General features: G+C 45.1%; 1 protein-coding gene across 1 annotated transcript; it reads left to right on the top strand.

The window, feature by feature from the left end:
- Positions 1-4116: 4116 nt before the first annotated feature.
- Positions 4117-29701, top strand: LOC136572414 (nicotinamide N-methyltransferase-like). Its single transcript, XM_066572953.1, has 4 exons — positions 4117-4275; positions 22000-22207; positions 24481-25957; positions 26898-29701. The coding sequence occupies exons 1-3, from the start codon at positions 4125-4127 to the stop codon at positions 24926-24928; spliced, it is 807 nt and encodes a 268-aa protein (XP_066429050.1). The 5' UTR covers positions 4117-4124; the 3' UTR covers positions 24929-25957; positions 26898-29701.
- The last annotated feature ends 42388 nt before the right edge of the window (positions 29702-72089 follow it).

Here is a 72089-nt window from a genome sequence, read left to right on the forward strand (position 1 = left end):
ACAGATTATTTATTCAGTAGACTATGGATAGAGTTTGAGCATCATGAGTTTTGGAATAATATTGGTTTGCAGGTCCCACGGTGAGAAGCTGATTATAGAGGACTTGTGTGGCGCATATTCTCTGTGCCCACTGAAAGCAATATGTGTCAATGGATGTCAGTGGAGAACCATAATGTGAAATCTCCAGAACAAGTGTTAATCTTACAGCAGTTCTCCATTTTGACTGAGAGAACGAGCTTCTAACTGCAGTCAGTAGGGGGCTCATTATTATGTGTGGTGAAAGCTGGAGCTGGGGTGAAGACATCAAACTGCACTCATTGTCAAAAAATATCAAGCACCTAGAAGGACTTGTCAGAATCAAATCAAACTTTATATGTTTGATTGTAACGTTGATATAAGTGATTACCACGTCAGAGCAAAACTATAGTTTATTATGCAAAATTGAAAACCTGAAGGGAGGCTCTAGTATCGGTTGTGCCGCTTCTAGCTTGGATACAAGATTTGATACAGGTGGGCATGTAGTCCTACAGTTTCTATATGGTATCCTGCGGCATATCACTCTATATTTGATGTAAATTAACTTCTAGTTTGTGTTAAATTGTAGGTTGTTGAAGCTGGCATCCCAGATTGTTCTATTAGTGATAATTCTGAGAACCTGGCAGGTCATGGAAGTGTGACAATGTTGTGGACCCATTTGTGTGACACCATTGCTGCATGCAGCTGAGCATTATCCTACTGCAAAATGCACTGACCATTGGGCACTGACAATGGTTGTGTTCAAATCTGGAGACACTGGCTTAACTATAGGGGATGCAGGGGATGCGGTTGTACCCAGGCCCAGAAGCCTTAGGGGGCCCATAAGGCCTCTTTCCTCCATATAGGGAGCCCAGTACTATGAGTAAAGCATTATAGTTGGGGGTCCTGTTACAGGTTTTGCATTTGTGCCCAGGAGCTTCAAATTACACCTCTGTCTGGAGACATAGGGTGAGTGCTTCAATCCTGCCTTTGCTGTGGAGCCGGCACATTGGCCTCACTGCTGGTGGAATGGTCTGATGTCTCAAAAAATTAGGGATTGTATATCCAAACACAAATTCATTATCCAAACAAAGTGGCTCCATGTCCCTATTCCTCACCATTTTACTGCACAAAACCATGCAATACATCAATTAAGGTTTTAAGTGACTGAATGGATTCCTCCTTCTAGATGTTATTATGAAATTGTCCTAGGAATACTCTGGGTCATACAAAAACAATTTTAATTGCCAAAGGCAAAAAATGCACATAGGTAATATCCCCTAAAATATAATCTAAATACTTTATTATTCAAAAAGACAACATTGAATAATATTTAAAGTAAAGGGTGAAATGGTGGTAGCTAATGAAATGTGACCAGCAGTCATCAGCTAGTATCATGTGTGTAATTGGGCATATACACACTAAATTATAGGCCTGGATGGCCAACTTTCAAAAGTTTATGTAGAGATTAATTGGTCAGCACCACCAAAACCCTATTAAAATCTAATCTATAGCCACCCGGACATGTTTTGCCTTCTGGCGTCCTCAGGGGCAGCAACAAATGGCTATAGTGGGTCGAAACATTGCTGCATGTTGCGGTGAGACATAAAGTATTCATCTGGTTCAGATGTAATTTTTTTGTAACAACTGATGCTGCCCTTGACAAATATTCATTTTGATCAGATCTGTGATGGGAGCTGAAAATACTCACCTCCAGCCTCCCTTATGTCCGGCTGCAATCTGGTCCTGCAAAGACTTAACGCCGCCCTCTGAGCATGCACGCCAGAGGTAAGATGTCGGGCACAGAAGGCCAGAGAGTCTGGGAAATTTAAAATCTCCCTGCTCCCGGCTATCAAGAGTAGGCAAGAGCAGTGACATGTCACCAGGGCCATGGTATGCAGTCCCCAGTCACGCTAAAAAAGCATTTAAAAGTGATTTGCCACAATGTTCATGTTGCCAAAATAACAGGCAGCATGAACCTGGCAGACCTTATATAAATTGCAAGCATGCATGTTTTTTGATGGTTCACACCTTCTTTGTGTCACTGGATGATGCGGGTAGGGTAAGGCCAGCATAGACCCACCCCTAGGACTTCAACATCTGTTCTGAGTGGATTTTTACAGTATGTTTATTCTGAAATGCTGCAGCATTTCAGAAATAGATATAAATGCCGGCAATGTACCTACTTGTCATTGGTTCATGCTGCCTGTGCTTCAAGCAGAACATACTTGGTTATAGATTAATTTATTAAAAACAGAGAAATGTTTAGTAATGTGTTAGCCAGTAGAGGAAAGTGTGGTTGTTCTCAGTAAGAGAAACCAAGTAATCTTGTAGATATAATACTTTTAATGGCTATCAAAAATACATGATGTTATTGCGAGCTTTCAAACCTCTCTGTGTACTTTCTCAGGCATAATGGAACAAATCTAAAGATGTACTATATTAAAACATGTACACATGATCACATGGGAGGGTACAGACATGGTGAACCTAATTTGCACTAGACAAATACCAGATAAATGATAAGAGGGCACAGACATTGCAATTAATAGCACTAGATGAATACCAGGGAGGGATGACCATAACAGTAAATGTTGCTGCTGGTGCTCTTAATGAGTCAAGTGGGCAATCCTCTCCATAAACTTTCAATGGGTGGCAGTTTTACTTTTGTTGTTTTTTAAGATGTTGTCCAAGTTATTGATTTTAGATTTGCTTCCCCAGTGCCCCAAACTATTTAAAATAAATATACTCACTGTGGTGCAGACCACCATTTTGGCGGTCCGGTGCCATGGCATATAACAGGTGATATTACGAGCGAGAAGATCCTGTGAAATCCCATAAACCTGTCATATAAACTTGTAATGTAGAAGTCCACAGCAGGTTTATGGGGCATCATGAATGACATCCCTGATGAGCCTTCTATTGGCTGCAGCGGTCACATGGGTAAACTATTCATGTGACTATTGCAACACTTGTGAACAGAAAACTGTAGAACGGCCGGCAGCAGGGGAGCAGCAAAGTAGTTGGAGGTGGATACTATGTTTTGTTTTTATGTGCTCTGGAGCCTCCCACTGTCACCAATTACTCAGAAAACCCTTTAAATCTTTTTATATTCTATATTATTTAAACACTATATTTTATTTTTTAGATTTTTTTTTGTTTTAGTCCTAATATGGAATCTGACCACTAGGGGCCAAATACTAGTATAACACCCTTTAATACTTCATTAGTGTGGTTTATTATTTCTGTTGCAGATGGTGTGAACCAACATGAATTGACAAATGCAGTTGTCCCAATCATCTTAGATTCATCTTTGACTGTCCGCAGGAGTCAGTATAACTATAATTGTCAACAGAAGATCACTATAACTAAGAGGGAGCAGAGCTGGGATCAGTATAACTAAGAAAAGGCAAAGAGAGGGTCACTGTTATTATGAGGTATCACAGAGGCTATCACTATAATTAAGAGGCACCTCAGGGGGTCAATATAGCTAAAATATTGATGACAGTGCCTCTCAGGGGCTAAACAGTCCTGATCAAAGTTCTCAGCTCCTATGCTTATGGTCCTCAGCAATGATGCCCCTCTATGACTCATCCTTAAGTAATGTCCATAAGTTAAAAGACAATTCCTTTAATTCCTACAACCCAAAAAAAGAAATTAAAGCCTAATAAAGGTGCTTAGAGAATAATGGGAAAAAATACAAAAATCAGCAGAGAATTTTAATTTTTTTCCACATTTGGAAAAAAAAGTAAATGTTAAATTTTATGCACATAAAACTCAATCCCAATCAAACGCATTCCACAAAGGAATGTAAGTGAACAAGTTTAAAAAATACATAGTTTGCAGTGAGGAAATCATTAGGAAAATGTTCTCTATCCTCAAGACCAGAGTGAGCTGTTTCATAAAGAGGATATACAGTGCTCAAAAAGTCATCAACAACCAGTAGTAATGTAAACCCTAGGATCCTGTTTGCATCCTGCTTGTATTGTTTGTGGGAGAGCATGTGACAAAAACACATTTGTTTTTCTAAGGGAGGGAACTAATGAAATTATCTATAAAAACTAATTTTACTTTGCCAACATTACTAATCTGCTATGAACAGATGGAACATGGACTCCAGCTGTAAGAAGTTTTTCGGTGTTCATGACGCTGATGCCAAAACTCACTATGAGTTCTGCTTTTCTCGACATGTGCCATACTCACTTTTTAAGGAATCTACTATAAATATGATGCAAGAAATACACAAAGCATTTAGTACAGGTGAGTGCAACAATATGTTATGGAATTTGGCAGGAGCATTCTTTAGGTCCTAAATAGGAAAAATAAAGGGGTCACAACTTGATTTCTCAATGCTAATTGCAAAAGCATTGGCACCCCTATGTAATGTACCTAATCTAATTCTTTAACTTACTGGTGTCGTACAGACATGAAATTTGACACAAGCATTCTTTAGGTCCTACATAAGAAAAGTCAATAGGTTGCAACTTCAATATTCCATTCTAAGTGTGAAAAACTGTGAAAATCTGTGATACATTACGTAGTTCTTTTCTCAGAAACCATAAAGCCTAGGAAATTATTCGTATACTGAGGAGAATCTACCTCACTTCTCTGTGTGTATACTGAGGACAATCTAACACTCCTCTATGTATATATACTATGTAGAATCTAACTGATCTCAGTGTGAATATCTACCTCGCCTATATGTGCATATACTGAGCATAATATAATGTACCTATGTGTGCATATACTGAGAAAAATCTAACAAACCTCTGTGTGCATATACTAAAAGACTGTAAAGTACATAAGGAAGCATCCATGGACTGCAGGGATGGTGCATGCCTTTAAGGCAAAAAACGGGTCGCAACCTCATCTGGGGTTAATTTGAATAAAAATAGGCATTACCTTTAAGGGTAAAAAGTAAGGAGAGTGAGAGGGGTAACTCATTCTGCAGAGGGACATCAGTACATGCAGTCTGAGGAGCATCTAACGCTCCTCTATGTGTTTACATATTTTAATCCCTAAATTCCTCTGAAATAACCACAACTACATAAAATTTTCCATGTGAAAAAGAGTTGTTAACCTGTACCAAATTAACTCAGGCAAAGCCAGGTATATCAGCTAGTATATACGTAAAGCTATGTGAGTGGATCATTAGCTGTGTTTGTGAATAAACAGACAAGAGGTGTGATGTGTTGTGTGATGAATGCAGTGAGAAGAACAGGTTCAGGTTTCCAATGGTAAATGTAGACTCAGGGTAAATGAAGAAGACTTTAGATTACAAAATATGGCAGATCTCCGTAAAAAATGTGTTTTTTGAACTCACCTAAAAATGGTTGTTGGAAATTAACCTCATTGTCTAGGGCAGCGCGTTCCAGAGAACTGGTGTCACAAGTCTGGCATGGAGCTGGAATGTTGTAGCCACTACTTTAGAGTTGCGTGGTCAAGGAGTAGCCGAGGTCTGGTGCACAATATGGCAGCCCGTTACAATGGGTTCCGGCAGCAGAGTAGTCAGGAGGGAGCCAAGGTCTAGTACACAATATGATGGTGTGGTACAATGGGTTCAGGCAGCAGTGTAGGAAGGAGAACCTGATATTGTACACAAGATGATGATCAAATGGTAAAAGGCAGGTCAGCAAGGAGAAAGCTTGATTACAAGCACAAGGCACAATACACACGCAATGATGCAGTGGAATGGCCAGGCTTACATAGGAAGACTAATCAGGGGTAGGGCAGAGCCAAGACAGGTAAGTAGATCAGGGATACAGGAATCAAGCTATAGTCAAGCAAGTAAGCTGTCCAGAAGGCTGAATGGCTCAGCAAGGGTAGCCACTGCTTGGGACACACGAGGTCCTAGGTTCGACCCTTGACAGTACCCCCTTGTTTCCAGGCGCTGGCTTATTCATCTTTCATTTCTGATTTTTGTTTATTTTGACATAGAGATAACTTAGGGTCAGACAGTAATGCTAAAACAGTCATCGGTTCTATCAAATTGACTTTACCTTCCTCCCACAAGGCTGAGTACAGGCAGGAATAGAGAGGTTTACTGTCTCTTGTAAAAGATACTTGATAGCTATGCTGGCCTCAGCACCAAGCTATCTGATGACCGGCTCTTTGTAGCTCATCTTAACCTCTTTTTGTCTAAAAGGGGAAACTACAGAATCTGGTTAAACCTCAGTACAGGACCCATTGAGGAGTTGTCTTTCTCCGACATTGGATTCCTGATTATGTGTGGAAATAAAGCACACTTAAATGTCACAGCCCACACCCTCTTCTAAAGCCTAGTCATCTAGTATGTGAATAGAGAAGTATGCATTAGTTTACTAATATAATTGTGACAGCTTTCACTGTGCTCCTTAGCTGGTGCATTCATTCTACCAATGACATTATATCATTAAATTCACTTGTTGAGGTCTATAGGGGGTCCCTGATGTTCTGTGACCTCCAGAGAAATGCATTGGACCATGCCTATTGATTTCAACTTGTATTCTATAAGCGACGAGCAATAGTCATATTGCCACATGATAAGCTATAGACCACCAACTGACCGCACATAAACTACAACTGGCTGTTGGATCTTCTAGTATTGAAAATCTATTAAATACTGAAGTATCCAAATCATAATTGTTATCTCATGATCATAGCAGTGGTTATCATATCACCTGAAGCTAGTTATAAGTGTTATTTGTTATTTATGTTCAGATTTTTGTCCTTTTACCCTGTAAATGTTTTTTTTTTAAATAAATAATTTAATAAAGTATAGCTTTAGCTAGTCCCATCTGTGAAGGGTATATTATTTCTGCCCCAGTGAATAAGTGCAAAATTAAGTGCACCCCTATGTAATGTACCTATTCTAAAGCCTCATACCCACGGCCGGGTCAGATTCCGCTTGCAAAATATCACAGCAGAATCAGACTCGGCGCCGCCCTAGTGAACCTATACTCATCTCTTCAGATCCGCCGCAAGTGTCTCGCCTGGCGAGCCAGCGCACATGCACACTGCAGCACATGATGCACCGGCGCTGGGCTGTGGCACGGATTCTCACGGTACGTCTGCAGTGCTCACTGCAGAAGTATCGCGGGATGGACAGCTTCCATTAATTGCAATGGAAGCAGTCCGCACAATTATCCGCACAGAATAGAACATGCTGTGATTCTCCCACATGAGCGGAAAATCGCAGTTGATTTCCGCTCGTTGGCAGGGGAGACTCGTTTAATACAGCATGTCCATAGACAGAAATTGCAGCGGAATTTGCGGCCGGTGTCTGACCGCGAATTCCGCAGTGTTAATCTGTCTGTGGGCATTTAGCGTTATTCTCTATCTTCCTGGTGTCATACAAACTTGAAATTTGGCACAACCATTCCTTTGGTCCGAAATAGGAGATTCTAGAGGTCACAACTCTATTATTCAATGTTCAGTGCAAAAGAAAGTGCATCCCTATGTTATGTAACTGCCTGGTGTCGTACAAACTTGAAATTTAGCACAAGCATTCTTTAGGTCCTACATAGGAAAAGTAAAGGGGTCACAAATTGATTATTCAATGCAAAGTGCAAAAGTACGTGCATGGCTATGTAATGTAACTAATCTAATTCTCTAACTTTACGGTGTTGTACAAACTTAAAATTTAGCGCGACCATTTCTTAGGTCCTAAATAGATAAATTAAAGGGGTAACAACTCAATTAATCAATGCTAAGTGCAAAAGTAAGTGCACTCCTATGTAATGTAATTTCCTGGTGTTGTACAAAATTTGAAATTTGGCACGACCATTCTTTAGGTCCTGCATAGGAAAAGTAAATAACTTGATTATTCAATGCTGAGTGCAAAAGTAAGTGTATCCCTATGTAATGTAACTAATCTAATTCTCTAACTTCCCGGTGTTGTACAAACAGAAATTTGCCACTACCATTCTTTACATAGGAAAAGTAAAGGGGTTGGAACTTTAATATTCAGTTCTAAGCATGAAAAACTGTAAAAATCTGCAACACATGACGTAGTTCTTTTCTCAGAAATCATAAAGCCTAGTGAGATTATTTGTATACTAAGGAGAATCTACCTCACCTTGATGTGTATATACTGAGGAGAAGCTAATGCTTGTCTTTGTGTATATATTGATGAGCATCTAACTGACCTCTGTGTGTATATATGGAGGAGAATCTACCTCACTTCTATGTGTATAAAAAAACAGATATAATTGACCTCTGTGTACATATTAAAAGGCTGTAACATTCATAAGGAAGCAACCATGGACTGCAGGGATGGAGCATACATTTAAAGCTAAGAAAGGGCTGCAACCTCTAGTCTGGGGGTAAATTTAAATAAAAAGGGGTTTAACCTTTAAAGGTAAAAAGTAAGGGGAGTGGCAGGGGTGGCACATTCTGCAGAAAGACATTGGTACACGCAGTCTGAGGAAAATCTAATGCTCCTCTATGTGTATACTTATTTTATTCCTCGGTTGCTCTGAAGTAACCATAACTCCATAAAATTTTCAGTGCTAACAACACGTAAACACCTGTACCAAGTTAACTGCAGTAAAGCCGAGTATTTCAGCTAGTTTGCTATAAAGACAGTTATTTCAGAGTCGCTCCAAGACCAACAGGATGTGAGTATGTTAATCCTCCAAATTATTGTAGAAAATATGGATGTCATCAAGGTAAGCCACCACAAATTGACCCAACAGTTCTCGAAATGCGTTGTTAATAAAATTTTGATAGGTGGCAGACTCCAAATGGTATTGCTAGATATTCAAAGTGTCCATATCTTGTGCTAAAGGCTGTTTTCCATTTATTTTTCAGGGCAGATCTGTACCAGATTATATGCTCTTCTGAGGTCCAGTTTAGTAAAGACTTTGGCTGCCCGAAGCCTCTCTAGGAGTTCTGGGATTAATGGGAGTGGATAGTAATTCTTAATATTAATCTTGTTCAGTTCCTGGTAATCAATGCACGGTTAAAGAGTAAAATCTTTCTTTTCAATGAAGAATATGGGTGCTTTGCTGGGGAGGAAGAGGGGCAGATGAAGATATTCCCAAAGGAAATTTTAACTCTGGTTACAAAAGGTTGTAGATATGCCCAAATGTAATAGAAATCCAGGAAGCAGCTCAATAGTACAATCATATGGCCGATGAGGGGGGGCAATTGATGAATGTTCTTTTTGCTTCAGATGTAGCTGAACGGCTGGTATTGTGGTGGCAACTTCTCATTTTCTGGAGGAGTACTCTTGGGATCTTGACCCTGACTGGAAGTGGGCAGCTTGGATTGGAAATTCTCCTTACAATGCTCTTAGGTTAAGGTGATAGTTCTTGATTGCCAGTTAATGGCTGGGTTGTGATTAGAGAACCAAGGGATCCCTAGGATTACTGGAAATTTCAGAGAGGAGATGAATTGAAAATTGATCGTCTCAGGATGACCTGGCTCTCTGTGAATATCCAGTTTTCTTCTCCTGAGTGACAGGCCCAGAAACCAGGGGGGATCCATGCACCCTTTACATGTCAACAGGTTCAGTTTTAGCTCTGGTTGCAATATGATTATCAAGAGCATATTGGCAGTCCATGAAATTCCCTCCTGTTCCTGAATTTCACATGGCAGTGCCTAAGATTTTGCGGCTCCCCATAGTATTCTTGATGAGGAATAATGAAATGCAGGGATGGGTGATGCCTCTCCTTGTTTTCTTGGGTGATGGATGGGATGGTTGTCAGAGCAGTATAAGGCTCTTTCAGAATGGCAGAGTTAATTATGATCTTATCATGTGTGAGGGTGATGGTCCTCTGAAACTTATTAGGACAATTTGTAGCATAATGACCAGGCCTCCTGCAGTACAGCCAGAAATTCTCAGAGTGGCGCCTCTCTCTCCCATGGAGAGGGCTTTGGGGATTGCATTGATCTGCAATGGTTCTGGTGTAGGGTCCGACCTTGGTTGGGGTTTAGGGTGGGTAGACTGAGTAAATAGGATGTGCTTTTTCTGAACAATTGTAACTTCTCCTTTGGCCATTTTGTAAGCCTCTGACCTATGCAGATGCTTAGTTGAATCAAGTCTTCCAAATCATCCAGGGTCTCTCTGGCAACTCATCTTTAACCCCATCTAAAACCCTGGAACTGACTCAGCTACACGGCAGGGTTCCATGCAGTGTCATTGGCCCAAAAACAAAATTACGCTCCATACTCGGCGACAAAATGTCAACCCAGTCAGAAATTATGCAATCTTCCTTCAGCCATTGCACAGTGGTTAGGGTCATTTAACACTTGATCCATAGCCACAATGAAGCTACGGAGGTTATCGAGAAGGGTGCTGTCCTTTTCCACATAAGACAAGATGCAAGCCAGGTTCCCGGGTACGATCCCTAACAACTGGTATGATTCAGGAAACATCTTGGAGTGGGAGGTTTGGGTTAGAGAAGAATTTAATCTAAAATCCTTAGCAGAGCAAAGGGCATGGATAGGGAGGAGATATAGGATGGGGCAGCCTTATGGATGACAGTGGGAGGTTTAAATTGTATTCTATATTTGTCTGCCAGTGATGGAGATATCAGTTTAACGACTTGACAAAAAGATGAGCCTGACTGCTGCATTCAGAATGGAGTGGAAAATGGGAGAGTTTAGTGATGGGAAAACTGATCAGTAGTCAAGCCGAGAGTGGGAAAGGGCAACAGCAAGAGTTTTTGCTGTTTCCATAGTAAGGAAAGGCTGGATTCAGGAGACGTTTTTCAGGTGCAGGTGACATGTACAAGCAAGTGGCTGATTATGGGGAGTGAAGGAAAGGTGAAAAACAAATATGACCCCAAGACAGCGAGCGTGCTGTCGAGGGGTTATGGGGGTACCACAGAATGAAATGAAGATATAAGGTTTAGGTTGGTCGGGAGATGTCAGAAATACAAGACGTCAGTAAGCATTTCCATTGATATTGCTTATAAATTACTATAGCAAATTTTATTTCAACATAATTACTATTATTATAGCTTATCTTTTTACTTAAGCTCTCTGCTTCAAAACTAAGAACCAATGTCTACCTTCATTGCATTCCATCCACATCAGCCCCTCTATCCTTCCTACACCCATTTACATTTTCCATACACTCTTCAATTTTTTAAACCACCTCAGCTTATTTGATTCTACTGTGAACACACAAATCCTGCTCCCGCAAATCTCTTGATCTTCCTCTCTGTTTCCTTACTGTTAGATGCTGGGATATCTCTCTTAACTCCATTCCTCCCTCTGTTACCATTATCCATAACTTGTCTGCTCCACATACAAACCTCTCCAATTTGGTTAATATTTGCTGTGCACCCTCTCCTGCCTCCTTTTACCCCTTAAGTACTAGAAACGGTAAATATATGGTGCTTGGTTCTGGGATTTATTCACCACCAATAGCAGAAGTACAATCAAGCAGGCGCAGGTCGGGTCCTTGGGTGTCAGACACAACTCGTGACCTGGAGTAGTAGATAGAACCAGTTTTTAGCTGCTTCTGCCTTCTCCTTTCCAGGCTACTTAGTGCTCAATGAGTGCTGTGTACTAAAAAAAAAAAAAAAAAAAAGTGGAAATATAACTTCTACTATGCGTTACGGCAATCATGTGACTGACTGGTGCTCCAGTCACAGCATAGCTGCAGGGTCTTAACAGACCCTGATCAGATCTGTTAGTTACTGATCTGTGAAATTTAAACTCTCATATAGGGAAACTTCAATATTCCCATCAAGGACCCAAAATCCCATCTGCCTCTCAGCTTCTATTGCTAACTTCCTCCCTAGGTCTCATAGTTTACAGCTTCTCCAACACACAAAGATGACAATATGCTTAATTTAATCTTTTTCTTTCTTTATTCTGTTTCTGAATTTGCAATTTCCTCTCTTCTGCTCTCTGATGACAACTTCCCTTCTTTTACTATCCAGTATCCCTGTCTTTCTAAAGGTACTCCTACCTATCGCACTAAAAGAGAAATCTACAGACAGTTTACATCCAGAAATTTATTCTCCTTACATGCATTGCTGTCACCAATCTTTTTCTTCTGTTGTGCCGATACAATAGCTGAAAACTATAGAAAACTTTCAAAAATGCACTGGATGAAGTGGTGCCCCCCATGCTCCAACCCTCCTGATGCATAGAGTGGCAACCATAGCTTATGCATCAAACACATTGCCTTTGTTGGTGCTCTAAATGTGCTGAAAACCTATTGAGAAAATAGCACTCATCTGCAGATTTCCTCCACCAAAAATCTATGCTCAGAATATACAGTACAGCTTTTCCCTTCACCATGTCAAACAAGCCTACTTCACCTCCCTCATCCCCTTACTATTCAACAATGCAAACACAACTTTATGACACCTTTACTCCCTCATTAACCCTTAAGTACAGCCCCATATGATAAATCTCAATGCTGAAGATTTTGGTGGCTAATTTCAAAGAGAAACTTGCTAACATATGGCAGGAAATAACTTCTCAATCCCTCATTAGCTTTGATTCTCTTATCTTTTTCACCCCCTCTATATGACTTCTAGCATTTGCCACAACAGAAGAGAAAGTCTCCAAGCTCCTCTCTTCTTCTTACCCTACTACCAGCATTAGCAACGCTATCTGCTCATACTTCCATACTTCCTCAGGTCTCTCTTCCCAGCTGTCATTAGTCACATCACAACAATATATAACTTGTCTTTTTTCTTCTAATATCTTTCCCTTCTCCTTTTAAACATACTGTTTTATCCCCATTACTAAAAAAGCTGACACTGGACTAATCCTATGCTACCAATTACTGACCCATTTCCAATCTCCACTTCATCTCCAACTGAGACTTGTGTGACGCAAAGTGTTAAGGCAGCAGAAATGCAGTCCTAAGCTTTCACTCATGACCTGAAGGTTGTGGGTTCAGGTAGCCAGCTCAAGGTTGACTTAGCATTCCATCCTTCCGAAGTCAGTAAAATGAGTACCCAGCTTGATGGGTTGGAAAAGATTACTGGGGAACGGAAATGGCAAACCACCACTCAAAAACAGTCTACCAAGAAAACGTCACGATTTGACATCAGCCTAGGAGTCAGTCATGACTCGGTGTTTGCTCCAAGGCACTTTGCCTTGACCTTCATTTCTAGACTGCTAAAATGTCAAGTCTACTTTCATCTAAAAAGCTATTTCTCAGATAATTCTCTTGTTGACCCCATACAGTCTGCTTTTCATTCGCTACAGAAATTACTCCTTTCAAAAGTGTTAAACAATCTAATGGCTATATCTAACAATGCCTACTCTAATTCTTCTGGATATGTGGCACTGAAATTATTCCATACCTGGCATGCACAGACTAACCTGCCTACTACAGGAAGCAATTTTTTCTTAAAAGTTTTAATAGCTACTAAGAAAGTCTTGGGAGAATGCATACTAAGCCCATTGGGGGGATTTATTATTAGAGGACTTTTTTATGCCCTTTTTCTGGCTTACACACCCTCTTTCAGCACAAATTTATTTTGCATCCTTGAGATTTTCCTGCACCTTTTACACAACCTATCTACTGAAGTGAGAGTACTTGAAAATGTTGTGACTTTTTTTAAATGTCTCAGTTGATAACCCCTGTCTTAAAACCTCACATCCCTCAAACTTTGCTCCATCTTCTGGACAGATTTGCAGTGTCTAGTGAACTTCAATGGGGGTATTTATCATCTTGGGAATATATGATGGCAGCTTTTTTTCCCTTCCACAATTTAAAGATGCAATATATTTATCAAATGTTGAACAATGCTGATAGATTTGTTGCATCTTAACCCCTTAACGACCAGCCCATAGTGTTTTTACGTCCTCCCGAAGTGGGCTTTATTCTCTGAGGACGTAAAAACACGTATCCTGCAGAGAATAAAGCCCCTCGGGCTGTGGACGTGACAGCTCCATGCTGTCGGTGTCCGCACGTAGCCGACAGCATGGAGCTGTCATCCCGGGCTGGTCGGACCCCCCCCCCCCCCCGGCATTGCGATCGGCGCTATCCCGGCGCTATACAATGGATAGCGCCGATCGCAAAAGAGTAAATAAAAGTTTGAAAAAAGTTAAAGATTCAGCTGCTCTGATGGATCGGAACCATCAGAGCAGCTGAAACTACTCACCGAGGTCTGCCGCACGCCTCCCTGCTGTCCCGCCGCTCCGGGCCCCGAAGCCGGTCTTCTGCGCATGCGCGCCAGGCGGCATTACATCAGCCGCATGCGCAGAAGGCTCGGCGGCGCGGGAGATTTAAAATCTCCTGACTCCCGGCTCCTGTAGGTAGCTGGGAGGCAGGAGATGTCAGCGGGGACCGCGGTGAGCGGTCCCCGGTACCGCGATCGCCGTTATCCAATCCAATCCTGATGTCCCGGGACCCGAAGTCCCCCTCTGCGCATGTGCGCCCGATGATTGACATCGGGCGCGTGCACAGAGGGGCACGAGCCCCGGGAAATTCAAAATCCCTCTGCTCCTGACTGCCATGTGTAGTTTGGAGCAGAGGGATGTCACCCAGCATGTGATCACTGCTATCCAACAGATAACAGTGATCATATTAAGTAAAGAAAAGTGTAAAAAGTAAAAAAAAAAAAAGTAAAAAAAAGTTTTAAAAAGGTAAAAAAAAGTTAAAAAAAGCTTACGTTTCATCTCCCCTCACGGATCATATCCGTAAGGGAGGATGAAAGTACGTACATAAGGCCCCCGGATTTATCCGCGGACCTTACCCCAGCTTCTGTGCACGCGCCCGTCGCCAAAATGGCGGACGCATGCGCAAAAGCTGTGGATTGCCAGGATAATTTAAATTCTCCCTGCTCCTGGCTACAAAACTTAGCCGAGAGCCTGGAGATATTACGGGGGGCCGCGGTGAGCGGATTCTGGTCACGTGTTCGCCATTATCCAATAATGGCGATCACGTAAAAGTAAAAAAAAAAAATTTGAAGTTTCATCTCCCCTCACAGATGCGATTGGTGAGATGAGATGAAACTTTTTACCAGAGGCCTCCGTATTTGCACCCCGACGCGATCCTCATCCGTGAACTTACCCGGATTCTGCACATGCAACCGCCGGCAAAACACCGGACACATGCGCAGGAGTCGGGGACCCCAGGAAATTTAAAATCTCCTTGCTCTCAGCGACCAACGGTCGCCGAGAGGCTGGAGCAGTGACGGGTGGCCTTGTTGAGCGGTCGCCGGTCACGTAATAAAAAAGTAGCGCTTTAACATAGGCCGGTCTCACATGACCGGATAGGAATTAGATTTCGCATGCGTCTGATCCGCGGTAATACGCAGATCAATCGCATTGGATTACACAATTCCGCTCACATTAGCAGGTCGGAATTGTGTAATCCACTCGCAGAAAAGAGAACGCAGCAGGTTCTATTTTACCGCGGATATGCACAACATAGAGCCCATTGTGCTCCATGGTCGCGGATATACCCGCTGCCCATACGCAACTACGTTGTATACGGGCTGCGGGTACCAGCATCATTGCTAAGCGATGGTGCGGGAAATACAAACAAAAAAAAGTACTGCGCATGACCGCCTGTGTGAGTAGGCAGTTATGCGCAGTACATTACGCGGCCGAACGCAGGGTCACAGCCGGGCTCACAGCTGGGATCCGCTGCGGGCCTCCGCAAGCAGATTCCGCATACGACTGCGTGAGCCCGGCGTTATTCAGACCGCTACCAGTAATACATATTTTACAAGAAGCCCCGGGAACGCTCGCCTTCACGCAGTTCCAGGAGCAGCTTGTTGAGCGCCTTCTGTGTGAGACCGCCGCACCTCAGTAAGCTTATGGAGACTCACAAAGCGCCACTTTTTACACCCCATACCCGCTACTGAGGTCAAGAAATGACCCCCAAAAAGCATGAGAGGAGGGGGGGTACACGGTTTTATTGCCCCATGGGCCCATTCCAACCAGCCTCCGTAATTACCCCTGTCTTCGGAAATACTACACAGTTCACATTATTACTTTTATCTAAGATTTGGGAACACCGAAAAGGGCGTGGAGTGTGTGTGTGTGGGGGGGGATTTTTAGGGAGTCAATTTTTATTTCGTACAAATAAGCAATGGGACCTGGAATTTATTCAGTTGTGCCCTAAAATCCAACGGATGTTCCCTCCTTTATAGGCCTTGCCATGCGTCCTGTAAGTAGATGAGACTCACAATGGGTATGTTCCTGAACTCGGTACAAACGGGGGTATCCATTTTGGGGTGAAAGTCTTCATTCCTATGTACACTGTACAAAAGAACTGTTTTTAAATTTAAAAAATTGCCAAAAAAAATTGAAAATCGTAACTTTTTCCTTCTGTTTTGCTTAGATTCATTCAAATACTGTGTGGTCAAAATACGCAGTACACCCCTAAATGAATTCGTTAAGGGGTCTAGTTTCAAAATGGGGTCATTTGCGGGGGTTCTTTATAGTTTTGGCCGCTCAGTGGCTCAATAAGTGGGCAATGGGGCCTGGAATTTATTCAGTTGTACCCTGAAATCCAACGGGTATTCCTTTAATTGTAGGCCTAGCCATGTGTCCTGTAAGTCTATTAGGGCCACAATGGGTATGTGTCTGAACACGGGACAAACAGAGGTATCCATTTTGGGGTGAAAGTCTTCATTTATATGTGTGCTGTACAAAAAAAACTGTTTTTAAATTGACGCAATAGCTAAAAAAATGAAAATCATAATTTTTTCCTACTGCTTTGCTTAGATCTATTCAAAAATTGTAGGGTTAAAATACACAGTACACCCCTAGATAAATTCGTTAAGGGGTCTAGTTTTCAAAATGGGGTCATTTGTGGGGGTTCTCTATGGTTTTGGCCGCTCAAGAACTCTACAAGTGGGCAATGGCGCCTAAAAGGACTTCAAGCAAAATTTGTGTTCCGAAAGCCACCGATTACTCCTTTCATTTTGGGCCCCGTTGTGCATGCGGACATAATATTAGGGCCACAATGGGTATGTTTCTGAAAACAGTATAAACAGGGGTATCCATTTTGGGGTGTAAGTCTTCATTCATGTGTGTGCTGTAGAAAAAAAAGCTGTTTTTAAAATGACAGAATTGCCAAAAAAAACAAAATCCTATTTTTTTCCTTTTGCTTTGCTTGAATTTATTCAAAAACGGTGGGGTCAAAATATGCAGTACAACCCTAGATAAATTCGTTAAAGGGGTCTAGTTTTCAAAATGGGGTCATTTGTGGGGGTTCTCTATGGTTTTGAGCGCTCAAGAACTCTACAAGTGGGCAATGGGGCCTAAAAGGACTTCAAGCAAAATCTATGTTCTGAAAGCCACCGATTACTCCTTTCATTTTGGGCCCCGTTGTGCATGCGGACATAAGATTAGGGCCACAATGGGTATATTTCTAAAAACAGCACAAACAGGGGTATCCATTTTGGGGTGCAAGTCTTCTTTTATATGTGTGCTGTACAAAAAAAGCTGTTTTTAAAATGACAGAATTGCCAAAAAAACAAAAATCCTAATTTTTTCCTTTTGCTTTGCTTGAATTTATTCAAAAACTGTGGGGTCAAAATATGCAGTACACCCCTAGATAAATTTGAAAAGGAGTCTAGTTTTCAAAATGGGGTCATTTGTGGGGGTTCTCTATGGTTTTGGGCGCTGAAGAACTCTACAAGTGGGCAATGGCACCTAAAAGGACTTCAAGCAAGATCTATGTTCTGAAAGACACTGACTACTCCTTTCATTTTGGGCCCCGTTGTGGACTCAGATATAACGATAGGGTCACAATGGGTATATTTCTGAACACGGGAGAAATAGGGGTATCCATTTTGGGGTGTAAATCCTGATTTTCATGTAAACTATAGGAAAAAAATATGTCTTTAAAATGACATATTTGCAAAAATATGAAATTTTACTTTTTCTCCTCTAAATTGAATTAATTCCTGAACAAAAACTGTGGGGTCAAAATACTCATGACACCCCTCAGTGAATACACTAAGGGGTGTAGTTTTTAAAATGGGGTCATTTGGGGGGTATCTATTATTCTGACACTCATGAGCCTTTCCAATCTTGGCTTGGTATAGGAAAAAAAGTGTTCCTCAAAATGCTAAAAAGTAATGTTAAATTTGTACGTCTCCTAAATGGTTAAAAAAAAACAAAAGTTTTTCCAATGTGCGCCCAAAATAAAGTAAACAGGTGGAAATATAAATCTTAGCAAAAATTTGTATATTATGTTTGCACATATTTAAGATATTGCAGTTGGAAATGTGAAAAAATGACGATTTTTTCAAAATTTTCCCAATTTTGGCGATTTTAATAAATAAACACAAATTCTATCGGTCTATTTTTCTCGCTTAAATGAAGTACAACATGTGACGAAAAAACAATGTCAGAATCGCTTGGATATGCAAAACCTGTCTGGTGTTTTTCCATGTTAAAGTGACACATGTCAGATTTGCAAAATTTGGCCTGGTCATTAAGGCGCAAACAGGCTTGGTCACTAAGGGGTTAAAATATGTCAAGAAATGTGAAGTCACTTTGTACATCACAGAGTTACTGAAGTGAGATTGTTTTTTGTGTTTTTTCTTTAAATCAGTATTTATTGAAATTTTACATGAACAATACAGACACATAGGACCATAACTAGGTCGTCAGGAAAATATCGAAAGCCTTAAAAGCTCTAATAGAATATACTTACCGTATATACTCGAGTATAAGCCGACTTTTTCAGCCCATTTTTTTTGTGCTGAAAAAGCCCCCCTCGTCTTATACTCGAGTAAACACGGTGCCAACCATGCTGCTTACCTATTCACAGGTCTCTCCCGTTCGTCTGGGTGCGCCTGCAGCCTCTGTGTGTGGTGGGATGATATCAGGGTTCTTCATTTATTCTGCACGCCGGCCGTCGCTGTGTTGTCTGTGCCGGAAGTGGTGTGTGTAGTCAGGTGATGCCCCCAGTGGCTGATTAGCTGCACTCACCACTCCAGTGGTGACAGCCTGGATTCGCCCCTCCGGCACTGCAGTGACTTCTTCCTTGGTGGCTGCGGTGAGTAAGCTTCTGCGCCGCTGCTGCTCTGTCCCCTGAGGCGTGCAGGGCCTCCCAGGTGGTGGCACTCACATCCTGTTTCTTCCGTCGGTGCAGCACTGGGAGGCGGCGATGATGCAGTTTGTGGTGGGATGGAGGGGCGCCAATGATGCAGTTTGTGGTGGAATGGAGGGGTGCCGATGATGCAGTTTGTGGTGGGATTGAGGGGCGCCGATGATGCAGTTTGTGGTGTGATGGAAGGGCACCGATAATGCAGTTTGTGGTGGGATGGAGGGGTGCCGATAATGCAGTTTGTGGTGGTATGGAGGGGCGCTGATAATGCAGTTTGTGGTGGGATGGAGGGACGCCGATGATGCAGTTTGTGGTGGGAAGGGAGGCGCTGATGATGCAGTTGTTGGTGGGATGGAGGGGCACCGATGATGCAGTTTGTGGTGGGATGGAGGGGCACTGATGATGCAGTTTGTGGTGGGATGGGAGGTGCCGATGATGCAGTTTGTGGTGGGATGGAGGGGTGGCAATTATGCAGTTTCACCTGAGCCCCGACAGTAACAAAGAGGTGAGTATTTTTTTTATTTTTTACACATTAGGGATGATTTTCAGGAAAGGGCTTATATTTAAAGCCCTTCCCCAAAAATCACTGCACGCAGCCCATTGCTTTCAATGAGGCCATCGGCAGCAGCGGCGTCCCCATTAAAAGCAATAATGCACGGACCTCACTTGAGTATAAACCCACCCTAGGCTTATACTTGAGTCAACAAGTTTTTCCAGTTTTTGAGGATAAAACTTGGTGCCTCAGCTTATACTCGGGTTGGCTTAAACTTGGGTATTTACGGTAGTAATAGTGCAGGGGAGGAGAGGCAGTGCTCAGCCAGTCCCTTGGGTAAAGAGCCAAGATTATCTCTAAAATGTTTACATTTAATAGATGAGAACAAACTGATAAACAATTACAAATAAGACGAATGAAGACAGACAAATGGACACAAGAAGAAATAGAGAGGGGAAGAATAAGGGGAGAGAAGAATAGGGGAGGGGAAGTGAGGAAATTGTGTATAGCTCCCATATTGCCCACCAAGCGCGGGACCCCCTGTTCCTCCATCAAAGACACTGACTCACCCCATCCAACACTCGAGGCACCACCTGGGACTTACAGATCTTTCCACATTAAGCGCCAGGGATCCCAAATAAGTATGAATTTGTCATGCGTGCCCATCGGCCAGCTAGTGAGCTCCTCAATATTATACAGGAGATCTACCCCATCAACCCATTTATCCAATGTGGGAGTTGATTTTTGCAGCCAAAGCTGCGGTATAAGTGCCTTAGCAGCATCCAGTAGAAATGCCAGCAACCTATGCTTTAAAGGGTGAAAATGCTCAGAAGGCCACCAAAGGAATACCATCTCAGGATTAATGGTGAAGTTACAAGAAGTGCGTTTCCGCAGAACCCCCTCTACCGACTGCCAAAAAGGAGACAACGGACACTCCCACCAGATATATAGGAAGGAGCCCACATCAGATTTGCACCTCCAGCATCCGTTATGGGATGCCATTCTGTGGTCAAATAACCACTGCGAAGTCATATACCATCTTACCAGTAGTTTTGTACTGGTTTTCCTGAGATAAAATACAGGCAGAGTGTCCGTGTGCAGTCTTTAGAATCAGACCGGAGTCATTCATGGAGAGGGAGATACGAAGTTCCCTCCCCCAAGAAATGAGGAGGGCAGCTTTGGAATTGACTGGTGGCAACGCAAAATTTTTCCTCAAAGACGCTATTATCCTCAGATTAGATCCTCTATCTCCTGATATTTTCTTGAAAGAATCCAACGGTCTGGTGGATTTATGAAGTGAGATTCTAACAAATTTGGTAATGTTTTAAAAAGTTGCGTGTCATAAATGTCTTTGAAAACCACATTGCACTGAAACCTCGCCCTCTTTATAGACCCTTTTGAAAAGTGAAATGAAAGGCAGAGCATATGTACTTTCGGGCAAGTCAATCTTAAATCTCTCTAAATTGATTTGCACCACAAAACAGGTGTAATTAATACCTGAATTCTACTGCCATATAAGTAATAAATGTGCCCACTGTCCATTCTTTTTGGCACAACTTAATAGTAAATTTGCGTAAAATGATTTGCACCAAAAATAATGAGCAGCTTATGCCATAAATATACTGCAACAATCATAATAAATATGAGCCATTTTCTCTACTCCTTTAGGACAGTTATTTGTCTTTTTTTTATTTGAATGAGGCATCTGGTTTAGAAAATACACCTTGAAATGTCATATTAGAGAATGCATGGTTAATTCAAGGGAGTCCCCCATTTAGGAACTGCGCTACTTGGGAATGGGAATCAGCTGCAAAAATTGTCTCTTTCTCTCTGGGGGACTCAGCATGTCTTTGCATTCCAAAGCAGAACATTGATTTCATTGGGTACCATGAAATACTTAATTTTTCCTGTAGTGTTGCTGGAAGGCAATCAAATACTTAGTGCCCTACACATTACAGATGATCACTGGGGGTCTGAAAAACAAGACACTGGGATCAGCTTACTCTTTGGTGTAAATTCCCAACACCATAAAAGTAAGCCTCTATTCATACTAGCATTATGGATTACCTAACTGCCATAATGGATTTGTTTTTCCGTTGATCCACATGGACTCTTTTGAATGTAATAAGTTCAGTCAGGTTTCTGATATTTCTTAGGGAACTTGCGGGTTCCATTTTTCTGTACCATTATGATAGCAAGAAAATGGCAGCCAGTAATCTGAATCCTCATATGATGGAACCAAACAGTGCAAATAAAAAAAACAGTTGAGCCATTTCAGGACGGGTTTCCAACATTTTATAGGATGAAATAACACAGCGTGCTATGCTATTTTGTGCTGTTTTCAACTGAATTCAGCAACAGAGGTTCCAAATGGACCGTCCAATGCTGATATGAACGAGACCTATTGCCAGCAATAGCTTTGCAGACTGCATTAATAAAACAGTTAAAAATAAGAGAGTCTGAGAAAACTTTGAGTCTTTAAATAAATGGTGATTGCAATATATTTCACCCATAGGTGTGGTGTCTGGAAAAACCGTACTTGATTTCTGCATTGCTCCCACTATTTCTCATCTTCTTGTGATGAAAGACTACATTGAAGATATTATAATTCTTGAAGTGAATGATAGCAGCATGAAGGAATTTGAAAAATGGATGAATAAGGACGCAGATGCCTGTGATTGGTCTCATATAGCAGAAATCTTAAAGCAGATAAAAGGAAACAGGTTTAGTATTATCATTTACACTTTCTCCTCATGTGACAGAGTACAGCCATAAGGGTGCCGCCACACAGGGTAGATTTTCCATAGCAGGAATTCCATCTTTTATTCCTCGACAAAATCTGTGGCCAAATCCCCATTCATATTGTGAAGGCTTTACTAGGCATTCCAAGGCTGAAATTAGTGGTAAATATGACATGCTGCAAATTTAAAATCTGCCACATGGATGAAGTCTTGCAGCTCATTTCATTAAACATTTAGATAGATGGTACATATCAAACTAACATGAATGCCAAAACCTGAAGCTTCCAGCAGAACACTCCAAGCATCAATCAGTAAGTAATGGCAACTCCTAGCAGCATGCCATCACTTACTATGGGACGAAAACTCCTTAGCTCCTTAAGGGCCTCCGCCTTTTTTTAATTTTTATTTTCAGTTTTTCCACATCACTTTAAAAAAATCATAGCTCTTTTATTTATCCATCAATGTAGATATCTGGGAGCTTGTTTTTTTTTGTGGAACAAGTTGTATTTTTCAATGGCACTATGTAATGTACCATATAACGTACTGAAAAACCTTTTTAAAATTTTAACCAAAGTGAAATGGGAAAAAAGTGCAATTCTGCCATATTTGGAGGGGGGCTTGTTTCTACGGTATACACACTGCAGCAAAAATGACATGAAAAATGTATTCTATGGATCACTATGACTACTACGATACTAAATTTATGTAGGTTTTTTTTGCTGTACTATTTAAAAAAATACAATATTTTTTGAAAAAAATAAATATTTTTGCTGCCATTTTTTAACAGCTATAACGTAATTGTCTGAGATGAGGGCTCGTTTTTGTGGGTCATCATGTAGTTTCAATTTGTACCATATTTAAGTGCATATGATTTTTTTTTTAATCACTTTTTATTATATTTTTTTCTTTCAGAATGTATGACCAGAAGCACAGTTCTGATGTTGTGTATTTTTATTTCTGAAGACGTTTCCCACACAGGATAAAGAATGCATTACTTTGATATATTGGACATTTATTGATTCCACAAATGCCAAATATGTTTTGGGGGTTTAAAATTTGATTTTTGTTACTATAAACACAGGAAAATGTTTCTTTATAAACTTTTTTAAAAATAATAAATTAAACTTTTTTAAACAGATTTTTACATTTTTTTTAGTTCCCATACAGCCATGAACTTGCAATAGTTTGATTGCTTTTGCAGTTTAATGTAATACTATAGTATTATATTATACCGTGATCAGACAGGTAATCTATGAAGCCTTACCACAGGACCCCCGAACTCCAATGAAGGCTTTTAAATGCAGCCACAATTACGTCACAGAAGGAGAAATATAAAACATAAAAACAATCACAGAAAATGGCCATATACTTACTGATTAAGGAGGGCAGAGAGCTGCATCCTCTCATCATGCAGGTAGCAGACTACCAAATGAGGGAGCTAATTACACCTGTGAGAGACACCGATGAAACAGCCACTCACATAGCCTCTTAATGTAGAGGGGGGTAGCTGCTTGGTGTATACTCCCACACAGTAGTATGCTACCTGCATGATGAGAGGATGCAGCTATCTGCCCTCCTTAGTCAGTAAGTACATGGCTATTTTCGGTGATTGTGCACTGTCACAATTGACTGCAGAATTTAAATGGTTAACAGTCACGATGAGCAGGTGTGCTAATCAGAGACCTTGTGGGCGAGTGTCAGCTGTAAGAAACAGCCGGTACCCAGATTGTAAGAAGCACAATTGACCCCCCATCGCCTTCCATGCAAATCCTGAAAGCAGAGGATATAACTACACATCCTGTGTCATTAAGGAGCTGAGGGGGTTATATCATAGCTTTATGATTGGTGAGCATCTGAACATTAGAACCCTCACCTATCCTAAGAACTAAGGTCCTGATTGTCCCCACAGGAATGCAGAGGACGAAGCGCATACACACCGGCACTCCGATCATTTCATTTTTTTTTAGCTGTCTTTGAAATGAATAAATTAGTAGAATGCATGAATGACCATATTAACCCTTATTCTGGGATACAGCGAGAGACTCAGCAGTCACACCCCTGTGGGTGAGGGAATAACTTTATATCTTGATACAGTCCCTGTAAAGGGAGGAGAAATTTTAAACAAAAATGTCCAATGTTACAAGATAAAGACTCCACGTTTACTTTTTAGACATAAAGATTAGAAACCTCTTCTTGAAGTATGCTTCGATTCTATAAGTGCTAATCACCTGTGTCTTGAAATGTTTCTCTTACAGTGATGATTCAGAAGATGAAGAAGAAAACCTAAGAAGAAAAATTAAGAATATTTCCAAATTGGACTTTAGTAAAAGTGACCCTGTGGATTCATTAAGCTTGACGAAAGCTGACATTGTCACAAGTATATGGTTTCTGGATTGTATCAGCAAGAATCATGATGAATACAGAGGATGGCTAAGGAAACTTTCCTATGTAATGAATGTTGGGGGATATCTCATAGTTTATGCAGCTACAAAGATCTCTTATTTTCAAGTTGGTGAACATAAGTTTCATGTCTTTTATTGTGATGAGCATTTCATTAAGAATGTTATAAGTGAGGAAGGCTTTGTAATTAAGCATTATAAGAAGTTTAATCGAATTATGTGCTCTGACAAAATGGACCACGAAGCAGTGGTGTTTATCATTGCCTGTAAGGTGGAAGAACCAAAGAACAGAGAAGCTGCATAGCCATAAATGTATCTCTGTGCAGGTAGTCTGCTATTGCTTCCTGATTTTACCATTGTTATGATTAAGCTATGATTTAATTATGGTAAAGATTTTCCATGCAAATATTATACAATTGGCTATTTACAATACCCATCTCTAGTTACTAAGAATTCTTGATTCATTGCAAGAAAAAACATAGAAGACACTCCATTCCTCTGACTTAATAGGAACCTGTCATCAGTTCTGAGGCTATAAATCTGCAATATGGATAAAACTATATAGCACTGTATATTTCCAAAGTTATTTTGTTAAGCATCCTAGTCAAATAATACCTTAAAAAACAAACATTTTCTGTGTTGCATACAATTTCCTAGAAAGCGATCAAGTGGGCTGGCTGGACTGTCTCTGATAGCTTACTTACCATCCTTAACACATGACCTCATTACTACAATGTCGATGAGAAGTCCTCATCGTCATCAACGTAGTGACCAAACTGATGGTAGGACCAGAATTGGGGGATTAGCCACACATGTGCAGTTGAGTTTACTGAATCTACCTACAAAAGCGACAGATAAACTAGGCATGCACGGCCCTGGAGCTCCCGGCAGATGCACAAGAGCTTGACTGCTGGAGCAGAGAGAGATGGATTTACAGCTTGCCAGGAATTTGCATGCGGTGCTAGAAATGTGAATACCTTCTTTTACAAAGCATGCTCAGGAAGAAGCCTGAGTAGGTTCAAAAGCTCGCTATAACATCATGTATTTTAGCTAGTCATTCAATGGTATTTTTTTCTACATGATTTCTTGGTTTCTCTTACAGAGAACACTCACATTTTGCTCTACTGTTTAACACGGTCCTAAACTTTTTTCATTTTTGTAAAGAGGAAGAACAATGTATTTGTCGTGTGCCCCAAGACCTCTATTGATTCACCCCTATCTCATTTGTCTTGGCAGCAGCTGCCTGACATTGGTTGTTTCAGTTAAGTTTGCAGATAATTAAAATCTCCAAATCCTTCTCCATGTCATTGTTACCCAGCGTTTTCCCCTTAAGGCCTTAGTCAGATGGGCGTTTTTGTGCCCGATTAGCGCATGCGTCCGGCGATTTTTTAAAACCATTGCTTTGCAATGGTATCGGACACATGAGCGCTTTTTATGCGCTCGTCCGATAAATTATAGAACAGAAATCGCAGATCGCACCTATCTGCGATCTGCGATTCCTGTTCTCTTCTCTATATGTGCTCAATGGGGCCGGCGGCAACAGCGCCGACCCCATTGAGAACATATAGAAGACAAATCATTCTTCTCTGCCACAGCTGTAACAGCTGTGGCAGAGAAGAACGATGTTTGCCCATTGAATTCAATGGAGCCGGCAATACAGCGGCTCCATTGAAAGCAATGGGCTGCCAGCGTGCGCGGGATGAATTTTCGGGAAGGGCTTAAATATATAAGCCCTTCCCTGCAATTCATCCAGAAAAGTGTTAAAATAAAAAAAATATACATACTCACCTGCTCCCGGCCACTGGAGTTCCGCGCGGCCGGCCTGCAGTGGGTGTGAAGGGGGTGTGAGTCAGACCTGCCCCCTGATTGGCTCAGCGCTGAGCCAATCAGGGGGCAGGTCTGACACACACCCCCTTCACACCCACTGCAGGCCGGCCGCAGGGAACTCCGACTGCCGGGAGCAGGAGAGTATGTATATATTTTTTATTTTAACACTTTTCTGGATGAATTGCAGGGAAGGGCTTATATATTTAAGCCCTTCCCGAAAATTCATCCCGCGCACGCTGGCAGCCCATTGCTTTCAATGGAGCCGCTGTATTGCCAGCTCCATTGAATGCAATGCGCTGGACAGCTCCGGCCCGTTTCTAATGAAACGCGGCTAGGAGCAGATTTTCGGGAGATTTTCGTGCACCGGTCACGCGATTTGCGGATGCGCATCCGTCATGCGATCCGCAAATCGCGCAAAAAAAACGCCCGTCTGACTAAGGCCTAAGGGTGTAATGGTGACATGCATTTTTGCTGCCCATGTGCATATCCTTGCATTTTTCAGTGTTTAACATCATTTGTAACTTTTCATCTGCAAATCTTGATATTTTACTGTGCAATCTTTCTACCAGGTCATTAATATGTATATTAGAAAGAATAGGGCCCAATACAGACATCTGTCGCACTCCACTAATATCGGTGACCCAATCTATATAATTAATAACGACTCTCTGGTTTCCATCATTGAGCCAGTTACTTACTCACTTACACACATTCTTGTTCAGACCAGCATTCTCATTTTGTGTACCAACCTTTTATGTGGCACAGTATCAAACACCAAAATAGAAAACTGTGTTAAATAGTACCATCAACAAGTACAACTTGTTTTGCAAAAACAAGCCCTCCATACAGCTATGTGACAGAAAAATAAAAATGAAAAACAGAAAAATTACTGGTCCTTTAAGCAGGACATGCCACTTGATATAAACAGCAAAGCTAGCAGAATGTGGACTGCTGGCTTGATTCCTACTTATTTTTCTCTATGCTCACCTCTGTCCACCTGCATGGACCAACTTTCCGAGCTTTTAATATTTTAAAGGGACGATCCCAGCCACTCACTGGCTATGTGTCAAGGCTCGAACCCAGGAGTTCCTGTGTCAGCTCTCCCTACTGAGCTATCCAGCCATCTGGACAGCTCCCCTGATGGACTTAGCGATATTCCTGAACTCCTTGTCTGGTTCCCTGTCCTCGCTCTGCCCTGCTGCTGATTGGGCAAACTATAAAAGCCTGGTCCTTCCATTACACCAGTGCGTGATTATTGTGCTCCCTCATAGAATGGTAGAGTTGGATGGGAGCTCCAAGATCATCTGGTCTAACCCCCTGCTCAGTGCAAGATTCACTAAGCCCTCCCAGACAGATATTTGTCCAGCCTTTGTTTGAACATTTCCATTGAAGGAAAACTCACCACCTCCCGTGGTAACCTGTTCCACTCATTGATCACTCTCACTGTCAAATTTTTTTCTAATATCTAATTTGTGTCTCCCTCCCTTTCAGTTTTCTTGTGCAAATGAGAATGAGGGTGATCCCTCTGCACTGTGACAGCCCTTCAAATATTTGTAGACAGCTGTTAGGCTTCCTCTCAGCCTTCTTTTTTGCAGGCTAAACATTCTCAGATCCTTTAACCGTTCCTCAAAGGACATGATTTGCAGACCACTCACCATCTAGGTAACTCTTCTCTGAACTTTCTCCAGTTTGTCTTTGTCTTTTTTAAAGTGGGGTGCCCAGAACTGGACACAGTATTCCAGATAAGGTCTGACTAAGGAAGAGTAGAGGGGGATAATTATCTCACGTGATCTAGACTCTATGCTTCCCTTAATAGATCCTAGAATTGTGTTTGCCTTTTTGGCTGCTACATCACGCTATTGACTCATGTTCAGTCTGTGATCTATTAGTATACCCAAGTCGTTTTCACATGTGCTGCTGCTTAGCCCTATTCCTTCCATTCTTGCCCAAATGTAGGACTTTGCATTTAAATACCATTCTGTTAGTCACTGCCCACTTTTCTAGATCTTTTTGAATACTGTCTTTTCCCTAGTGTTAGCTATCTCTCCTAGCTTTGTGTCATTGGCAAATTTGATCAGTTTCCCCTCAATTGCCTGCTCCAGATCATTTATAAAACTGTTAAACAACACTGGGCCTAGGACACACCCTTACAGTACCCCACTTGATACATTCTTCCACTTGGAGGTGCTGTCATTTATGACCACTCTTTAAGTACGATCACTCAGCTAGTTTTGAATTCACCTAACAGTTGTCTTGTCCATCCCATATTTGGTAATTTTTTCAATAAGTATGGTATGAGATACTTTGTCAAATGCTTTACTAAAGTCAAGATATACTATATCCCTATGTCCACTGCATTTCCCTGATCAACCTAGTCAGTAATTCTGTCATCGAAGGAAATTAGATTCGTCTGGCATGACTTGTTTGTTACAAACCCATGCTGGCTCTGGTCAATTACTCCATTTTTATCCAAGTACTTGCATACATGTTTTTTAATAATTTGTTCAAAAATATTTCCCGCTGTAGAAGTCAGACTCACAAGTCTGTAGTTTTCTAGATTCACCTTCTTCCCTTTTTTGAAGATAGGGACAACATTTGCTCCTTTCCAATCTTCTGGGACTTCTCCTGTTCTCCGTGAATTTTCAAATTTATAGCGAGTGGTTTAGCAATTACCTCCGCTGCATCCTTTAGTATCCTAGGTTGTAATTCATCTGGACCTTAAGACTTGAATTCATTTACGTTAGCTATGTGTTCCCTCCCTTTCTCTCTGCTTATAGATAGCACACATTATTTTATTCCCCAATAGCGCAGGGAAGATCAGTTGATGTTCCATTTACTTTCTGAGAGAAAACAGATGCAAAATAGGCATTTAAAAGTTTGGCCTTCTCAACATCATTATTAGGCAATTCATCATTTTCATCTTGTAGCATCCAATAGCAACTTTGACTTTTCTTTTGATTTTGAATTATGGGTGTTTTTGAATCCTAAATTTATGCACACCAATCCTGTTGCACATTCGTCATAGATTTAAATTGTTAATTTCCCCTTTTGCATTACATAGTCCACACCAAAATCTGCATGTAACACATGTAACAAATTTGGTCACAACATATTCATTCCTTTGATATTTCTGTAAATGGATTAGTATTTCATTTTCTAGTTGCTTTGGTGGTTAATCCTTGGAATGTAATAAGAATACTGACTATTTCTATCCATGTGCAACTTTAATGCAATAAATTATTTGCAGCAATGTACAGTGTTGTGTTTACGTACAAATGGAAAAAAATATGTTTTATAACAATTACAAATGGACAGAGACTTCAATAACCAGCCCAGCCTCAAACATGCAGAAAAGGACAGATGGATGGATTATGGGGTGCTGCAAAATCATAGGAAACCACTCTTAGGACAGTGTCTGGGCTGGATCAATGTAATGGCATACTTCACCAAGAAAAACATCCAGGATGCTTTGTTCCCTCATAAACTGACAAGCATAAGGTATGGACCAGAGTATAGAGCAACATATGGTTACTAGAGATGAGCGAACACCAAAATGTTCGGGTGTTCGTTATTCGGAACGAACTTCCCGCGATGCTCGAGGGTTCGTTTCGAACAACGAACCCCATTGAAGTCAATGGGCGACCAGAGCATTTTTGTATTTCGCCGATGCTCGCTAAAGTTTTCATGTGTGAAAATCTGGGCAATTCAACAAAGTGATGGGAACAACACAGCAACGGATAGGGCAGGCGAGGGGCTACATGTTGGGCTGCATCTCAAGTTCACAGGTCCCACTATTAAGCCACAATATCGGCAAGAGTGGCCCCCCCCCCCCCCCTCCCAACAACTTTTACTTCTGAAAAGCCCTCATTAGCATGGCATACCTTTGCTAAGCACCACACTACCTCCAACAAAGCACAATCACTGCCTGCATGACACTCCACTGACACTTCTCCTGGGTTACATGCTGCCCAACCGCCCCCCCTCCCCCCCACAGCGCACACCAAAGTGTCCCTGGGCAGCCTTCAGCTGCCCTCATGCCACACCACGCTCATGTCTATTTAGAATTGCGTCTGCCATGACGAAGGACCGCAGGCACACACTGCAGAGGTTGGCACGGCTAGGCAGCGACCCTCTTTAAAAGTGGCGGAGCGATAGCCCACAATGCTGTACAGAAGCAATGAGAAATAGAATCCTGTGCCACCGCCATCAGGAGCTGCACACGTGGGCATAGCAATGGGGAACCTATGTGCCACACACTATTCATTCTGTCAAGGTGTCTGCATGCCCCAGTCAGACCGGGCTTTTTAATTCATAGACACAGGCAGGTACAACTCCCTATTGTGAAGTCCCTGTCGACCCACAGCATGGGTGGCTCCCTGGAACCCACCGGCGGTACATAGAAATATCCCATTGCATTGCCCAACACAGCTGAGGTAGTAATGTCGTGCTTAATGCAGGTGGGCTTCGGCCCACACTGCATGCCCCAGTCTGACTGGGGTTCTTTATAAGTGTACAGATGTAGTAAAAACTCTGTGTGCACCTACAGCATGGGTGGGTGCCAGGAAGCCACCGGCGGTACATAGAAATATCTCATTGCATTGCCCAACACAGCTGAGGTAGTAATGTTGTGCTTAACCCTTTCCAATCCAATTTGTATATGGTTTTCCTAGGGGGCTTACTCTTTTTCTGCCGTTATACAACGGCGCTATATGCTGGCTAAAGCCAGTACTGCATGAGCTGACACGTAGGATAGGCTCCGACAGCAGAGAGGCTGGCAATATACAGTAAGAGAACCCCGACGGACGTCTACCAACAACGGAGCTGTACAGCCTTAAACCCTAATGTCTTCACAGGTCACACAGTGGACTGGAAAGGGTTAATGTAGGTGGGTTTCGGCCCACACTGCATGCCCCAGTCAGACTGGGTTTCTTTATAAGTGGAAACAGATGCATTTATAATTCCCTGTGGACCCACAGCATGGGTGGGTGCCAGGAAGCCACCGGCGGTACATAGAAATATCCCATTGCATTGCCCAACACAGCTGAGGTAGTTATGTCGTGCGTAATACAGGTGGGCTTCGGCCCACACTGCATGCCCCAGTCAGACTGGGGTTCTTTAGAAGTGTACAGATGTATTAAAAACTCTGTGTGCACCTACAGCATGGGTGGCTCCCTGGAACCCACCGGCGGTACATAAAAATATCCCATTGCATTGCCCAACACAGCTGAGGTAGTAATGTCGTGCTTAATGCAGGTGGGCTTTGGCCCACACTGCATGCCCCAGTCAGACTGGGGTTCTTTACAAGTGGACACATGTAGGTTAAACTCCCTGTGGACCCACTGCCTGGGTGGGTGCCAGGAAGCCACCGGCGGTACATAGAAATATCCCATTGCATTGCCCAACACAGCTGAGGTAGTAATGTCGTGCGTAATACAGGTGGGCTTCGGCCCACACTGCATGCCCCAGTCAGACGGGTTCTTTAGAAGTGTACAGATGTATTAAAAACTCAGTGTGCACCTACAGCATGGGTGGCTCCCTGGAACCCACCGGCGGTACATAAAAATATCCCATTGCATTGCCCAACACAGCTGAGGTAACGTCAGCTGTAATGCAGGTGGGCTAAAAATTAATTTGATTACACTGTTGGCGAGGGCCCACAAAAATTGCTGTATCAACAGTACTAATGTACATCCCAAAAATTGGCCATGGCCAGCCAAGAGGGCAGGTGAAACCCATTAATCGCTTTGGTTAATGTGGCTTAAGTGGTAACTAGGCCTGGAGGCAGCCCAGTGTAACGAAAAATTGGTTCAAGTTAAAGTTCCAATGCTTTTAAGCGCATTGAAACTTATAAAAATTGTTCTGAAAAATTATTTGAGTGAGCCTTGTGGCCCTAAGAAAAATTGCCCGTTCAGCGTGATTACGTGAGGTTTCAGGAGGAGGAGCAGGAGGAGGAGGAGGAGGAATATTAGACACAGATTGATGAAGCAGAAATGTCCCCGTTTTGGATGGTGAGAGAGAACGTAGCTTCCATCCGCGGGTGCAGCCTACGTATTGCTTACGTATCGCTGCTGTCCGCTGGTGGAGAACAGAAGTCTGGGGAAATCCAGCCTTTGTTCATCTTGATGAGTGTTAGCCTGTCAGCACTGTCGGTTGACAAGCGGCTACGCTTATCTGTGATGATTCCCCCAGCCGCACTAAACACCCTCTCCGACAAGACGCTAGCCGCAGGACAAGCAAGCACCTCCAGGGCACACAGCGCGAGTTCAGGCCACGTGTCCAGCTTCGACACCCAGTAGTTGTAGGGGGCAGAGGCGTCACCAAGGATGGTCGTGCGATCCGCTACGTACTCCCTTACCATCCTTTTACAGTGCTCCCGCCGACTCAGCCGTGACTGGGGAGCGGTGACACAGTCTTGGTGGGGAGCCATAAAGCTGGCCAGGCCCTTAAAGACTGTTGTACTGCCTGGGATGTACATGCTGCTCGATCTACGCACATCCCCTGCTACCTTGCCCTCGGTACTGCGCCTTCTGCCACTAGCGCTGTCGGCTGGGAATTTTACCATCAGCTTGTCCGCAAGGGTCCTGTGGTATAGCAACACTCTCGAACCCCTTTCCTCTTCGGGAATCAGAGTGGGCAGGTTCTCCTTATACCGTGGATCGAGCAGTGTGTACACCCAGTAATCCGTCGTGGCCAGAATGCGTGCAACGCGAGGGTCACGAGAAAGGCATCCTAACATGAAGTCAGCCATGTGTGCCAGGGTACCTGTACGCAACACATGGCTGTCTTCACTAGGAAGATCACTTTCAGGATCCTCCTCCTCCTCCTCCTCCTCCTCAGGCCATACACGCTGAAAGGATGACAGGCAATCAGCCGGTGTACCGTCAGCAGCGGGCCAAGCTGTCTCTTCCCCCTCCTCCTCATCCTCCTCATGCTCCTCCTCCTCCTCCTGTACGCGCTGAGAAATAGACAGGAGGGTGCCCTGACTATCCAGCGGCATACTGTCTTCCCCCGCCCCCGTTTCCGAGCGCAAAGCAGCTGCCTTTATGGTTTGCAGGGAATTTCTCAAGATGCATAGCAGAGGAATGGTGACGCTAATGATTGTAGCATCGCCGCTCACCACCTGGGTAGACTCCTCAAAATTACCAAGGACATGGCAGATGTCTGCCAACCAGGCCCACTCTTCTGAAAGGAATTGAGGAGGCTGACTCCCACTGCGCCGCCCATGTTGGAGTTGGTATTCGACTATAGCTCTACGTTGTTCATAGAGCCTGGCCAACATGTGGAGCGTAGAGTTCCACCGTGTGGGCACGTCGCACAGCAGTCGGTGCACTGGCAGCTTAAAGTGATGTTGCAGGGTGCGCAGGGTGGCAGCGTCCGTGTGGGACTTGCGGAAATGTGCGCAGAGCCGGCGCGCCTTTACGAGCAGGTCTGACAAGCGTGGGTAGCTTTTCAGAAACCGCTGAACCACCAAATTAAAGACGTGGGCCAGGCATGGCACGTGCGTGAGGCTGCCGAGCTGCAGAGCCGCCACCAGGTTACGGCCGTTGTCACACACGACCATGCCCGGTTGGAGGCTCAGCGGCGCAAGCCAGCGGTCGGTCTGCTGTGTCAGACCCTGCAGCAGTTCGTGGGCCGTGTGCCTCTTATCGCCTAAGCTGAGTAGTTTCAGCACGGCCTGCTGACGCTTGCCCACCGCTGTGCTGCCACACCGCGCGACACCGACTGCTGGCGACATGCTGCTGCTAACACATCTTGATTGCGAGACAGAGGAGGAGGAGGAGGAGGAGGAGGGTGCTTTAGTGGAGGAAGCATACACCTCCGCAGATACCACCACCGAGCTGGGGCCCGCAATTCTGGGGGTGGGTAGGACGTGAGCGGTCCCAGGCTCTGACTCTGTCCCAGCCTCCACTAAATTCACCCAATGTGCCGTCAGGGAGATGTAGTGGCCCTGCCCGCCTGTGCTTGTCCACGTGTCCGTAGTTAAGTGGACCTTGGCAGTAACCGCGTTGGTGAGGGCGCGTACAATGTTGCGGGAGACGTGGTCGTGCAGGGCTGGGACGGCACATCGGGAAAAGTAGTGGCAACTGGGAACTGAGTAGCGCGGGGCCACCGCCTCCATGATACTTTTGAAGGACTCCGTTTCCACAACCCTATACGGCAGCATCTCAAGGCTGATGAATTTTGCTATGCGGACGGTTAACGTTTGAGCGTGCGGGTGCGTGGCGGCGTACTTGCGCTTGCGCTCCAACAGTTGCGCAAGCGACGGCTGGACGGTGCGCTGAACTACACTGCTGGATGGGGCCGAGGACAGCGGAGGTGAGGGTGTGGGTGCAGGCCAGGAGACGGTAGTTCCTGTGTCCTGAGAGGGGGGTTGCATCTCAGTGGCAGGTTGGGGCACAGGGGGAGAGGCAGGGGTGCAAACCGGAGGCGCTGAACGGCCTTCGTCCCACCTTGCGGGGTGCTTGGCCATCATATGTCTGCGCATGGTGGTGGTGGTGAGGCTGTTGGTGTTGGCTCCCCGGCTGAGCTTTGCGCGACAAAGGTTGCACACCACTGTTCGTCGGTCGTCAGGCGTCTCTGTGAAAAACTGCCAGACCTTAGAGCACCTCGGCCTCTGCAGGGTGGCATGGCGCGAGGGGGCCCTTTGGGAAACAGTTGGTGGATTATTCGGTCTGGCCCTGCCTCTACCCCTGGCCACCGTACTGCCTCTTGCAACCTGCCCTGCTGATGCCGTTGACTCCCCCTCTGAAGACCTGTCCTCCTGAATAAGCGTTGCACACCAGGTGGGGTCAGTCACCTCATCGTCCTGCTGCTCTTCCTCCGAATCCTCTGTGCGCTGCTCCCTCGGACTTACTGCCCTTACTACTACCTCACTGCAAGACAACTGTGTCTGATCGTCATCGTCCTCCTCACCCACAGAAAGTTGTTGAGACAGTTGGCGGAAGTCCCCAGCCTCTTCCCCCGGACCCCGGGAACTTTCGAATGGTTGGGCATCAGTGACGATAAACTCCTCTGGTGGGAGAGGAACCGCTGCTGCCCAATCTAAGCAGGGGCCCGAGAACAGTTCCTGGGAGTGCTCCCGCTCCTGAGCAGGTGTTATTGTAGTGGAGTGAGGAGGCTGGGAGGAAGGAGGAGCAGCAGACAGAGGATTCGGATTGGCAGCAGTGGACGGCGCAGAACTGCGGGTAGACGATAGGTTGCTCGAAGCACTTTCTGCCATCCAGGACAGGACCTGCTCACACTGCTCACTTTCTAATAACCGTCTCCCGCGTGGACCCATTAATTGGGCGATGAATGTGGGGACGCCAGAAACGTGCCTCTCTCCTAATCGCGCAGCAGTCGGCTGCGACACACCTGGATCAGGAGCTTGGCCTGTGCCCACACCCTGACTTGGCCCTCCGCGTCCTCGGCCGCGTCCACGTCCTCTAGGCCTACCCCTACCCCTCAGCATGCTGTATTACCAGTGATTTGATTTCACAGGCAGGAAATAAATTGGCGCAAGACTGCAGGCCAAATATAATTTTTTACCTTTTTTGAAAACGAAAGGCCCCACTGCCTCTAGTGAATGAATAATCTAAGTTTAATAACTGTGCTGTTTTCCTGCTAATGTGTCACAGAACGTGAGGGTAGCAGAGTTATTAACTGTGGCAGAGCAGGTATTTTATTTCCCAATTAAGGAAAGCAAATGGCGAAGCCAGGAGTAAAACTTAGCTGGGTGCGTATGATTTTTAAAGGTGTCACACGCAGCCGACACGTGTCCACCGCCCTTAGGACGGACAGAGGCCGGACAAATAGAATTATTTTCCGTTTTTTGGCACCAAAAGGCAGCACTGCGTATATTCTATGAACATGAGAAGTTTAATAACTGTGCTGTGTCCCTGCTAATGTGTCACAGAATGTGAGGGTAGCAGAGTTATTAACTGTGGCAGAGCAGGTATTTTTTTTCCCAATTAAGGAAAGCAAATGGCGAAGTCAGGAGTAAAACGTAGCTGGGTGCGTATGATTTTTAAAGGTGTCACACGCAGCCGACACGTGTCCACCGCCCTTAGGACGGACAGAGGCCGGACAAATAGAATTATTTTCCGTTTTTTGGCACCAAAAGGCAGCACTGCGTATATTCTATGAACATGAGAAGTTTAATAACTGTGCTGTGTCCCTGCTAATGTGTCACAGAATGTGAGGGTAGCAGAGTTATTAACTGTGGCAGAGCAGGTATTTTTTTTCCCAATTAAGGAAAGCAAATGGCGAAGCCAGGAGTAAAACGTAGCTGGGTGCGTATGATTTTTAAAGGTGTCACACGCAGCCGACACGTGTCCACCGCCCTTAGGACGGACAGAGGCCGGACAAATAGAATTATTTTCCGTTTTTTGGCACCAAAAGGCAGCACTGCGTATATTCTATGAACATGAGAAGTTTAATAACTGTGCTGTGTCCCTGCTAATGTGTCACAGAACGTGAGGGTAGCAGAGTTATTAACTGTGGCAGAGCAGGTATTTTTTTTCCCAATTAAGGAAAGCAAATGGCGAAGCCAGGAGTAAAACGTAGCTGGGTGCGTCTGATTTTTACAGGTTGCACATGCAGCCGACACGTGTCCACCGCCCTTAGGACGGACAGAGGCAGGACAAATAGAATTATTTTCACTTGTTTTACAAGCAAAAGGCAGCACTGCGTATATTCAATGAATAATAACTGTGTTGTGGCCCTGCCTATACAATTCTTTCCCTGCAGTATCAATGGAGGGTGCAATGCTCTGCAGAAGCGATTTTGAGAAGCAAAAAAAAATGCAGCACAGCTAACAGCAGCCTGGACAGTACTGCACACGGATAAATATGGCCCTAGAAAGGACCGTTGAGGTTCTTGAAGGCTACACTCACTCCTAACACTCTCCCTGCCTATGCAGCACTTCTGTCCCTAATGCCAGGTGCAACGGTCTGCAGAGGCGATTTTGAGAAAAAAAAAATTGCCACTGCTAACAGCAGCCAACACACAGCTATCAGTGGCCCTAATAAGGACCTTTGGGGGGTCTTGAAGCCTACACTAACTACCAATTCTTTCCCTACAGCAGCTCCGGTACAAACAGCACTGTCCCTCATCTAACTCACACCGCATCTGAGGCGAACCGCGGGAGGGGCCGACTTTTATGTTTGGGTGACACCTGATCTTCCCAGCCACTCACAGCAGGGGGGTGGTATAGGGCTTGAACGTCACAGGGGGAAGTTGTAATGCCTTCCCTGTCTTTCAATTGGCCAGAAAAGCACGCTAACGTCTCAGGGAAGGAAGTGAAAATAACCAGAACACCGCATGGTGTTCGTTACGAATAACGAACATCCCGAACACCCTAATATTCGCACGAATATCAAGCTCGGAAGAACACGTTCGCTCATCTCTAATGGTTACTCTTTGCAAACAACTGACATGTTAGAGGGTCTAGACCTTTCTTCCGGACTACTATGGACTACTGCTTCACATGAGAGCAGGGTAATGCTATTAGATATAGTCATTAAATACATATTGGGTGCCAAACATAATGTCCAGAACAGCAGGAGAATGGAGGAAATGTACAAAACAATGTAAGAAAAATGGCACAAGAAGAATGGTTTGCCGACCACCATTGTCAGACGCGGTGGAGGATCGCTACTACCCCAGAATGATGCAAGATGGTTTTCACACAAAAAAATGCCTTGCGTCCGTCCAAAATCTCAGGCTGGTGAGCACAATATCGGACTGTGATTCATGGCCCCATATCGAAGTCATGAAGTCGTGTGAAATCAGCCTAAGTGGCTACAAACAAATTTCTATGTAGTCCAGCAAATGAGTCATTTTTGGAAAGCTTGTACCAAGGGGCTTCATCATGTATGTAAATTCATTTTGCAGCTGTAGGCAGCACGTTTTAAGTATGGGTACCGGTACAGGCTCATGGGTGAACTTTTGCACCCAGGCCCATGAGCCTATAGATACGCCCGTGATGGGAGAGTCTTCTGTTTTAAATAAATCTTGATATTTGTAAAGCAGCAACTTATTCTGCAGAGCTTTCAGGTAATTTTTTTTTATTTATACCCCAGATGAAAGGCTGAGGCTGCCTTAATCAGACCTCATCTGGAATACTGTATCCAGTTCTGGGCACCCCACTTTAAAAAAGACAAAGACAAACTGGTGCTCAGAGAAGAGTTACCAAGATGGTGAGCGGTCCACAAATCAAGTCCTTTGTGGAACTGTTAAAGGATCTGGGATGTTTAGCTTGCAAAAAAGAAGGCTGAGAGGAGACTTAATAGCTCTCTACAAATATCTAAAGGGCTGGCACAGTGAAGAGGCATCAACCCTATTCTCATTGGCACAAGGAAAGATTAGAAGCAACGGGATGAAACTGAAAGTGAGGAGACACAGATTAGATATTAGAAAAACCTTTCTGACAGTGAGGGTGATCAATGAGTGAAACAGGTTACCACAGAAGGTGGTGAGTTCTCCTTCAATGGAAGTGTTCAAACAAAGGCTGGACAAATATCTGTCTGGGATGATTTAGTGAAATCTGCACTGAGCAGGAGGAAGGACACGATGACCCTGGAGGTCACTTCCAACTCTACCATTCTATGATTCTATGATCTTATTGTTAACTTTTATGAATGCTTTTCTTTTTATTGGGACTATCTCCTTATTTTAATTGCGATACCTACAAAAATATCATTGATCATTATTTTTTTATGTCAGATTTGTGCTTTATAAGGGATTTTTTTCACTAAAAATGTGTTTCACTGCTGTTACTAATTCTGTGATTTGTGTTTTTTCACTTAATAAATGGAATACATTTCATACCACTATCCAGTATTCATTTGTTGCTCACTATCCAGAGCATTTTTTTCAGTTGATTTCCCATGAGGTAAGGAGTACCTAGGTACCCACCCAGACTCCCCCTCTCACCTATTTAGCATCACAAACAGCTGCATAAGTGGGTTATCACCCTGAGTGTAGGAGAATTTTGTCATAACTTTCTCTTTCTCTCTCTATATAATAATGAGCAATCCTTTTGCACTTCTACACATAATAATGTATCCCTTATGTCTTCTATGAATAAAAATAGCCCTCTGTGTCACATTATATTTTAGTGCCCTCATGCAATAATAATAGTGTTCCTTTTTCTCCAGTAAATAAAAGTCATTTTTCCAATTCCCACAGAGAGCAGCTGCGTTTCTTCTGCCTTTAGTCCATGGCCTGGTACAGGAGGCATGCTGCAATGCATGATGTCCTCTGTGAGCTCCAGAGCTCTGATATAATTGTTCTAGGTAGGCCAGCTTCACACGGGCATATTTGCATGTGTTCTTGCGCACGTAATATGCAGAGAATAGAACCAATTGATTTCAGTAGTTTCATTGACATTTCCTTATGTTATGCACGCACTTCAGTCGTGTAAAAACAAAATAGAACATGCTCTATTTTTCTGCGTGTTTGAGCACCTACGAATTCATAGATGTCAATAGGAGTGCAGAAATGCATGCTCAATACACAAGTAGACGTGTGAAACACTGCATAATTCCGGGAACTAGTTAGCCATTTTAATCACTGCTTCTTTGTTTGCCAAGCACAAATGAACATGCCTTGTGAGAGCAAAAAAAAAAGTTTCTTCGAAAGTAGGCAGCGCTCAGGAAAGCACAAATATGCATATGTACCTGTAAAGCCAGCCTTAAACTTGTTGGTGCAATCCACTATGGGTCATTTATAAATTATTCAAAGGCCTCCATATATGAATTAACATAAATAGGCACAAATGTTGTTCCCATCGCAGTTCTCTTAATCTGCAAATAAAATAGATTGTTGTAAGTAAAATATTTGTTAGAAAGAAAAAATTAAATAGCATCTAGAATAAAGATTTTTTGCTCTTCAAGCATAAGTGAATCATGATAAGGAAAATGCCTGATTTCCTGTGGGATGTTTGTATATAATGACTTCACATCCAGGATTTACCCATAAATACGATTATTCCCATTTAATATTTATTTTCAGCGGTAAAAGATGTTCCATGTACCTCAGGTATGCTGGTAATATCTTACAAACTTCTGGAGTTAAAAAAAGACCTCTGTAATTTAATAATCAGCAACCATTGCCCTGGCAATACAAGAGATCCAGCAAACACTTTCGTTCAGAGTCTTAGCCTCCCTCTAATTCCTGATCGGGGAACATCAAAATATGCACCAATAGTACATTTCAGAAAAGTTCCCAACCAGACCAATAAATTAACCATCACAATGATTCAGAGACCTAAAACCATTAGGCCCACTAACAATTCCCTAAAGCTTAGTACACCTCAAATCTCAATAGAGAACATGTCTATAGGTCAATGGGCCAATTCCCCAACTACAGCTTGGTGTGCACCATGGGAAGATCACTCCCATTTTTAGACCAACACCTTGTCCTGATAGTGTTACCACCATTGAATTGACTCCACTCTCCCCTCCTTCTCTTTTTTAGACAGAGGCCCACCACCACCAAATAAGATGTTGGAACTACTGGCTCCAAAAAGACCTACAGTTTCTTCTTTAATTCCTTTAAACCCAAGACTGAAATTTCTGCCTGCCAGCCACTCGCCAAGATCGGGGTGATCAAAAAGTATACAATTTAATCCAGCATTGACTATTGGCCCCACCAATCCAATATAAAAAAAGGGTAGGCAAAAAAGAAGTGGGAATTGAGCAGGGAAATGGCTTAACAAAATAGGCCAAACAAATCAACCCAATAAAGAAAGTTTAGTTAGGTTAAATTTGGCATTTTCAACTTATCTCAACTCAACTTAAATAAAAGGGAATTTAAGGTTTTAAGTAAAGGTCTTTCCTTTAGTCATACTAAAGGTCCTATTCAACCTCTTTGTGGACTGGAATAGGTTTATATAAATGACATTTTGAAATGAAGAGACTAAAACACTCCCCCAACCACATCTCCATTCTAACTAGTGACCTTAGCCATCAATCCACAATCCCTTTTGTAAAACTGGAGAATACTGTGGATTTACTGCTGAAACAACCAATCACCACTGACTTCAAACTTCCCAGTAGCTTCCCAGGTCCTTTCATTGAAGCCTTTTGTAAGAAGTTTTTTAATCCTAATATAAATAAGCGTACTTGCTTTTTCTTGCATCACACTTTGACCAGTCTACCTCACCTTAGGATGATTTTCATGTCATTCAATTTCCTAGATGCTGACCAGAGCCATAAAATCCAAAATTTGAGTCAAGTGCATTCAGTGACCTGTTGGGCCCTGTCAAAGTTCCCCATAGTAAGTATAGCAGCGCTTTAGCCAGCAGAGCCAGTATACAGATTCAAGCATTGCTAAGTTATATTCATAGTCTAACAGCTTCTCTCTCTAGTGAGACTATGAATCCCTGCTGGCTGGAGCGCTGCTATGAAAAAAGTGGATGCACAGACACACACATACACACCGATACACACACACCACCTCCCTGTCTTACCTCCAGAATGGATCACAGCCAGGAGCTAACATGCGTGTATAATCATTGCCAAGCGACATTCATAATCGCACGAGGTCTCTCTCCCTCAACGCTGCATGATTATGAATGTCACTGCTGTCTGAAGCGCCGGAGAGAGACAGCAGTGACTGTGAGAGATACAGACACACACACCAAAGGACTTGGAAACAGCATGGACGTGGGGTAAAGAAGTGGCATGGACGGTGGAAGGGGGTGTAGAGAAGCAGCATAAACAGGGGGTGTAGAGAAGCGGCATGAAGTGGGGGGAGGGGGAGACAAGCCTCATGAAGTGTGGGGGAGAGAGAAGCACCTGGAGTGGGGGGAGAGAGAAGCTGCTTGGAGTGTGGGGGAGAGAGAAGCGGCATGGAAAGGGGGGAAAGAGAAGCGGCATGAAGAGAGGGAAGAGAAAAGCAGCATGGAGTGTGGGGGGGGGAGATAGAGAAGCAGCATGGAGAGGGGGTTGGGGGAGAAGCAGCATGAATCATAGAATCATAGAATGGTAGAGTTGAAGGGAACCTCCAGGGTCATCGGGTCCAACCCTCTGCTCAGTGCAGGATTTACTAAATCATCCCAAGCAGATATTTGTCTAGCCTTTGTTTGAACACTTCCATTGATGGAGAACTCACCACCTCCTGTAGTAAGCTGTTACACTCATTGATCACACTCACCGTCAGAAAGTTTTTTCTAATATCTAATCTGTGTCTCCTCCCTTTCAGTTAAATCCCATTGCTTCTAGTCTTTCCTTGTGCAAATGAGAATAGGGCTGTTCCCTCTGCAGTGTGACAATCCTTCAAATATTTGTAGACAGCTATTAAGTCTCCTCTCAGCCTTCTTTTTTGCAAGCTAAACATTCCCAGATCCTTTAACCGTTCTTGATAGGACATAATTTGCAGACCGCTTACCATCTTGGTAACTCTTCTCTGAACTTGCTCCAGTTTGTCTATGTCTTTTTTAAAGTGGGGTGCCCAGAACTGGACACAGTATTCCAGATGAGGTCTGACTAAGGAAGAGTAGAGGGGGATAATTACCCCACGTGATCTAGACTCTATGCTTCTCTTAATACATTCCAGAATTGTGTTTGCCTTTTTGGCTGCTGCATCATATTGTTGACTCATGTTCGGTCTATGATCTATTACTATACCCAAGTTTTGTGCTGCTAAGCTCAATTCCTCCCATTCTGTATGTGCTTTTTCATTTTTCTTGCCCAGATGTAGGACTTTGCATTTCTCCTTGGTAAATACATTTCTGTTAGTCGCTGCCCACTGTGCAAGCTTTTCTAGAACTTTTTGAATACTCTCTCTCTCTTCATTAGGGAAGAGAAAGGCGTCGAACCAACATAAGAACCAACATAAAAGTTATAAAACATCATAATCACAATTTTGATGAACAAAATAAAACATTGAATAATCATCATAACCATAATTTTGATGATCACACCTTGAACTATCAACACTAACAAGTACAAATACTATATTCTAATCTAGCAACAATTGGGAGATTCTTGTTAATTTGCTCCGCTATCCTATATTTAACACACTATCAATTTAGAAATTAACGATATATATCATAAGTTTTCTGATAGGCTAGATCAATTGTGCCAGCCCAGCACCCTTGAGATATAAGAAGATTGGGCATATGTTCTTTATGGATCCATCATCACCTATTGTTCCACAAGTCTCTCACCTTTACCTGTGAGGCCCAATACAAAGATGATGAGGGCAGAGCTTTATTTCTGAGGGCATCACTAAATAACACTAAATTGACCCTGGCAAACCTTTACTCCCCAAATGCTGACCAAGTGCCGTGGTTGATCCAGCAACTAGACGTCCTTAAGCATTTTGCAACGAGCCCGATAATTCTGGGAGGGAGTTTAAATGTCACCCTTTGCCCCCTATTGGACTCATCTGAGGGTAAATCCCAGATCTCGCAGCTTAGATTGAGGAGACTGGTCCGCAGCTTATCGGAGCTGGGAGTCGTGGACGCATGGCGTTGTTTGCCCCCCTCAGTTAAGGACTATACATACTTTTCTACGGTCCACTCATCTTTCCAGTGTTTGGACTACGTCTTTGTATCCTCTAATCGGTAATTAAAATGAGCATCGGTTCCATAGCTATCTTTGATAATGCTCCAGTGCACGCTGACCTTTGCTCCCCTCTGGCCGCTCCACAAGAGTGGAGATGGAGGCTCAACCCCTCCCTCCTCGACTCTAAGGGCTCCCACCCACGGGCAATATTTTCTCCACTGCGATGCGATTCTAAAGTTAAAGCCTCGCATCGCAGTGCGAGAAAAAAATCGGCATGACGCCGGGGATATCGGCATCACGTCGACTTATCGCCAGTCTTTTCAATGGGCCAGCGGCAGCAGCGCTAGCCCCATTGAAAAGACATGGAGAATGCCGGGGACTTCTGCCACAGCTGTGACAGCTGTGACAGCTGTGGCAGGAGTTTCCTTCATCCCCGCAGGGACCTGCTGTCGCTAGCCCCATTGAAACCATTTGCGATATGCCGGTTCTATACCGGCCACTTTCTTGCGCTGTGATGCGAGATTTTTCTCGTGCTCTCGCAGCACAAGAAAGAAAATATCGCCAGTGGGTGGGAGCCCTAAGAGCGACAGAGCGCAATTAAACTCCCTTCTAGAGGAATTTTTTCACCTCAATAAAAATAAAGACCAATCAATACTGGTGGTATGGGAAGAACATAAGGCGTTCGCAAGGGGATTGTTGATCGCTCTGGGCTCTAGAGTCAAGAAAAAACAACAAAAAGATTGATGAGAAACTACTTCAAATTGCTAAACTAGAACAAGTGGCAAAATCCTCTCAAAAGAAAACCAATCTAGATCAATTAATTTCCCTCAGAAAAGATCTCAGACTCTGCCTAGAAACCAAATACAGCAAGAAATATCTCTATTTTAAACACGTAACCTACGTCCAAGGCAATAAGGGTAGTAAATAGAGATGAGCGAACGTACTCGTCCGAGCTTGATACTCGTTCGAGTATTAGCGTGTTCGGGATGCTCGTTACTCGTAACGAGTACCACGCGATGTTCGGGTTACTTTCACTTTCATCTCTGAGACGTTAGCGCGCTTTTCTGGCCAATTGAAAGACAGGGAAGGCATTACAACTTCCCCCTGCGACGTTCAAGCCCTATACCACCCCCCTGCAGTGAGTGGCTGGGGAGATCAGGTGTCACCCGAGTATAAAAATCGGCCCCTCCCGTGGCTCGCCTCAGATGCGTTGTGAGATAGCTGAGGGCCAGTGGTATCGTGTTGGAGCTGCTGTAGGGAGAGTGTTAGGAGTTAGTGTAGGCTTCAAGAACCCCAACGGTCCTTCTTAGGGCCACATCTAACCGTGTGCAGTAGTGTGGAGGCTGCTTTCAGCAGTGTTGCACATTTTTTTTTTTTGTTATATCGGCCTTGCAAAGCATTGCACCCTGCAGTAATAGTCCAGGGACAGAAGTGTGGAGGCAGGGAGAGCGTTAGGAGTTATTGTAGGCTTCAAGAACCCCAACGGTCCTTCTTAGGGCCACATCTAACCGTGTACAGTAGTGTGGAGGCTTCTTTTAGCAGTATTGCACTTTTTTTTTTTTTTGGTATATCGGCCGTGCAGAGCATTGCGCCCTGCAGTAATACTCCAGGGACAGAATTGTGTAGGCAGGGCCAGAAGACATATATTATAGATTGAATATACGCAGTGGTCCTTTTGAAAAAAATATTGAAAAAAAATCTATTTGGCCTGCCTGTCACTGTGCTCAGTGTTCTGGGTCCGTGTCTGCTGGGGGTAGTAGTTCTCCAAATAAATACGCAGCTAGCTAAGTGTTACAGCAGGCTTGCGCCAAATTATTTCCTGGCTCTGAAATCACCGGTCTGTTGCAGTTAATAACAGTGCAACACTGCAGTTCCGTGACACAGTCCAGGGACAGAATTGTGTAGGCAGGGCCAGAAGACATATATTATAGATTGAATATACGCAGTGGTCCTTTTGAAAAAAAAATTGAAAAAAAATCTATTTTGCCTGCCTGTCACTGTGCTCAGTGTTCTGGGTCCGTGTCTGCTGGGGGTATTAGTTCTCCAAATAAATACGCAGCCAGCTAAGTGTTACAGCAGGCTGGCGCCAAATTATTTCCTGGCGTTCCGTAAGCGAACTCAGCCTCCAACCACAGGCCAATAAGCGGCACATTTAATTACGGCGTTGTGTTTCTGCATTCCTGGTAATACAGCATGCTGAGGGGTAGGGGTAGGCCTAGAGGACGTGGGCACGGCCGAGGACGCGCAGGCCCTAGTCCGGGTGTGGGCACAGGCTGAGCTCCTGATCCAGGTGTATCGCAGCCGACTGCTGCGGGCTTAGGAGAGAGGCACGTTTCTGGCGTCCCCACATTCATAGCACATTTAATGGGTCCACGCGGTAGACCTTTATTAGAAAATGAGCAGTGTGAGCAGGTCCTGTCGTGGATGGCAGAAAGTGCTTCCAGCAACCTATCGTCCACCTAGAGTTCTGCGCCGTCCACTGCTGCAACTCAGAATCCTTTTGCTGCTGCTCCTCCTTCCTCCCAGCCTCCTCACTCCATGAAAATGAGACATTCTGAGGAGCGGGCAGACTCCCAGGAACTGTTCTCGGGCCCCTGCTCAGATTGGGCAGCAGTGGTTCCTCTCCCACCAGAGGAGTTTATCGTGACTGATGCCCAACCATTGCAAAGTTCCCGGGGTCCGGGGGATGAGGCTGGGGACTTCCGGCAACTGTCTCAAGACCTTTCAGTGGGTGAGGAGGCCGATGACGATGAGACACAGTTGTCTATCAGTGAGGTAGTAGTAAGGGCATTAAGTCCGAGGGAGGAGCACACCGAGGATTCCGAGGAAGAGCAGCAGGACAATGAGGTGACTGACCCCACCTGGTTTGCTACGCCTACTGAGGACAGGTCTTCAGAGGGGGAGGCAAGGGCAGCAGCAGGGCAGGTTGCAAGAGGCAGTGCGGTGTCCAGGGGTAGAGGCAGGGCCAGACAGAATAATCCACCAACTGTTTCCCAAAGCGCCCCCTCGCGCCATGCCACCCTGCAGAGGCCGAGGTGCTCAAAGGTCTGGCAGTTTTTCACTGAGAGTGCAGACGACCGACGAACAGTGGTATGCAACCTTTGTCGCGCCAAGATCAGCCGGGGAGCCACCACCACCACCCTCACCACCACCAGCATGCGCAGACATATGATGGCCAAGCACCCCACAAGGTGGGACGAAGGCCGTTCACCGCCTCCGGTTTGCACCGCTGCCTCTCCCCCTGTGCCCCAACCTGCCACTGAGATCCAAGCCCGCTCTGAGGACACAGGCACTACCGTCTCCTGGCCTGCACCCACACCCTCACCTCCGCTGTCCTCGGCCCCATCCAGCAATGTCTATCAGCGCAGCGTCCAGCCGTTGCTAGCGCCACTGTTTGAGCGCAAGCGCAAGTACGCCGCCATGCACCCGCACGCTCAAGCGTTAAACGCGCACGTAGCCAAATTTATCAGCCTGGAGATGCTGCCATATAGGGTTGTGGAAACGGAGTCCTTCAAAAGTATGATGGCGGCGGCGGCCCCGCGCTACTCAGTTCCCAGTCACCACTACTTTTCCCGATGTGCCGTCCCAGCACTGCACGACCACGTCTCCCGCAACATTGTTCGCGCCCTCACCAACGCGGTCACTGCCAAGGTCCACTTAACAACGGACACATGGACAAGCACAGGCGGGCAGGGCCACTATATTTCCCTGACGGCACATTGGGTAAATTTAGTGGCGGCTGGGACCGAGTCAGAGCCTGGGACCGCTCGTGTCCTACCCACCCCCAGAATTGCGGGCCCCAGATCGGTGCTGGTATCTGCGGCGGTGTATGCCACCTCCACTAAACCACCCTCCTCCTACGCAACCTCTGCCTCGCCATCCAGATGTGTCAGTAGCAGCACGTCGCCAGCAGTCGGTGTCGCGCGGCGTGGCAGCACAGTGGTGGGCAAGCGTCAGCAGGCCGTGCTGAAACTACTCAGCTTAGGAGAGAAGAGGCACATGGCCCACGGACTGCTGCAGGGTCTGACAGAGAAGACCAACTGCTGGCTTTCGCCGCTGAGCCTCCAACCGGGCATGGTCGTGTGTGACAACGGGCGTAGCCTGGTGGCGGCTCTGCAGCACGGCAGCCTCACGCACGTGCCATGCCTGGCCCATGTCTTTAATTTGGTGCTTCAGCGGTCTCTGAAAGGCTACCCACACTTGTCAGACCTCCTCGGCAAAGTGCGCCGGGTCAGCGCACATTTCCGCAAGTCCAACACGGATGCTGCCACCCTGCGGACCCTGCAACATTGGTTTAATCTGCCAGTGCACCGACTACTTTGCGACGTGCCCACACGGTGGAACTCTACGCTCCACATGTTGGCCAGGCTGTATGAGCAGCTTAGAGCTATAGTGGAATACTAACTCCAACATGGGTGGCGTAGTGGGAGTCAGCCTCCTCAATTCTTTACAGAGGAGTGGGCGTGGATGGCAGATATCTGCCAGGTCCTTGGAAACTTTGAGGAGTCTACCCAGATGGTGAGCGGCGATGCTGCAATCATTAGCGTCACCATTCCTCTGCTATGCCTGTTGAAAAGTTCCCTGCAAAGCATAAAGGCTGATGCTTTGCGGTCGGAAACAGAGGCGGGGGAAGACAGTATGTCGCTGGATAGTCAGAGCACCCTCAAGGATTACTGGGTGTACACACTGCTCGACCTACGGTATAAGGAGAACCTTTCCACTCTCATTCCCGAAGAGGAAAGGGGTTCGAGAGTGATGCAATACCACAGGGCCCTGGTGGACAAACTGATTGTAAACTTCCCATCTGACAGCGCTAGTGGCAGAAGGCGCAGTTCCAAGGGCCAAGTAGCAGGGGAGGCGCGGAGATCAGGCAGCATGTTCAGCGCAGGCAGGGGAACACTCTCCAAGGCCTTTGCCAGCTTTATGGCTCCCCAGCAAGACTGTGTCACCACTCCACAATTAAGGCTGAGTCGGAGGGAGCACTGTAAAAGAATGGTGAGGGAGTACGTAGCCGATCGTACGCCTGTCCTCCGTGACGCCTCTGCTCCGTACAACTACTAGGTGTCAAAGCTGGACTCGTGGCACGAACTCACGCTGTATGCCCTGGAGGTGCTTGCTTGCCCTGTCGCTAGCATCTTGTCAGAGAGGGTGTTTAGTGCAGCTGGGGGAATCATTACAGATAAGCGTACCCGCCTGTCAACTGACAGTGCCGACAGGCTTACACTCATACAGATGAACAAAGCCTGGATTTCCCTAGACTTCTCTTCTCCACCAGCGGAGAGCAGCGTTACATAAACAATCTTTTCGCTGCAACCGCAGATAAAGGTACTCTTCTCTATCACCGAAGAAAAAGGGACATTTACCTTTGTCAATTGGTGTATATTAGTCCTCCTCCTCCTGAAACATCCTGCCATCACGCTGAACTGCCAATTTTTCTGCGGCCCAAAAGGCTCATATAACTTTTCTAAAACAATATTTCTACGTTTGTAACAGAATCATTTAAACTTCAACATGAACCAATTTTTGTGACAGGGATGCCTCCAGGCTCTGTTACAAATTAAGACACAATAAGATGAAATATTAATGGGTTTCACCTGCCCTCTCCGTTGAGCAATTTTTCTGGGGTACATCCTTACTGTTGGTACAGCAATTTTTTGGGCCCTCACCTACACTGTAATCCAAGTAATTTTTCTGTCCTTCGCTTGCACTCATGGTACACCAATGTGTTCGGGGTTGGCCTACACTCTTGCTACAGAAATGTCACAAGGGTCTGCCTGCCTATAATTCTGCCACAGTAATGCTACAGGGGTCTGCCTATACTTCTGCGACAGAAAGGTTACTTCTGCTCCTGAACTGTTACTGGGGTCTGCCTTCCCTGCTGCTACTGAAATGTTCCTGGGGTCTGTCTATACTGTTACTACTGAAATGTTACTGAGTTTTGTCTATACTGCTGTAAATGAAATGCTACTGGGGTCTGTAGATACTGTTACTACTGAAATGCTACTGGGTTTTGTCTATACTGCTGTAAATGAAATGTTACTAGGGTCTGTCTTACTGTTACTACTAAAATGTTACTGGGCTCTCCCTAGACTGCTGCTACTGAAATGCTACTGGACTCTGTCTATACTGCTGCAAATTAAATGTTACTGGGTCAGCCTACACTGCTTCTACGGAAATGTTAAAGGGGTCTGTCTATACTGTTACTACTACTGAAATGTTACTGGGGTCTGTCTGCACTGCTGCAACTGAAATGTTTCTGGGGTCTCTCCCTACTGTTAGTACTGAAATGTTACTGGAGTCTGTCCCTACTAATACTACTGAAATCTTACTGGGTTTTGTCTGTACTGCTGTAAATGAAATGTTACTGGGGTCTGTCTATACTGTTGCTACTGAAATGTTACTGTGGTCTGTCCCTACTGCTGCAAATTAAATGTTACTGGGGTCAGCCTACACTGCTTCTACGGAAATGTTAAAGGGGTCTGTCTATACTGTTACTACTACTGAAATGTTACTGGGGTCTGTCTGCACTGCTGCAACTGAAATGTTTCTGGGGTCTCTCCCTACTGTTAGTACTGAAATGTTACTGGAGTCTGTCCCTACTAATACTACTGAAATCTTACTGGGTTTTGTCTGTACTGCTGTAAATGAAATGTTACTGGGGTCTGTCTATACTGTTGCTACTGAAATGTTACTGTGGTCTGTCCCTACTGCTGCCAATGAAATGTTACTGGGGTCTGTCCCTACTGTTACTACTGAACTGTTACTAGGGTCTGTCTATACTGTTGCTACTGAAATGTTACTGGGGCCTGTCACTACTGTTACTACTGAACTGTTACTGGGGTCTGTCTATACTGTTGCTACTGAAATGTTACTGGGGTCTGTCACTACTGCTGCAACTGAAATGTTACTGGGGTCTGTCCCTACTGATACTACTGAAATGTTACTGGTGTCTGTCTATACTGCTGCAAATGAAATGTTACTGGGGTCTGTCTATACTGCTGCAACTGAAATGATACTAGGGTCTGTAACTACTGATATGCAGAAATGTTACTGGGGTCTGTCTGCACTGCTGGAGCGGAAATGTTGCTGTGGTCTCTCCCTACTGTTAGTACTGAAATGTTACTGGGGTCTGTCCCTACTAATACTACTGAGATCTTACTGGGGTCTGTCTGCACTGCTGCAACTGAAATGTTACTGGGGTCTGTCTCTACTGATACTACTGAAATGTTACTGGTGTCTGTCTATACTGCTGCAAATGAAATGTTACTGGGGTCTGTCTATACTGCTGCAAATGAAATGATACTAGGGTCTGTAACTACTGATATGCAGAAATGTTACTGGGGTCTGTCTGCACTGCTGGAGCGGAAATGTTGCTGTGGTCTCTCCCTACTGTTAGTACTGAAATGTTACTGGGGTCTGTCCCTACTAATACTACTGAGATCTTACTGGGGTCTGTCTGCACTGCTGCAACTGAAATGTTACTGGGGCCTGTCCCTACTGATACTACTGAAATGTCACTGGGGTCAGTCCCTACTGCTGTCAATGAAATGTTACTGGGGTCTGTCCCTACTGTTACCACTGAACTGTTACAGGGGTCTGTCTATACTGCTGCAAATGAAATGTTCCTGGGGTCTGTCCCTACTGCTGCCAGTGAAATCTTAATGGGGTATGTCCCTACTGTTACTACTGAACTGTTACTGGGGTCTGTCTATACTGTTGCTACTGAAATGTTACTGGGGTCTGTCCCTACTGATACTACTGAAATGTTACAGGGGTCTCTCTATACTGCTGCATATGAAATGTTACTGGGGTCTGTCCCTACTGCTGCCAATGAAATGTTACTGGGGTCTGTCCCTACTGTTACTACAGAACTGTTACTGGGGTCTGTCCATACTGTTGCTACTGAAATGTAACTGGCGTCGGTCCCTACTGATACTACTGAAATGTTACTGGGGTCTGTCCCTACTGCTGCAAATGAAATGTTACTGGGGTCTGTCCCTACTGCTGCCAGTGAAATGTTAATGGGGTCTGTCCCTACTGTTACTACTGAACTGTTACTGGGGTCTGTCTATACTGTTGCTACTGAAATGTTACTGGGGTCTGTCCCTACTGTTACTACTGAACTGTTACTGGGGGCTGTCTATACTGTATCTACTGAAATGTTACTGGGGTCTGTCCCTACTGATACTACTGAAATATTACAGGGGTCTGTCTATATTGCTGCAAATGAAATGTTACTGGGGTCTGTACTACTGCTGCCAATGAAATGTTGTGGGGTCTGTACCTACTGTTACTACTGAACTATTACTGGGGTCTGTCTATACTGTTACTACAGAACTGTTACTGGGGTCTGTCCCTACTGATACTACTGAAATGTTACTGGTGTCTGTCTATACTGCTGCAAATGAAATGTTACTGGGGTCTGTCTATACTGCTGCAAGTGAAATGATACTAGGGTCTGTACCTACTGATATACAGAAATGTTACTGGGGTCTGTCTGCACTGCTGGAACGGAAATGATGCTGTGGTCTCTCCCTACTGTTAGTACTGAAATGTTATTGGGGTCTGTCCCTACTAATACTACTGAAATCTTACTGGGGTCTGTCTGCACTGCTGCAACTGAAATGTTACTGGGGCCTGTCCCTACTGATACTACTGAAATGTCACTGGGGTTGGTCCCTACTGCTGCCAATGAAATGTTACTGGGGTCTGCCCCTACTGTTACCACTGAACTGTTACAGGGGTCTATCTATACTGCTGCAAATGAAATGTTACTGGGGTCTGACCCTACTGCTGCCAGTGAAATGTTAATGGGGTATGTCCCTACTGTTACTACTGAACTGTTACTGGGGTCTGTCTATACTGTTGCTACTAAAAATGTTACTGGGGTCAGTCCCTACTGTTACTACTGAACTGTTACTGGGGTCTGTCCATACTGTTGCTACTGAAATGTAACTGGCGTCGGTCCCTACTGATACTACTGAAATGTTACTGGGGTCTGTCCCTACTGCTGCAAATGAAATGTTACTGGGGTCTGTCCCTACTGCTGCCAGTGAAATGTTAATGGGGTCTATCCCTACTGTTACTACTGAACTGTTACTAGGGTCTGTCTATACTATTGCTACAGAAATGTTACTGGGGTCAGTCCCTACTGTTACTACTGAACTGTTACTGGGGTCTGTCCATACTGTTGCTACTGAAATGTAACTGGCGTCGGTCCCTACTGATACTACTGAAATGTTACTGGGGTCTGTCCCTACTGCTGCAAATGAAATGTTACTGGGGTCTGTCTCTACTGCTGCCAGTGAAATGTTAATGGGGTCTGTTCCTACTGTTACTACTGAACTGTTACTGGGGTCTGTCTATACTGTATTTACTGAAATGTTACTGGGGTCTGTCCCTACTGATACTACTGAAATATTACAGGGGTCTGTCTATATTGCTGCAAATGAAATGTTACTGGGGTCTGTACCTACTGCTGCCAATGAAATGTTGCTGGGTCTGTACCTACTGTTACTACTGAACTATTACTGGGGTCTGTCTATACTGTTACTACAAAACTGTTACTGGGGTCTGTCCATACTGTTGCTACTGAAATGTTACTGGCGTCTGTCCCTACTGATGCTACTGAAATGTTACTGGGGTCTGTCTATACTGCTGCAAATGACATGTTACTGGGGTCTGTCCCTACTGCTGCCAATGAAATGTTACTGGGGCCTGTCCCTACTAATACTACTGAAATCTTACTGGGGTCTGTCTGCACTGCTGGAACTGAACTGTTATTGGGGTCTGTTCCTACTGATATTACTGAACTGTTACTGGGGTCTGTCCCTACTGCTGCAACTGAAATATTACTGGGGTCTGTCCCTACTGTTACTACTGAAATGCTTCTGGGGTCTGTACCTACGGATACTACTGAAATATTACTGGGGCCTGTCTATACTGCTACTTCTGAAATGTTACTAATACTGGGCTCTCCATATACTGCTGCTATGGAAATGTTACTGGGATCTGTCTATACTGCTACTACTGAAATGTTACAAATACTGTGCTCTCCCTATACTGCTGCAACGGAAATGTTAATGTGCTGCTCTGCCTATACTGCTGCAACGGAAATGTTAATGTGCTGCTCTGCCTATACTGCTGCTACGGAAATGTTACTGGGGCCTGTCTATACTGCTACTACTGAAATGTTACAAATACTGTGCTCTCCCTATACTGCTGCAACGGAAATGTTAATGTGCTGCTCTGCCTATACTGCTGCAACGGAAATGTTAATGTGCTGCTCTGCCTATACTGCTGCTACGGAAATGTTACTGGGGCCTGTCTATACTGCTACTACTGAAATGTGCCTCAAAAACATCCCCCTCCTCCTCCTTCAACAATAAAAACATTCCTGGCAAATGCTTTCACAGTGGTCCGTCTGGCGGCGGTCCAAGAATTTCACCTAAACGACACAATAAAAAAGCCCCCCCCCCCCCCCCCACCCCCACCATGGCCCACTTAATCCTGGCCACTTTCCGAAAACCAACTAAATAAAACCGCTGTGCTAGTCCGTTATCCCTAGCTGAAGCTTTCAGCCAACTGGTAGAGCAATGATGGCTTCCAACTTGTTGGTACTGCTAAGTCCAAAGATAAGCGTACAGCTAAGGTCGGAATACAGGTGACTATACAACACAGCATTCCTGCAGGGCAAGGAACAGAGTAGCAGCAGGCACCGATCCTTGGTGAAGGCAGGCCAGCTGAGACCCACATACTCCCTGAATGATTTTGGACTGACTGATGATGAGGCCTCTACTTGTGATCATCTTTGGTAATTCCTAAGAAAGATGCGTGGTAGTAGCCGGAAACTTGGATTGCTATTAGCTAACACTTTGAAATGGACAACAGAAAACATATGAATGAAGCCTTTCCATATTTCAGCTTGAGATGAGGAGGAGTGCAAACTTTCAGTTCCTTGAATATCCTTTTCATTGCAATCATATGCCCCTCTCTTGTCTCAGAAAATAATAGCTTTTCCACATAGGTGTTGTCTATCTATCTATACTATTACTACTGAAATCCCACTAATACTGGGCTCTGCCTATACTGCTGTTACAGAAATGTTACAGGGGTCTGTCGATACTGTTACTACTGAAATGTAACTGATACTGGGCTCTGCCTATACTGCAGCTACTGAAATGTTACTGGGGTCCGTCTATACTGTTACTACAGAAGTGTTAATAGGGTCTCCCTAGACTTCTGCAACATAACTGTTAGTGGGGTTAGCTTATACCTTTGCTACAGGAGTATTACAGGGGTCTGTGCATACTATGGGTGCACTAAGTGTTCCCATCGCGATGTTCAACGTACATGGCCCAAAAAAAAAAATAACCCAGACTGACTAGGGCATGCAGTGTGGGCCAAAGCGAACCTGCATTTCTTCTCATGTTACCTCAGCTTTAAGGGAGGCACTGCAATGGGATGTTTTTATGTATCGTCGGTGGCTTCCTGGGACCCACCCCTGTTGTGGGTGCACACAGACTTCCCATAGCGGAGTTGTACCGACCAGACTATGTAAATTACCCGGACTGACTGGGGCATGCAGTGTGGGCCGAAGCCAACCTGTATTTCATCTCACATTACCTCAGCTATGAGGGGCACTGCAATGGGATTTATTTATGTACCGTCGGTGGGTTCCAGGGAGCCACCCATGCTGTGGGTCCATTCCACACAGACTTCCCATAGGGGAGTTGTACCTGCCTGTGTCTATTTAGAAAAAAAAACATTCTGACTAGGGCATGCAGTGTTGGCCAAAGCCCACCTGTACTTTATCTGACGTTACCTCAGCTATCCGGGAGACTGCAATAGGATTTATTTATGTACTGCCGGTGGCTTCCTGGCACCCACCCATGCTGTGGGTGCACACAGACATTCCGTAGGGGAGTTCTACCTAACTGTGACTATGAAAATAACCCAGCCTGACTAGGGCTTGCAGTGTGGGCCAAAGCCAACCTGCATTTCTTCTCACGTTACCTCAGCTTTAAGGGAGGCACTGCAATGGGATATTTTTACGGACCATCGGTGGCTTCCTGGGACCCATCCCTGCTGTGGGTGCACACAGACTTCCCATAGCGGAGTTGTACCGACCTGTGACAATGTAAATTACCCAGACTGACTGGAGCATGCAGTGTGGGCCGAAGCCAACCTGCATTTCTTCTCGCGTTACCTCAGCTTTAATGGAGGCACTGCAATGGGATTTATTTATGTCCCGCCGGTGGGTTCCAGGGAGCCACCCATGCTGTGGGTGCACACGGAATTCCCATTGCAGAGTTGTACCTGCCTGTGACTATTAATTTAAAAAAAAAAAATCATTCTTTCTAGGGCATGCAGTGTGGGCCAAAGCCCACCTGTATTTTATCTGACGTTAGCTCTGCTGTCCGGGGCACTGCAATGGGATTTATTTATGTACCGCCGGTGGCTTTCTGGGACCCACCCATGCTGTGGGTGCACACGGAATTCACATAGGGGAGTTGTACCTGCCTGTGTCTATTTATAAAAAACCCTAGTCTGACTGGGGCATGCAGTGTGGGCCGAAGCCCACCTGTATTTTATCTGACGTTACCTCAGCTGTGCAGGGCACTGCAAAGGGATTTATTTATGTACCGTCGGTGGGTTCCAGGGAGCCACCCATGCTGTGGGTCCATTCCACACAGACTTCCCATAGGGGAGTTGTACCTGCCTGTGTCTATTTAGAAAAAAAAACATTCTGACTAGGGCATGCAGTGTTGGCCAAAGCCCACCTGTACTTTATCTGACGTTACCTCAGCTATCCGGGAGACTGCAATAGGATTTATTTATGTACTGCCGGTGGGTTCCAGTGAGCCACCCGTGCTGTGGGTGCACACAGAATTCCCATAGAGGAGTTGTACCTGCCTGTGACTATTAATTAAAAAACCCGAGTCTGACTCGGGCATGCAGTGTGGGCCGAAGCCCACCTGTATTTAATCTGACGTTAGCTCTGCTGTCCAGGGTACTGCAATGGGATTTATTTCTGTACCGTCGGTGGGTTCCAGGGAGCCACCCATGCTGTGGGTCCACTCCACACAGACTTCCTATAGGGGAGTCGTACCTGCCTGTGTCTATTTATAAATAAAACCCAGTCTGACTGGGGCATGCTGTGTTGGCCGAAGCCCACCTGTACTTTATGTCACGCTAGTTCAGCTATCCGGGGCACTGCAATGGGATTTATTTATGTACCGCTGGTGGCTTCCTGGGACCCACCCTTGCTGTGTGTCCACACAGACTTCCCAGAGCGGAGTTGTACCTGCCTGTGACTATGAAAAAAGGCCAGACTGACTAGGGCATGGAGTGTGGGCCGAAGCCAACCTGTACTTTATCTCACATTAGCTCAGCTATCCGGGGCACTGCATTGGGACAAACTACAGGAGCAATACAGCGCTAATGAGACGTGCACAGCTACGCTAGCATTGGAGTCCGCAGTAGGCCCGCGATTGCTGACGGTTTGTGCAGAGGCCTATGTCCTGGGTGCAGTGAAAGTCCACTTCCTGCCTACGATTGCTGAAGCTGTGGGCCAAGGCCTATGTCTTGGGTGCGGTGCAAGTCTTTCCTGGTAAGATACGTTCAAAATAAATATATTTTAGTATAAATGTGATTCAGGTTTTCCTCGGGAGCAGTACTTCACCCTCTGAATCAGAAGGAATCCTGTTTACAGATTTAAGAGAATAAACCACCGCCATGTGGTTCTACTGGTCAGTAATACGTTTCTATACATGTCTCTCAAAATCATCTATCCCTGTATTGGACAGTATAATAGCAGAGTTATAACACACTGTGCTATACGTAAATTGTTCATCAGTAGTCATCTGGACTGTGTGGTGAATAATCATCCAGTCCTGGCTGTGATTCCCCCCCCCCCCCCCCCCATTTTGCTCTAATTGATGTCCCAGTGAGATTGTAACATCATCGCTGGCTCTAAGAAAATCCTGTGAAGCTCAGCGGACTTCTACTTTCTAGACACATGCTTGAAAGTGAGGTCTAGTGTCTTTGGTGCAATTTGTGCATGAAATCTACTCACTTTTCTGCAATTCGGCTTCCTGTCTGTCGAGAGATTTTATTCTTTTTTATCCTGATTTTACTTTAACTATATATTTTTTATATTACATATTGACAGGCAGTAGATTACTGAAAACAAGAGGTAAAATATGCAGCTAGAACCACTAGGGGGCAGACTCTTCTCACTAATGTTATGTCTTTATCAAACCCGGAAGAAAGATGCTTTCCATTGACAACCACATAAAGGATGTCATCATGTTCTTATGGTGCTGTCGGTAAAAGAATATATGGAAACGTGAATCCAACATGTACATCATCTTGGATTCAAATAACTGGTGCATTCACATGATGGATATGCTGCATTATTGTTTACTGTGTTTGGGGCGGGTGTGCAACTAATGTTTGTGGACCCTTAATAAATGTATTTGTCTATTAGTAAATGCACACAACGTTGTATATGGCTGCACACAATTTATTGCCGTAAAGTTGCTCATAGATAGAAATTGTCAGTATTCTTATAATATTCAAGGATTCGTCATCAGAACAATGATAAAAACCTCTGACAGATTAGAACATTTCTGGACAAGACAATTAAATAATAATCCACTTTTAAAACTACTAATAAATGATGTGTCTGAGTCCACGTCTTACAGGCAGCTTCTACAAAGGGACCCTTCTCACTGGACTGAATTAGTTTGCACGGACATTTCTGCGTCACAATGTTATCCCTGCTGAGCTTGAATTCCGAACCTGTTTAAAATCCACGTATCTTTACTTCAAAACCATAAGATTAAATTATGCAGAGGAATTACTCTTCTTTCACACGGACAACAGCGATATAGTTGCAAGAAAATCAAAGCAATATCACAGCTGTGTTCTGTGCCATACCGATGCTTTTTCTCACAGTAATATCGCAATTTTGTAATGCTCTTTTAGGGCTTAGTCAGACGGGCGTTTTTTGCCGCGATTTGCGGATAGCATGACGGATGCGCATCCGCAAATCGCGTGACCGGTGCGCGCAAGTCGCCCGCAAATCGCCCGAAAATCTGCTCCTAGCCGCGTTTCATTAGAAACGGGCCGGAGCTGTCCAGCGCACTGCATTCAATGGAGACGGCAATACAGCCGTCTCCATTGAAAGCAATGCGCTGCGGGCGAGCCCGGGATGAATTGTCGGTAAGGGCTTAAATATATAAGCCCTTACCTGCAATCCATCCTAAAATGTGTTAAAATAAAAAAAAATTGCATTCTCACCTTCTGCCGGCAGCTCCGAGCGGCCGTCCTGCAGTGGGTGTGAAGGGGGTGTGAGTCAGACCTGCCCCCTGATTGGCTCAGCGCTGAGCCAATCAGAGGCATGCCTCACTCACACCCATTCATGAATTCATGAATGGATGTGAGTCAGACCTGCCCCTGATTGGCTCAGCGCTGAGAGGCAGCAGTCACTCACCCATTCATGAATTCATGAATGGGTGTGTGAGTGAAACCGGCCTCTGATTGGTCAGGCTGTGACCAATCAGAGGCAGATCCTTCAGCAGGCGGGGATTTTAAAGCCCCGCCGGCTGAATAGTGCCGAGAAGCAGTTCAGGAGAACTGACAGCGGCCGCGGCTGGACTCCGGCTGCAGCGGAAAGGTGAGTATACAATTTTTTTTTATTTTAACACATTTTAGCATGAATTGCAGGGAAGGGCTTATATATTTAAGCCCTTCCCGACAATTCACCCGGCGCACGCCGGCAGCCCATTGCTTTCAATGGAGCGGCTGTATTGCCGACTCCATTGAATTCAATGGGCAAACATCGTTCTTCTCTGCCACAGCTGTCACAGCTGTGGCAGAGAAGAATGATTTGTCTTCTATATGTTCTCAATGGGGTCGGCGCTGCTGCCGCCGGCCCCATTGAGCGCATATACAGAAGCGAACAGAAATCGCAGATCGCAGATAGGTGCGATCTGCGATTTTTTGTTCTATAATTTTTCGGACGAGCGCATAAAAAGCGCTCATGTGTCCGATACCATTGCAAAGCAATGGTTTTAAAAAATCGCCGGACGCATGCGCATGCGCAAATCGCGCACAAAAACGCCCGTCTGACTAAGCCCTTACTGCGATTTTTTTGGGAGTAGGGGGTGGCTTGAAATATAAGCCCTAGCCCAAATATAAGCCCTGGCTGCATAAAAAAATACATTTCCTAACAGGCGCTGTCCGCTCTGCCGCACTTCTCCTACCAAAGCTCTGACACACTAGTTTGTAGTCTTCAGACAGTGCTTCCTGGTCAGGGCGTTCAAAAATCCCACCTCCAGGAAGTGCTGTCTCTCATTGGTTCTCAAGCACCACTGCTCAGCCAATCACTGCAATGATTGATGAACTAATCACAGCCATTCAATGCAATTGCTGTGAGGCAGGATTTTTAAACATCCTGACCAGGAAGCACTGGCTGAAGACCTCAAACAAGTGTGTTGGAGTTTATGGAGAAGTTCAGTGAAGTGGCCAGCAACTGTTGGGTAATGTATAGTTTTTTTTTTTTTTTTTTATGTAGCTAAGGCTTATTTTAGGGACAAACAGTAGGAAATCTGTACAATTTGGATCACACGACACAAAAAACGCAATTTCATGCGATGCGATGCAACACAATGGAAGACTCAATTGGGAAACATAGGCTACAAAACATAGAAATCATGGAAATATTCAGCATGTCACAATTTTTTTTCTTGCAATGTAGCAGCCTACAGAACATCACCAATGTGAAGGAGCCCATTGGACAGCAGGGGCTTTGCATACATGCAACCTGTAGCACTGTCACATTGCAAGAAAATCACGTGGTTTTGTCTCCCGTGTGAAACCAGCCTTAGGCCTCAGTCAGACGACCATTTTTTGCCGCGATTTGCGGATGCGCATGCGATCTGTGCATATATAGAACCATAGCTTCGCAATGGGATCGGTCACATGTCCACTTTTTATGCGGATATGCGATAAATTATAGGACACGACAAATCGCAGATTGCGCCTATCTGCATTCTGCAATTCCTTGTGTTCTATATATGCGCTCAATGGGGCCGACCCCATTGAGAACATATACTATAAAGAACGATGTTCGCCCATTGAATTCGATGGAGCCGGCAATACAGCCCGCTCCATTGAAAGCAATAAGCTGCCGGCGAGCGCGGCATGAATTTTCGGGAAAGGCTTAAAAATATAAGCCCTTGCATAAAAACCATCCAAAAATGTGTAAAAATAAAAAATATATATATACTTACCTTGTCCCTGCAGCCAGAGTTCAGCCGCGGCCGGCCGGCAGTTCTCCTGAACTGCTTTGTGTAGTATTCGGCTGCCTCTGATTGGCTCAGTGCAAGGACCAATCAGGGGCAGCTCTCAGCTATTGAATGACAGCTGAGAGCTGCCCCTGATTGGTCCCTGCGCTCAGCCAATAAGAGGCAGCACTCACTCACCCATTCATGAATTCATGATTGGATGAGTGAGAGATGCCTCTGATTGGTGAGGGCTGTGACCAATCAGAGGCAGCCCATTCAGCAGGTGGGGATTTTAAATCCCCGCCTGCTGAATACTACACAGAGCAGTTAAGGAGAACTGCCGGCCGGCCGCAGCTGAACTCCGGCTGCAGGGACAAGGTGAGTATATCTATTTTTTTTATTTTTACACATTTTTGGATGGTTTTCCGGGAATGGTTTATATGTTTAAATTCATCGTGCACTCGCCGGCAGCCCATTGCTTTCAATGGAGCTGGCTGTATTGCCGGCTCCATTGAATTTCAATGGGCGGACAGCGTTCCTTTGATCAGGCCCGTTTCGCGGAAAACGCTGCTAGCTGCAGATTTTTCGGAGAATCGTCGGCCCCGGTCACGCGATTTGCGGATGGTCATCCGTCATGCGGTCCGCAAATCACGGCAAAAAACGGTCGTCTGACCGAGGCCTAAAGGACATCTCATGGAATTGTTGTTGCAGATTTCTAACATATAGGAGATGTAATTTTGCAATATATATTCAATAAATACAGCAAAACGTTCTACAGAATGGATTTTGCAGTTCAAAACACAACAAAATCCGCATGTGCGCTGAGTCCTGTGGACAATTCCATCCAATGTGGAAGGTCCCATAGATTTTCAGCAAAGCTGCAATTAATCCTCAGTCAAGACCAGGTAAGGCTACATTTACAAGGAGCAAGCCGATATCGAGCAAAGAAACTCAGCCCTATGTAGTGCTTGCAAACAAACTTTCTAAACAGCGATTGTTAGAATTACCAAAGAGAAGACCATCGCAGATCTCATGTAGACGTCTGGGCCCCTAGGAAAAATACAAATCACACCAGCCTGTTGTAGTATCAAATGATTTCTAATGTATTCAAAGTTGCATGTAGTTTATATATTATAAATGACATCACAGGAAAAGTATATACCTCCAAAACTAATAAGAATACATGATAGGCTATAACTAAAGTGATTAACACAAGTTCACACCTTTTAAGGTCTAACTATAACATACAAAGAAAACATATTATTTCATTGGGAAGGAATGCAGGGGAGGAGTCTGGAGGACTACCTTATCTGTCAGTAACATGCACTTGCTGGTATATAGAAATGGTTATATTCAAGCCCTTCACTACTCTTACTAGCAGGGGGCTATATCTTTCTAGTCTACAAATAACTGATACATTAATCTACAATTTTCTTAACGGTGAAGCAAGGTATTTTTTTTATTCAAAACTGCGGATTTTAACTCTAAAAAATATAATCTGCATAATAATATGCAGTGGATTTGTAGTTGTTTTTTGAATAAAACAAATATTCTTCATTCTGAGTTCCTGAACTTAATAAAAGTGTTAATGTAAGTAGCCAATTGTGCAACACAGTATTTCTTTGACTATTGGGCATAATTAATGGCCAAACATTATATTATATTATACTATTATACTAGCTGATTACCCGGCGTTGCCCTTATGTTTTGGGGTTTTTTTGACACAAAAACAATTTAAGGGGTAGTGGGGCTGTTGATTACCTGGTATTGAGCGTGTATTTTTTTTTCTTTTTAGACACAAAAAGAATTTAATTATGTGTGTGTGTATAGTGTAATTCTGACATCGCCCCCCCCCCCCTTCCCTCCAGGGGTAGTGGGTCTGTCTTGTCTCCACCAAATTTATGAAGGTTTTCCTGTTCTATGGCTCCCTCACTTTCTGGGCAACAATAAACATACTCCCCTCATGGTCTATAGCGTCAGAGATCATTGCTTTATCAAACGTCTCACAATGCATAATAGTAAAACCTCCCTCACATAGCATATATCTTCCTATAGAAACTCTCATCACATGGTAAGTAGTGAAATGTTTCTTCTCTAACTTTAAAAGAAGATTAATTAATATTTGTTAGCATTATGAGAAATCCTTCACGTTTAATCACATTGGAAATGCGCCTCAAGATTCTGGCAAATTCAGCCTGATCCTTGCTGATTGCTTCCATAAACCCCATAGATGTGACAATGTCAGCTTTTGGCAGTGATAGCACCTCTGCAGGGTTATCGTCACTGAGGTCCCATTTCAAAACCTTTATTTTTGCTCTTGTGTTTTCTTCCTCCTCATTAGAGATGAGCGAGCACCAAAATGCTCGGGTGCTCGTTACTCGGGACGAAAATTTCGCGATGCTCGAGGGTTCGTTTCGAATAACAAACCCCATTGAAGTCAATGGGCGACCCGAGCATTTTTGTATATCGCCGATGCTCGCTAAGGTTTCCATTTGTGAAAATCTGGGCAATTCAAGAAAGTGATGGGAACGACACAGCAAAGGATAGGGCAGGCGAAGGGCCACATGTTGGGCTGCATCTCAAGTTCCCAGGTCCCACTATTAAGCCACAATAGCAGCAAGAGTGGGCCCCCCCTCCCAACAATTTTTACTTCTGAAAAGCCCTCATTAGCAATGCATACCTTAGCTAAGCACCACACTACCTCCAACAAAGCACAATCACTACCTGCATGACACTCCGCTGCCACTTCTCCTGGGTTACATGCTGCCCAACCCCCCCCCCCCTGCACGACCCAGTGTCCACAGCGCACACCAAATTGTCCCTGCGCAGCCTCCAGCTGCCCTCATGCCACGCCACACTCATGTCTATTTATAAGTGCGTCTGCCATGAGGAGGAACAGCAGGCACACACTGCAGAGGGTTGGCACGGCTAGGCAGCGACCCTCTTTAAAAGGGGCGGGGCGATAGCCCACAATACTGTACAGAAGCAATGAGAAATATAATCCTGTGCCACGGCCATCAGGAGCTGCACATGTGGGCATAGCAATGGGGAACCTATGTGCCACACACTATTCATTCTGTCAAGGTGTCTGCATGCCCCAGTCAGACCGCGTTTTTTTATAAATAGTCACAGGCAGGTACAACTGGGAATCCCCAACTCCGCAATGGGAATTCCGTGTGCACCCACAGCATGGGTGGCTCCCTGGAACCCACCGGCTATACATAAATGTATCCCATTGCAGTGCCCTGGACAGCAGAGCTAACGTCAGATTAAATGCAGGTGGGCTTCGGCCCACACTGCATGCCCCTACCTGACCGGGCTTTTTAATTCATAGACACAGGCAGGTACAACTCCCTATTGTGAAGTCCCTGTGGACCGACAGCATGGGTGGGTGGCAGGAAGCCACCGGCGGCACATAAATATATCCCATAGCATTGCCCATCACAGCTGAGGTAATGTCATGTTTAATGCAGGTGGGCTTCGGCCCACACTGCATGCCCCAGTCAGACTGAGGTTCTTTAGAAGTGGACACATGTAGTTACAACTCCGTGTTGACCGACAGCATGGGTGGCTCCCTGGAACCCACCGGCGGTACATAAATATATCCCATAGCATTGCCCATCACAGCTGAGGTAATGTCATGTTTAATGCAGGTGGGCTTCGGCCCACACTGCATGCCCCAGTCAGACTGGGGTTCTTTAGAAGTGGACACATGTAGTTACAACTCCGTGTGGACCGACAGCATGGGTGGCTCCCTGGAACCCACCGGCGGTACATAAATATATCCCATTGCATTGCCCATCACAGCTGAGGTAATGTCATGTTTAATGCAGGTGGGCTTCGGCCCACACTGCATGCCCCAGTCAGACTGGGGTTCTTTAGAAGTGGACACATGTAGTTACAACTCCGTGTGGACCGACAGCATGGGTGGCTCCTTGGAACCCACCGGCGGTACATAAATATATCCCATTGCAGTGCCCAGCACAGCTGATGTAACGTCAGCTGTAATGCAGGTGGGCAAAAAATTAATTGGATTACACTGTAAGCGAGAGCCCCAAAACATTGGTGTACCAACAGTACTAATGTGCCTCAGAAAAATTGCCCATGCCCAACCAAGAGGGCAGGTGAAACCCATTAATCGCTTTGGTTAATGTGGCTTAATTGGTAACTAGGCCTGGAGGCAGCCCAGTTAAAATAAAAATTGGTTCAGGTGCAAGTTTCAACGCTTTAATGAGCATTGAAACGTATAAAAATTGTTTACAAAAGTTATATGACTGAGCCTTGTGGGCCTAAGAAAAATTGCCCGTTCGGCGTGATTACGTGAGGTTTCAGGAGGAGGAGCAGGAGGAGGAATATTAGACACAGATTGATGAAGCAAAAATGTCCCCGTTTTTGATGGTGATAGAGAACGATGCTTCCATCCGCGGGTGCAGCCTACGTATTGCTTATGTATCGCTGCTGTCCGCTGGTGAAGAAGAGAAGTCTGGGGAAATCCAGGCTTTGTTCATCTTGATGAGTGTAAGCCTGTCGGCACTGTCGGTTGACAGGCGGGTACGCTTATCCGTGATGATTCCCCCAGCCGCACTAAACACCCTCTCTGACAAGACGCTAGCCGCAGGACAAGCAAGCACCTCCAGGGCATACAGCGCAAGTTCAGGCCACGTGTCCAGCTTCGATACCCAGTAGTTGTAGGGGGCAGAGGTGTCACCGAGGACGGTCGTGCGATCGGCTACGTACTCCCTCACCATCCTTTTACAGTGCTCCCGCCAACTCAGCCTTGACTGGGGAGCGGTGACACAGTCTTGCTGGGGAGCCATAAAACTGGCAAAGGCCTTGGAGAATGTTCCCCTGCCTGCACTGTACATGCTGCCTGATCTCTGCGCCTGCCCTGCTACCTGGCCCTCGGAACTGCACCTTCTGCCACTAGTGCTGTCGGATGGGAAGTTTACCATCAGTTTGTCCACCAGGGCCCTGTGGTATATCATCATTCTCGAACCCCTTTCCTCTTCGGGAATGAGAGTGGAAAGGTTCTCCTTATACCGTGGGTCGAGCAGTGTGTACACCCAGTAATCCGTAGTGGCCAGAATGCGTGTAGCGCGAGGGTCACGAGAAAGGCATCCTAACATGAAGTCAGCCATGTGTGCCAGGGTACCTGTACGCAACACATGGCTGTCCTCACTAGGAAGATCACTTTCAGGATCCTCCTCCTCCTCCTCCTCCTCCTTCGGCCATACATGCTGAAAGAATGACAGGCAAGCAGCATGGGTGCCCTCAGCAGTGGGCCAAGCTGTCTCTTCCCCCTCCTCCTCATGCTCCTCCCCCTCCTCCTCCTCCTCAACGCGCTAAGATATAGACATGAGGGTGCTCTGACTATCCAGCGACATACTGTCTTCCGCCGCCTCCGTTTCCGAGTGCAAAGGGTCTGCCTTTATGCTTTGCAGGGAACTTCTCAAGAGGCATAGCAGAGGAATGGTGACGCTAATGATTGCAGCATCCCCGCTCAGCATCTGGGTAGACTCCTCAAAGTTTCCAAGGACTTGGCAGATGGCTGCCAACCAGGCCCACTCTTCTGTAAAGAATTGAGGAGGCTGACTCCCACTACGCCACCCATGTTGGAGTTGGTATTCCACAATAGCTCTACGCTGCTCATAGAGTATGGCCAACATGTGGAGCGTAGAGTTCCACCGTGTGGGCACGTCGCACAGCAGTCGGTGCACTGGCAGATTAAACCGATGTTGCAGGGTCCGCAGGGTGGCAGCGTCCGTCTTGGAGTGGCGGAAATGTGCGCTGACCCGGCGCACCTTATCGAGCAGGTATGAAAAGTGGGGGTAGCTTTTCAGAAAGCGCTGAACCACCAAATTAAAGACATGGGCCAGGCATGGCACGTGCGTGAGGCTGCCGTGCTGCAGAGCCGCCACCAGGTTACGGCCGTTGTCACACACGACCATGCCCGGTTGGAGGCTCAGCGGCGCAAGCCAGCGGTCGGTCTGCTCTGTCAGACCCTGCAGCAGTTCGTGGGCCGTGTGCCTCTTCTCTCCTAAGCTGAGTAGTTTCAGCACGGCCTGCTGACGCTTGCCCACCGCTGTGCTGCCACGCCGCGCGATACCGACTGCTGCCGACGTGCTGCTGCTGACACATCTTGATTGCGAGACAGAGGTTGCGTAGGAGGAGGAGGAGGAGGAGGAGGGTGGTTTAGTGGAGGAAGCATACACCGCCGCAGATACCAGCACCGAGCTGGGGCCCGCAATTCTGGGGGTGGGTAGGACGTGAGCGGTCCCAGGCTCTGACTCGGTCCCAGCCTCCACTAAATTCACCCAATGTGCCGTCAGGGAGATATAGTGGCCCTGCCCGCCTGTGCTTGTCCACGTGTCCGTTGTTAAGTGGACCTTGGCAGTAACCGCGTTGGTGAGGGCGCGTACAATGTTGCGGGAGACGTGGTCGTGCAGGGCTGGGACGGCACATCGGGAAAAGTAGTCGCAACTGGGAACCGAGTAGCGCGGGGCCGCCGCCGCCATCATGCTTTTGAAAGCCTCCGTTTCTACAAGCCTATACGGCAGCATCTCCAGGCTGATCAATTTGTCAATGTGCACGTTTAACGCTTGAGCGTGCGGGTGCGTGACGGCGTACTTGCACTTGCACTCAAACAGTGGCGCTAGCAACGTCTGGACGCTGCGCTGAGAGACATTGCTGGATGGGGCCGAGGACAGCGGAGGTGAGGGTGTGGGTGCAGGCCAGGAGACGGTAGTGCCTGTGTCCTCAGAGGGGGGTTGGATCACAGTGGCAGGTTGGGGCACAGGGGGAGAGGCAGTGGTGCAAACCGGAGGCGGTGAACGGCCTTCGTCCCACCTTGTGGGGTGCTTGGCCATCATATGCCTGCGCATGCTGGTGGTGGTGGCTCCCCAGCTGATCTTGGCGTGACAAAGGTTGCACACCACTGTTCGTCGGTCGTCAGGCGTCTCTGTGAAAAACTGCCACACCGTAGAGCACCTTGACCTCTGCAGGGTGGCATGGCGCGAGGGGGCGCTTTGGGAAACAGTTGGTGGATTATTCGGTCTGTCCCTGCCTCTACCCCTGGCCATCGCACTGGCTCGGCCTGTGCCCACACCCTGACTTTTGCCTCCGCGTCCTCGCCCGCGTCTACGTCCTCTAGGCCTACCCCTACCCCTCAGCATGCTGTATTACCAGTAGTGCAGAAACAGAACGCTGTAATTAAATGTGCCACTTATTGGCTTGTGGTTGGAGGCTGACTTCGCTTACGGAACGCACAGCAGAGCCAGGAAATAATTTTGCGCAAGCCTGCTGTAACACTTAGCTGGCTGCGTATGAATTAGGACAACTACCCCCAGCACAGACCCAGTACACTGAGGACAGTCACAGGCAGCCCAAATAGATTTTTTTCCCCAAATGTTTTTGGAAAGGCCCACTGCCTATATTCAATAAATATGTCTTCTGTCCCTGCCTCACCACCACTACTGGCCCTGGACTATGTATAATTACTGCAGGGCGCAATGCTCTGCACGGCCGATATACAAAAAAAAAAATGTGCAACACTGCAAAAAGCAGCCTCCACACTACTGCACACGGTTAGATGTGGCCCTAAGAAGGACCGTTGGGGTTCTTGAAGCCTAAAATACTCCTAACACTCTCCCTATAGCAACTCCCGCAAGACAGCACTTTCCCTGATCTCTGTTAGAACGCATCTGTGGCGAGCCACGGGAGGGGCCGATTTATATACTCGGGTGACACCTGATCTTGCCAACCACTCACTGCAGGGGGGTGGTATAGGGCTGGAACATCACAGGAGGAAGTTGTAATGCCTTCCCTGTCTTTCTATTGGCCAGAAAAGCGCGCTAACGTCTCAGAGATGAAAGTGAAAGTAACTCAAACATCGCGTGGTACTCGTTTCGAGTAACGAGCATCTCGAACACGCTAATACTCGAACGAGTATCAAGCTCGGACGAGTACGTTCGCTCATCTCTAGAAATTACCAATACTCTTATAGATAATTTCATCAGTTCCCTCCTTTATAAATATCACATCTGTTTGCTTTTTGTGTCATTCGCTTTCACATGTCTTACATACAGGCAGAATGTAAGCAGGATGTTAGGGATGACATTACAATGTTGATGACTATCATTGCGAGGCAACAGTGATAAATACTGAGCCACATTCATTGAAGAAGCATGACTACAATTGAGCTAATTTACATTTGTTTGTTTTTTGTGTCATTTGCTCTCATATGTCAAACAGGTGAAAGAAAATGAAAAAGAGACATAGAGATTGTAGTAAAGCTTACAGGGGTGGAAATGGAGGACCCCCTCACTGCTCACATTGGTTGGCTTTGCTCAAATGGATTTGCAAATCACATTTGTGCTGCCCCTAAAGGCCCATTTAGACACAACGCTCAAAAAACGCCTTTGAGCGATTCTCATTCTGTCTAAATGCAGGGACATTGTGCAGTTTTCATGCATGAGTCACTGATCACTGAATTCTAGCTTGCTAGAATTCAGCGATCAGCTGTTATCAGCGGAACAGGCTGTTATCAGCCGGCAGTGCTGGTAAGATTAACTGTGCCTGTGCCCTGCTGTGAATTCACAGCGGGGACACTAGCAATATATAAGGAAAGAGGTTCCAGCAGCATATAAAGAATACCACACCACTCACGGACCGCACCAACTCCGTATTGTAGTATCGCAGATTTGAAAAGATGCGGCAGCATTCACGGGTGTAGAAAAAGTCAAATCAGCGGGGACACTAGCAGTCAGCGATGAGAAGTATACATCGGTCTGTATATGCAAAACAGCTGTATTGTTCCATTAGCGGCCGCGGCTTTGTCCCGCTCTGGCTGCATAGCTTCATAGCAGCTAATTAGCTACTATAAAGTATGCAAAGATGATCGCTCAGAACTGTCACTCAAACTATCGATTGGGTGAGTTTTGAGCGATTATCTTTAAGTGTAAATGGGGTCTAAAGAGTCGCCTGTCAGGAATCCCTCAGTAGGCCCAGTGTGTAATGTGCCCTTCTTCACAACCCTGCAATATGTGCTTTACCTGCTACAGGTTCGCAAAATTTTCTTGCGCAATGCGCAGAGACTATGCTCTAGTGACTTCAATCAGTTCATTCCCACGTTGGCTTTTGCATGTGCATTAGGCAAGAAAAATGAAATGCAACATGCTCGATTATGGTGTACATTTGCGCTCTAAAGAAACCATATCTTAGCACAAGTGCACAAACATTTGTGCAATTTTGCAGGGAATCAAAAACATTGGGGCCTAGTTAAGGCTGCACAGCCTTTAAAATCACACCTGCGCCAATGTAAATGATCCCCGGCAGCACAAACATTACACTAAAATGTGCAAAAATATAAAATAGTGTGACATTCACTGTGCAAAAAGTCACGCTATCGCATGCATTTTTTGCGCATATACACATGTAAGGAACCCTTAGGCCGGATTCACACGACTATACCTGTGCACACAAATTTAGCACATGCAAAATGTGGTGAATCAAGCCCATAGAATTCAATTTTGCAAAAAATATGCTGCATGTGCTATTTTTTGTGTACTTGCACAGGGAAATAGAATATACAAAACTAATTACACTAATTAGTCATTTCTATGGCTGGAACTGTGGTTGCAAGTTTTTTTGCGCACACAAATGCACATGATTTTCACTTGCAAAAAGTCGGTGCCTTGACCAAGGTTCCGTGCATCCCTACAGGGAGGAGTCTGGTAAAGCTACTGTGACAAGTGACACCTCTACCCCCGCCAGCTCCTCAGTGTGGGCCTCATGTCTTGGTCGCCGCAAGATGCTACACTTTCACATGGAACGGAATAGGAGGCAACATAGATGCACATTTTGTCAACTAGAGCAGATTTTGTGCTGGTTTTACTGCAGAATTCGTGTGCAGAATGTCCTGTGGAATTTCATGCATTCTTTTCTGCAGACTTTTGGTACATAATAACATCTGCATGTTAGAAATCTGCAAGAACTCAGCAAGATGTCCTTAATTCTGCAGCAGAAAGCTTTTCTGCTGCAGAATTGAATTAAAGAAGCGTATTTTGTACAAAATATAAAAGATAGCGGGCCACTTCACGGCTCCTGGCTATACCGCTAGTCCCTACACTAACCAGGAGTCCAGCAGCACCACACACAGTTCATGCAGCAAGCTGCAACAGGACAGGACACGGATCACAGGTCACACAGCAAGCTGACACAAAACTGACAGAATATAAATGAACAAACGGACATGAACCAGCAAGACACAAATCACACAGCAAGCTGCCACAGAACAGAAAACAGGTAACAGGACACATGTCACAGATACATCCAAACAGTACAAGACCAGCTTCAGACTGACCAGGAGCTGGGTTTATATGTGAGCCCAGACCCAGGGGATTGGCTAGCAGGAAGTACCACACCCAGCCAGATCAATCAATTAACCCTGTGAAGGCTGTGCTGCTAGAAAGCTTAAAACTACAGATCCCAGCAGCACATGTAACAGGATTCTTCAGAGGTGTTAATGACTTTTCTCTCCATCACTGTGCTCTGTGAAAAATAATGAAAAAGACATTAGTTGGGCAAATAAATTATTTAAGGAAGTATAGCTGCTTATGAACTTACACTGTCCAAGTGTGGCTGGCTTTTTCGAGCTCCATCTGTGCAGTCACAACTGGGCTGCAGGGTTTAGAACACATCGTGAAGAACATGAGATGTTCTGCTGCATTTGCTGCTTTCCACCTTGCACAATAAACAGCCCGCACGTTTAAAATTTTTACCTTGACAAACTTTATATCAATATTCTGTGTAGGGAAATGTTTCTGTACAACTTCTATCAACTTCTTATAAG

The sequence above is a fragment of the Eleutherodactylus coqui genome, chromosome 7 (genome assembly GCF_035609145.1).
Source record: "Eleutherodactylus coqui strain aEleCoq1 chromosome 7, aEleCoq1.hap1, whole genome shotgun sequence".
In the NCBI taxonomy this organism is placed as follows: Eukaryota; Metazoa; Chordata; class Amphibia; order Anura; family Eleutherodactylidae; genus Eleutherodactylus; species Eleutherodactylus coqui.

Coding starts and splice junctions, on each gene's coding strand:
- LOC136572414 (XM_066572953.1), top strand. CDS start 4,125: ATGGACTCCAGCTGTAAGAAGTTTTTCGGTGTTCATGACGCTGATGCC. Junction 4,276..21,999: donor ACACAAAGCATTTAGTACAG/GTGAGTGCAACA, acceptor TTTCACCCATAG/GTGTGGTGTCTGGAAAAACC. Junction 22,208..24,480: donor AAGCAGATAAAAGGAAACAG/GTTTAGTATTAT, acceptor TTTCTCTTACAG/TGATGATTCAGAAGATGAAG.